This window comes from Brassica napus, chromosome C6, assembly GCF_020379485.1.
Source record: "Brassica napus cultivar Da-Ae chromosome C6, Da-Ae, whole genome shotgun sequence".
Classification (NCBI taxonomy): Eukaryota; Viridiplantae; Streptophyta; class Magnoliopsida; order Brassicales; family Brassicaceae; genus Brassica; species Brassica napus.
The window spans coordinates 35,780,234-35,833,143 of NC_063449.1; the positions used below are offsets into that span (position 1 = coordinate 35,780,234).

The 52,910-nt window shown below is 35.2% G+C and overlaps 6 protein-coding genes and 1 long non-coding RNA gene across 7 annotated transcripts; 4 read left to right on the top strand and 3 right to left on the bottom strand.

Annotated features, from left to right (window-relative positions):
- Positions 1-9,564: 9,564 nt before the first annotated feature.
- LOC106397842 (agamous-like MADS-box protein AGL12) lies at positions 9,565-14,453 on the top strand. The gene is made up of 7 exons (XM_013838464.3): positions 9,565-9,963; positions 10,069-10,174; positions 13,255-13,316; positions 13,412-13,511; positions 13,685-13,726; positions 13,833-13,874; positions 14,073-14,453. Exons 1-7 carry the CDS (start codon positions 9,782-9,784, stop codon positions 14,172-14,174), a joined length of 636 nt encoding a protein of 211 aa, XP_013693918.1. The 5' UTR covers positions 9,565-9,781; the 3' UTR covers positions 14,175-14,453.
- On the bottom strand, positions 11,165-13,246 carry LOC125588598. The gene is made up of 2 exons (XR_007324713.1): positions 11,688-13,246; positions 11,165-11,584 (listed from the first exon to the last, which is right to left on the bottom strand). It is a non-coding gene; the product is annotated as an uncharacterized LOC125588598 (long non-coding RNA).
- A 3,333-nt stretch (positions 14,454-17,786) lies between the features above and the next one.
- On the top strand, positions 17,787-19,695 carry LOC106400569 (GDSL esterase/lipase At1g71691). Its single transcript, XM_013840915.3, has 5 exons — positions 17,787-18,170; positions 18,397-18,518; positions 18,710-18,952; positions 19,044-19,293; positions 19,362-19,695. Exons 1-5 carry the CDS (start codon positions 17,855-17,857, stop codon positions 19,583-19,585), a joined length of 1,155 nt encoding a protein of 384 aa, XP_013696369.2. The 5' UTR covers positions 17,787-17,854; the 3' UTR covers positions 19,586-19,695.
- A 1,186-nt stretch (positions 19,696-20,881) lies between these two features.
- On the bottom strand, positions 20,882-24,343 carry LOC106400061 (probable serine/threonine-protein kinase At1g09600). The gene is made up of 7 exons (XM_013840476.3): positions 23,483-24,343; positions 23,127-23,411; positions 22,733-23,050; positions 22,418-22,645; positions 22,254-22,354; positions 21,820-22,180; positions 20,882-21,735 (listed from the first exon to the last, which is right to left on the bottom strand). The coding sequence occupies exons 1-7, from the start codon at positions 23,900-23,902 to the stop codon at positions 21,595-21,597; spliced, it is 1,854 nt and encodes a 617-aa protein (XP_013695930.1). The 5' UTR covers positions 23,903-24,343; the 3' UTR covers positions 20,882-21,594.
- Positions 24,344-27,645: 3,302 nt separating this feature from the next.
- On the top strand, positions 27,646-28,086 carry LOC106398697. The gene has a single exon (XM_022711330.1). The coding sequence runs from the start codon at positions 27,646-27,648 to the stop codon at positions 28,084-28,086; it is 441 nt and encodes a 146-aa protein (XP_022567051.1).
- A 17,375-nt stretch (positions 28,087-45,461) lies between these two features.
- LOC106397269 (pentatricopeptide repeat-containing protein At1g71490) lies at positions 45,462-48,415 on the top strand. Its single transcript, XM_013837852.3, has one exon. The coding sequence runs from the start codon at positions 45,915-45,917 to the stop codon at positions 47,949-47,951; it is 2,037 nt and encodes a 678-aa protein (XP_013693306.1). The 5' UTR covers positions 45,462-45,914; the 3' UTR covers positions 47,952-48,415.
- An 89-nt stretch (positions 48,416-48,504) lies between these two features.
- On the bottom strand, positions 48,505-50,009 carry BNACNNG07930D. Its single transcript, XM_013837853.3, has 5 exons — positions 49,631-50,009; positions 49,435-49,549; positions 48,914-48,995; positions 48,765-48,816; positions 48,505-48,668 (listed from the first exon to the last, which is right to left on the bottom strand). The coding sequence occupies exons 1-5, from the start codon at positions 49,931-49,933 to the stop codon at positions 48,606-48,608; spliced, it is 615 nt and encodes a 204-aa protein (XP_013693307.1). The 5' UTR covers positions 49,934-50,009; the 3' UTR covers positions 48,505-48,605.
- Positions 50,010-52,910: the final 2,901 nt, after the last annotated feature.

Sequence of the window (52,910 nt, forward strand, 5' to 3'; positions counted from 1 at the left end):
CAACAATTTTTATCTCTAATCTACAAATTAAAAATGAGGAAAGCCTTTTTTACTTCGAAATGCACTAGTAGATCATATATGTATTTCAAAAATCACTTTATGGAATAATATGGTATTTTGCTTGAAGTTTAATATTAATTAAGTTATTCTATTTAAAATTTTATATTTTAATATAATATTTTATTAATTAATATTGTTGTAATATGTTTATATATGTGATAGTTATTTACAAAAGTTTTATGAATTCAAATTGATTATAACAAATATAAGGCTCATATTATAAAGTACAAACAGTTTTGAAGTTGAGTTTGAAGTTTTGTTTTGGAGGAAAAACACCTTTAAACTTCTAATATAAAGTCTGTGAAACTTCAAAATAGAATTCATTTTTGGAGATGCTCTTCGAGATAATGTTCATATATCCCGGCCCCTAGCATATATCTACCAAACTTGGTGCTATGCATATTGGAATCTCTTTTTTTTTTTGTAACTTACGCATATTGAAATCTTCCTATCAGATAAAAACTTATTAACGCTAGTTAGCGGTTTTTACTTTTTCATTTAATACTCCAACTCATCTCAACTTCTTTATCATTTTCTAAACGCAATTGACATTGTTCTAGTGCACAAAAAATTGACATTGTTCTAAATCTAAAGTTAAGACGACATAACTAGCTATTGATCGATGGTACTTCATAAGCTTTCAAAAATCTGTTCTTTAAGATATTGTAAAATATATAAAATCAGAGAGGACTAAATTCTCAATCTTTTATTCTAAAATGAAATAATAAACATTACCTTAAATTCCAATGGCTGACCAAGATCGCTTATGGTCAAAATTCTCTTATCAATAATAAAACTTTGAGCGTTGTCTCTAATCTTTTGTCCATACTTTTGATCCTGCATGTTTATTGCAGAGAGATAAAAGTTTATGAAAGGCTTGGGTTGGATATCTCATATCTGATATGTTATGTAACTTTAAAATTATTAAAATAAATTAACATTTCATATAACCATGTTTTAAATTTGCTTATAAACTAGATATTTTAAACTTTAGATAAGAGTTTAATGTTATCCACTAAAAATAAATTGAAGTATACGTTTAAGTTTCTAGTTAATTTGTGAAAATATATGAACTAATAATTATGCTTATGGTTGGTTTGATTTGCCCATACTAAATATTTTGCTTTAAGAAATTTTGTTGACATATTATTAAACAAATATGTAAGTTCTTTCAAGCAGATGTCGAAAATGTTATTTTGAGCAAGTCAACAAGCACATTCGATGTGTTCATTTACTAACGATCAAAAACTGGATATAATCAGACAAGTTTTGCAAGTAAAGAAAATAGTAGATGAAGAACTAACTGATAAATTCTAGTTCAATAATATTAGTCCAACAAATCATGAATCCATTTTAAACCCTAACACTCAATTAGAAAACTATTCAGGTATAAAAACAAAACAAGCAAAAAAGAAAAATATAAAAGTAAACAGATTTTAATTAAAAGTAAAAATAAATCATTAATTTCTTCAAAACACAATAGTTAATAAATTATTTTACTCTAAACTCCAAATTGCAAACGACCACTGTTTTAAAATGCGGTATGAATCACTTGAAAAATAACAAGCGGGTACTCCGTATTAATATTTCAGAAATAAGAAACCTCGCAACGAATACCATATTTTGGCGTTTATGCATGAATATACATTTTACATGTTTTCGTCTAAACAGTCTTAAACGACTAAGGGGGTTATTGGGAGTTAAATTTTGAAAGAATTTTAAAATTTAGAGATTTCATTGTTATTGGTTAATGAATTCTTAAAATCTTATTGGAATCCTTTGTTATTGGTTTGTGAACTTTTAAATTCTATGGAAATCCTATGTTATTCAAAAAGTTTAGTTTTTATTGACTTTGTAATTCTATTAAACTCTTTTGTTATTGAGACATAAATTCTCTCTAGTTTTACTTATAACACTTAACTTTACAAATATCACATATAGTCATAGGATTCTCAAAATCTATGTACCAAAAACACAAATACATAAATACACAAACACAACAAGATTATTTTACATTTTTATTGTCAAGTCAAAGATAATTGTAAAAAGAAAACTAAAGATAAAAGAAATTATTAAAAATAACAATTTACAAAAAAATCTTTCATGAAATATAACTATTTGATATTAAAATAAAATCATGAGAAAATTCATAGGTTGATCTTAAAAACTTTAAAACAAAAATCAAACAAGACAAATCAAAATATCAAAATATTAAAAAACCAAAATTTTATTTAATTGTCAAATAGTTCTATTTTATGAAAGAATTTTTTAAAAAAATAGAAAGATAAGTTTGGAAAGAAAAGTATATATGAAAATCTATAATAATCAATGACAATTTATACAATACATTGGCTAAGAATTCATCAAATCTACTTAACTTTTAAAAATCTATTAACTCTTAAAATTTTCAAACTCCACACAAATTCTATTTCCAATAGGCCCCCCTAAATCTTTTTAAATTCGTTAAATAACTAAAGGATTCTAAGAAAACATTTTACACAAAATAAGATAAAAATAAATGCTAAAACTATTTTAAAAGGCAACACATCTGAAATTGCAAGTGTACCAACTCAACCTATGATATATATTGTTTGTAGTTTCGTTAATACTTTTCTAAATCCAAAATCTGAAACCTCAAAGAATCCCAACCAGAAACAAAACAAACCAAGATTCAACACCCTTACAAACAATCATTCTTCATTTTTAAAAAAAAAATCAGTCCTTGTTAATCAACATGTTGATTACAATATCAAACAAAATATTAACGTGAGATTTTTGGTATAACTCCTAAATGGCAACAATATCATTTTGTAATCAACATTAGAATGATTCCACTAAGATTAATTTTATTTTAAAAACTAGTGCATAGTTAATTAAGGATAAATAAGAGTATAAACGGAAACCTTAATTATCCCAAGGCATCTAGTCATTTCTTTCAAGATTCAATGTCGATGGGAACATTGGAAACATAAGTTTAGTGCTTCTTGTAGATTTGGATTTTTATAATGTCTAAGTTGTTTTTTCTTCTTTCTTTGGCTTCCTTTATAGTTTTAATTATTATCATGCACTAGGACTGGGCAAAAAATCCGAATCCGAATAACCGTATCAAATCCGACCCAAAAAATAGTACCGAACTCGAACCAAAATTGGTTGAATATCCGAATGAGTTCAAAATTTTGGTATGTAGAGAACCGAATCCGATCCGAACCGAAGTATTTCGAATATCCGAATGTATCCGAAACAGATTTATATACTTAAATATATCAATCATTTTCAGATTTAATATATAAAAAGTATCCAAAATATATAAGATATTTTAAAATTTTCCAAAATGAATGTCTAAAATAGTTAAACAATACTCAAAGCACCAAAATACTTGAAACATCTATTGATTTTTGTTCCAAATATTCATACTAAACCAATTTATATATTAAGTTTAGCTATTTTGACATACGTACATTATTCAAATTTATATGTAATATGTTATTTTTATTTTTAGTTTTTTAGAAACTGAAAGTATATATGAATTTAATTTTTTTTTTAATAATTTAAACGGATTATCCGAACCCGTAAAGATCCAACCGAACCCGAATTAAAATTTATAAATACCTGAATGTGGCTGAAATTTTTAATCATGAAATTCGAATAGATCCGAACTGAACCAAACCCGAATGGATACCCGAACGCCTACCCCTATCCAACACAAACATGACACACCCATCACGTATGTATAATGATTTGTTCGAGCGTCTAACAAGCACTCATATCGATCTTTAGCATCGTACACGTAAAAAAATGTTTTAGAGTAAAAAGAATGTTTTAGAGTCACAAATTTGCGGGTCTAAAACCGAGAATCGTTTCTACTAGGTTTTGTGGTAGTAGTTGCAGGATTAAAAAGGCACTTTGGATCTCAACCAAAAACTTATTTTTTTTTTAATACTCTGAGATCCATTGTATTGGAAGAAATAATTGGTTCGAATGACTAATAATACTCTACTTAATTCATCCTGTATTGTGTTAATGCATATATTAAAGGTATCTGAAGAAAGCCACCATCGCAGATCGCATTGTACAAATAAGCTCATAGTTAAACTGAAAATTTGAAAGCATGCATTAGGATTAATAATATACAAATATATACACAAAACTTTGGAAGTGGAGAATCAAAATAAGCTTCATATTCCTACAAGACAAGAAAAACAATCCATGTGTCACTCATAGATACGATCTTGACAGCCAATGAGCTCAAAGACGCGAGGCAAACGAAGCAACGGATCGAGCACACACGTTCTTGGTTTTGCATGTTTGATGCATTTTGATTTGACAAAGATTCTTTTTTTTTTTTTTTTGATAATCCAGGGGTTCCCCAGTTACGTGGGTCATTCCCCTGGACCCGGTTAGGCAGCGGTCCACTTCACCCGGGAGGACTTTACCTAGGCTAGGGACAAGGTCCAACACCCAGTACCGCATTTGGTGACAGAATGGGCAGTTCGCCTCCGCCTGGCGTCGAACCCGTGAGCATGACAATTGGCCCACAGGGTCCTTACCAAGTGAGCTACCTCATTCCCTAAACAAAGATTCTTTATTTACTTCTTTCTTAGAGCATCTCAAAAAAACATTCTATAATTTTAAATAAGAAATCTTTTGCTCTCAGAATTATTTTTGAAACTCTATATTTGAAGTTTAACTTCTCAAAACTTCAAATTTGAAGTTTTCTCAAAAAAAAAAAAAAATTCAAATTTGAAATTTCATATTTTATTTGCATCTTGATTCTTGCAATTACACATCACATTTATAATTCTTAATCATTTTCTCATTTATCGTATTAATCCTAAAAAAATTATATCTCATAAAAATCAATTTTTATATATAAGTTTACGGTTTATACAAAAAATTAAACAAAATTTTAAAATAAGATTTAACATATTTTAAAACTAGATTTAGACAACAACAATACAAAAGAAACTTAAAAACAAAAAAAAACTTTTCAAAAATTACATGAAAACATAGCTATTACACAAATTTAAACATTACAATACTAGTAGTCATGTAAAATTGATCAAGAACCTCCAAAACCTCCAAAATATTGTCCAAACATATTTTTTGTAACCGAAGATGGTTGTTGTTTTGATGTCTATTTTGTATCATTCTTTTTATTCATATAGAATGTATTCACTGGGGTTTTAATATAAGTTATAGAAGTTAAGTCTTTTAGCAATATATATTATCTCTTTTACTTTCTTGTTCAGATCTAATGTATTTACAAGTTTAAGATCACCTAATTTCAACAATTTTTAGTTTGTGATCTACAAGTTAAAAATAAAGAGAATCATTTTTTTATTCTGAAATACACTACTTGATCATATATGCATTACGAAAATAGTTTTATAGAATAATATAGTATTTTTTTGAAGTTTAATATTAATTATGTTATTTTTATTTAAAATTTGTATTTTAATATAATATTTTATTAGTTAATACTGTTGTAATATTTTTATATATGTGCTAAGTTATTTACAAAACTTTTATGAATTTAAATTAATTATGACAAATATAAGGGTCATAAGATAAAATACAAATAATTTTGAAATTAAATTTGAAGTTTTGGTTTGAAAAAGAAGATTTTTAAATTTCAAATATAGATTTTTTGATATTTCATAATAGAGTATCTTTTTGGAGATGTTCTTAGAGAGAGATGTCCCGTCTTTATCATTCTTTCTTAGGGAAATTCCAATTATGTCACCAAATTCAATGTTAAAATAACATAAAATTAATTATTTTTACATTATTCTTTATTATTTTATCGCCAATAACACCAAATTCACACAAAAATAATATTTTATCTTCAATTGTAATGAATTAATTATCATTTACATATAAAAAGAAAATTCATAACTTAGCATAAAAGTATTATTCGAATTTATGTTATATTAAAAAAATTATTTTAGCATATTTATTTTAGTTACTTGTTTAACTAATTTAATATATAATAAATTACTTATATCTCATTATTGAAATTTTAAAATAATAAATGTATTTATTTTTAGTTACAAATTATAATTCTTTAATAAATATTGACTTAAGTATATTATTAAATGGGAAATATATAATACTTGAATGTTAACTATTGTGTAAAACAAAAATAAAATAGTATGATATATTTATTTTTACATGGTTTAACCTAATTAGTATAAGTAAGTTAACTATAATATTAAATAATATATATCATATGAATATTTAGTCTAATGAATAGTGTTACACCAAATTTGGATTTCAGTTAAAAATAAATTCCATTAAATTTAATGTTTTGGAGTAACCTTGGTGTTGGCCTTAGAAATAGATTGTCCAGACTGTTTAAAATATTTAAAATCCTAGATTAGAGTTTCTATTTTGGGACTATTAAATTCACGACCTATTTAGAACGTTGCTTGTCCACAATTTTATGTGGTAATTGCAAACTTTAATTGGATACATCAGCACTAAATTATCACATACTTAATTATGGATTATTTAAATATAAACATATTAAAGGGAATATAATCTTATGGTATTAGGTAAATAAAAGTAAAAGATTTAAGTTGCTAAATCCATTAATTAAGTCCATAGAAGACGATTCTATAATCCATTGATTAAACAAAAAATTTAGGATCTAACCACTTTTTCAAAATAATATGCATAAAATATATAAGGGCATAAAACATTGGTCGAAAAATAATTGAGCTTAAGAAAAAACTCCATCATTCAAATTATTCTGGTATACTATGTAAAGATCAACTAAACATCTAATGCATATGGGCATGTTGTAATGCCCCGACCGCCCTTAATGGGCCATCCACGTCCGCTCTCTCAGCTCGTGGGCCCCATCCCGTCTGACGGGCGTGCGTTAATTTTTCCAAATGCTCGAAATCATTGTTTATTGATCCTGTAATCACCACCCGACCTTTCCCCGTGTTTTGGCCTCACTCATACGGTGTTGCAAATCACTTTCCGATAGGTCACCCATTCTACTACTTCAGCTCAAGTACGCTTAACTCTAGAGTTATAAACGGATGTGTGACGGAAAAGGTAAGTCAACTTTGGTGACATAGGTAGCCAAATCAATTCTCTTAAGCCTTTTCATATATCACAACTCGGGATATTACAATTCACCCCCTCTCAAAGAACGCAACACCCTTGTTGTGCCCCACGACAGGTCTCAAGACGCCTCTCGGGTCAGAACCGAGATGGCTAACCAGCTCTGATACCACTTGTAACGCCCCGACCGCCCACGGCTAATTGCCCACCCACGCCTGCTCTCTCGACCCGTGGTCCTCATCTCGTCTGACGGGTGTGCGTTAAATTTTTCAAATGCTCGAAATCATTGTTAACTAGACCCTGCAATCATCCACCCGATCTTTCTCCGTGTTTTGGCCTCAATCACACGGTATCGCAAATCACTTCCCGATAGGTCACCCATCCTTCCACTACTCAAGCTCAAGCACACTTAACTCTGGAGTTTTAAACGGATGTATGACAGAAACGGTAAGTCAACTTTGGTGACATAGGTAGCCAAATCAATTCTCTTAAGCCTTTTCATATATCACAACTCGGGATGTTACAATTCACCCCCTCTCAAAGAACGCAACGCCTCGCTGCGCCCCACGACAGGTCTCAAGACGCCTCTCGGGTCAGAACCGAGATGGCTAACCAGCTCTGATACCACTTGTAACGCCCCGACCGCCCACGGCTAATTGGCCACCCGCGCCCGCTCTCTCGGCCCGTGGGCCCCATCCCGTCTGTCGGGCATGCGTTAATTTTTCCAAATGCTCGAAATCATTGTTTACTAGACCATGCAATCATCCACCCGTGTTTTGGCCTCACTCACACGGTATAGCAAATCACTTCCTGATAGGTCATCCATCCTTCCACTACTCCAGCTCAAGCACGCTTAACTCTGGAGTTCTAAACGCATGTGTGACGGAAAAGAAAAGTCAACTTTGGTGACATAGGTAGCCAAATCAATTCTCTTAAGCCTTTTCATATATCACAACTCGGGATGTTATAATTCACCCCCTCTCAAAGAACGCAACGCCCTCGTTGCGCCCCACGACAGGTCTCAAGACGCCTCTCGGGTCAGAACCGAGATGACTAACCAGCTCTGATACCACTTGTAACGCTCCGACCGCCCACGGCTAATTGGCCACCCACGCCTGCTCTCTCGGCCCGTAGGTCCCATCCCGTCTGACAGGCGTGCGTTAATTTTTCCAAATGCTCGAAATCATTGTTTACTGACCCTGCAATTACCACCCGACTTTTTCCCGTGTTTTGGCCTCACTCACACGGTATCACAAATTACTTCCCGATAGATCACCCATCCTTCCACTACTCCAGCTCAAGCACGTTTAACTCTGAAGTGACGGAAAAAGTAAATCAACTTTGGTGACATAGGTAACCAAATCAATTCTCTTAAGCCTTTTTATATATCACAACTCGGGATGTTACAGTTAATTGCAGACTTTTGACAAATAGTCTTCTTGAAAAAGATTTTTCTCATATTCCAAGAGAAAAAAGTGAGTTGAAAACCTGAAGAAGAATAAGATTCAAGAGTTTGTCACGTAGACGAAGGGAAAATCAAGATGGCCAAAAAACATTTAGTAGGGGGAAATAATTAACTTAATTAAATCAATAAATAAATACAGTTAACAAAAAGCTACTATTGGAACCTAACATGGGAAGGTCATTGGTTCTCCACCACGGTGATTTGCACATGACACTTTCTTTAAATATTGACTAATTATGCTTACTCCTATTACTTAATGACTATTACTCTGTATTTTCTTACTCCGTCCGATTTCATTTTAATTGTCGATTTAAGTTTATGTACACAGATTAAATAATACTATTTAATTTTCCATATTTTCAAAATAAAGAACATCTTTACATATACACTAAACCATATTTCAACTAATTGAAAAATAAATAGAAAAATATTGTTAATAAATTTTATGTTGAAACTGTAAAACGACCCTTATTTTGAAACGAAAAATTTACTCTACAACAAAGTTAAACTGAAACGGAAAAAGTACCATTTTTTAAAAGGTATTAAATGTGGATCTAGTAGTTAGTGAAAATAATGTATCTCTTGGGAAATCTTTTAAAGAGCACACAAATACTCATTTTCGTTTAATTTTAGTTGTCATTTTAGATTTATTCGCATAGATTAAATATATACATATATATATATTTTTACCAATTTTCATTAACTAATAAAAATTGTTAAATATAGTTGGAATTTTAACAACTACTGCATGTCAGGTCATATGTCACATCAGACGTAGGCTTAATCACACAAACCCAAAAATAACAAACAATGCTTTAGTCGGCTTTTGTATGTAAAGCTATATACTTTGTATGAAAGCTAGATGAATACTTAACATATAGCGTATAAAAAAGCACATGAATATATTATGTTATATATAAGACTAAGAGAAAAGGAGGCTTGTGTGGAGAAAAAGGGGCTTTTAAGAAGCAGAGAAGTGAGTGGGGGAATCTGGTAATGAAGATATAAAGAGAAGAAGGTGGCATGAGCTTGGTCATAACTTCATAGTTTTCTCCCAAGAAAAAGAGAAACCAAACAGTAAGTGGGGAACCTCGAAGCTAGTTCAAACTAGTGGGAGGTTGATCCACGTTCGAACTTCAAATCCAAATTTAAACATAAATCCAAACGTTAGATCATTAGATAATGGCTCGTGGAAAGATTCAGCTGAAGAGGATCGAGAACCCGGTTCACAGACAAGTGACGTTTTGCAAGAGGAGAACCGGTCTTCTCAAGAAGGCTAAGGAGCTCTCTGTGCTCTGCGACGCTGAGGTCGGCGTTATGATTTTCTCTCCCCAGGGCAAGCTATTTGAGCTCGCTACTAAAGGGTACTATCATATATATATTTCTCATAGCATGCATATTTATTTATACTTGTACTTAGAAGTGATTAAAGAGTGCCTAATATGTATGGGAATGTGATTAAAAATTAGAACAATGGAAGGAATGATTGATAAGTACATGAAGTGTACCGGTGGTGGTCGTGGTTCTTCTTCTGCTACTTTTACTGCTCAAGAACAACTTCAACCTCCAAATCTTGTAGGTCTATTTTCTCAATCATTTTTCATTTCAGTATCCAATTTTTTTTCTTTGACTTCTAAGATTGACTGTTGAATGTGTCAGATAATGACATTTTGGGGTTAATTAAAACTAGTCGATGCTCAAAGTGTAGCATATATTTGGACATGTTAATCAATTCCTTATTTTTTTGCTTTTTCCGTAAGATATTAGTAATATTTATAATGCAAATTGGTTACACGTGTTTAGTAAAAATACTCAGTAAGTTAGGTAAGGCACCTGATTCCGATTCTACGTGAAACTACAACAGTTATTGAAGTATTCTACATTCAATGCACCTAGCCGTCCCTTTTAATTTGTCTACTGGTGTGGGAAACTCTCATAGGTTATTGGAACGTTGAACTTAAGTGTAAATAGTTAAAAAAAAACACAGGTCAAATTAGTTGCTTAGATTTACTGTTAAAGTAAAAAGATGCTTGCGACAACAACACCCATATTACGATTTTAAATATCGTATCCTTAGTCATTTCATCACTTTTGTATTTCGAACAAAGTTAGGATTTTTGGTTTATAAATCAGCAACCTTTTGATAAAGTCGTCCTGAGCACTTTAAAAAAGGTTACCCTAGCACTATAAACAATTGTCACCGCTCTGAACTAGTATTAATTATTTAGTAGATGCTTATATGTATTTTACGTACACTACAAGAGAAAAGACTTTTCTTACGGTCGAGAATAACGCTATCTAACGATACAATAGCATTTTAACAAGCGATGTGTCATCGTCCGTCATAATAGGTCAAACACATTAGATAGCGATTTTTTGCACTGCTATCGTATTGTGATATAATATAGCGTTTCTTTGTATGCAATTAAATATTATTTAATAGCGTATAACTTTTGTTATTATTTACATGGTTAAAAATTAAATAAAAATAAAAATAAAAATACAATAAAAATATTTAATTTTTTTATATTATTGAAATTGCAATTTAATTAAAACTGATATATATTAAAATTAAACTATAAATGAAATTGAATTAAAAATTATTCATAAATTAAAACTGGTTCACATATAAAAATAAATGAAAATTGGTTTAAATGTAAACCAAAAATTTAAACCTAAAAAGCTAAACCTAAAAAGAAACCTAACTCCTCGTGCCTCCACCTAGTCTGTTTGTTTACACCAGCCACCTCCTTCACCGGATCTATGAACCACCATCACGAACTCCTTCACATCGACGCTTCAAACCACGCTGTTAGCTACGCCATCTGCTGTCCTCCTCCATCCTCCACTACTTCTCTTTCTCGTTTCATCATCTTCTCACACCACCACTTCTCTTTCCCATGTCATCGTCCCACCGTCTTCCTCCGCCTACAGAATCCGGCATAGCTCCGACTCCACTCCTTCGTTATCCACTACTTCTTCCCCCTAAACAACAAAAAAACGTTTCAACCAAACTTGAATCCATGTTTCAGGGTCACTGTAGAAAGCAATTAAACGAATGAAATTGAAGAATGGAAAACACAACTACTTTGGAGACATAGAGGTTACGAGAGATGGCGACTGAGAGAGATGGAAAGACATAGAGCTTGAGAGACATAGCTACTGGGATTGAGAGATACATAGGTTGAGAGAGATGGGAGAGATAGAGAGAAAAGCTCTTGATATCCTCACCATTGGATAAGATTTTATCAATGGAAGAGATTAAAAGTTGGTTATCCTCACCAACATTTATCATCCAATGAGAAATAAGACTGATAAAATGAGAAGGGAAAGATCTTGTCCATTGGATTGAATCCAATCTAACAGACGAAAATGACTAGCCAATGAGATTTTTTTTTGTTTTGTTTTTCTGTAATGGTTTCTTTTAATAATTTTTAATTCATATGTTTAATAAAGTTGACTTATATGTTTAACCACAAGTATATTTTGTAGTTTATAATTCAAGTTTACAGTTTATAAAGTTTAAAAGTTGAAAATAAAATTAGGTTATATTTATACTAAACTGTATATTTGCTATAAAGTTTAAAAGTTTGAAATTTAGATTTTATGTTTATATGTAGATTTTTTTAGATGTGTGGTTTAAGTATGAAGTTTAGAGTTTAGGGTGTAAAACTTAGGGAGTGTAGGGTTTGGAATATAGTGCTTAGGGTTCAGATTTGAGATTATACTTTGATTATATTTAAAATTAAATAAAAAATATTAGACTTATATGATTTTTAGTTAGAGTTTAGGGTATGCGATTAATTTACGACATGATGTATATATATATATATAGGTATATATATAGTTTAGGATTTGGAATATAGTGCGTAGGGTTCAGATTTAAGACTTGAAATTATACTTTTATTAAATCTCAAATTTTAAATTTAAAATTAAATAATAAAATATTAGAGTTTTAAGATTTTTAGTTAGAGTTAAGGGTATGTAAAGTACAAATGTAAATAAATTTAAGATTTATATATAATTAGTGCAAATTATATATGTAAATAAATTTAATAATTGTTATGATTTATAAATAAGATATTTTATGTATTAAGTTTGAAAAGATTAGATTTAATGTTTGGAGTTTAAAATAAAGGATTGAGTATATAGTTTGAGGGTTAAAGGTTTAGGGTATTGATTTAGATTTGAGATGAAATTTTGAAATATATTAATTTTGAGTTTATATTTAAGAATTGAAGTTTAATTTAAGAAATGATGTTAAAATAGTAGAGTTTAAAAGTTTGTGTTTAGAGTTTAAAAACTTGTTTAGGATTTAGGGATTTAAAATACCAAACATAATGTTTTTAACTGTGTTTTGCTATTAAACATAAGTGTTATATATAAATCCATATGTTATCATAGCGTTTCCAATTATGCCGCTCTATCATAGTGTTTCCAAAAATACAAACGCTATCTAAAACTAACAGGTATGTCAACCATAGCAGAAAGCGAAAAAATGTTATCCTCTACTGCTATCAAAACTCATTTTTCTTGTAGTGGTACAGACATTTTAGTGTCACCAAATGGAACTCTACAGCTAGTGAAAATTTCTATTCGGTTTACAATATTATTTACAAATAATATAAACATTGAAACGAAAGTTGATTTTCTAGGATCCAAAAGATCAGGTCAATGAGCTTAAGCAAGAGATTGATATGCTTCAGAAAGGAATAAGGTATGTAGACACACACACTAGCTATTTCCTTACTAAGTTGTTTATAAGGGGCTATGAATTCATACACATGTAAATATAACAAAATGGATTTTCAGGTATATGTTTGGAGGAGGAGATGGGACGATGAATCTTCAAGAACTTCTTTTGCTTGAGAAGCATCTTGAGTATTGGATTTCCCATATTCGCTCTGCTCAGGTATAAAGAAAAAAAAAAAAAAAAAAAAAAAAAGGTATACATGCGTTCATATATATATATATATATATATTCAGGCATAGGTTCGGAAAGTCAAAGTAAAATACTGATGACTATAAAAGTTTATATGTTTCTATCTCTAAATATCAAAACTAATTAATGCGTAAAATTTGTAGATGGAGATTATGCTTCAAGAAATTCAGTCCTTAAGGAACACGGTAAGCACATAAACATCATTGTGTATTTAGCTAAGGTTTGGTTTACTAAAAATGAGTACAAAATTTAACATTATTTTCTAACGGTTTTGTTTTTGGTATTATGAAGGAAGGGGTCCTCAAAAATGCCAATAAGTACCTCCTCGAAAAGGTAAAACAAAATGACAACATTCTTATCATACAATATCTTATGAAATATTTTCTTTTGCTAAACTTTGCCGCAAACATTTTCTGAAAATAATATATAGCAGAAGTATATCTAAATGTACTTAGTAACACTGTTCCAACAATATTTACACTGTTTTGCCCTAATGAATTGTTTTGTTGTTTTTTTGGTGAATTAATGCAGATTGAGGAGAACAACAATAGCGTATTAGATGCTAACTTCGCAACTGTGGAGACTAACTATTCTTATCCGCTAACAATGCCAAATGAAATATTTGAGTTCTAGATCATACGGTATTTGAAGACTAGTCTTACGATATCAAATGATCTTGATAAGTACAATCAGTGTTGTTAAATCACACATAACTATAATAAAGCATGTGGAACATGCTATGCTGTTGAAATTTCTGTGTGTGTTTTTTCCTCTTATTTCTACTTCGTTGGTGTGAGCAATATAATGACTACAAGTATGGTGTGTACTTAAAGTCTTTCTAATTTCTATGTATGATTGAATTTGTGGACTATCGTTGTGTTGAGGATACCTAGCCTCTTTTGTTTCGGTGTATTATTTAATCTATTAAAAGAGAAATACAAATTTAGACTAACCCTTAGATTTACACAATATTTACAATAGAATGCCATTGGAATAATTAATAAATAAATTTAATTTTAAATAATTTTTTGTTTTTTCCAAAATTGATACTTACTTCCTAAAAACGTGGATACACAATAAATTCAGTTACTTTTTAAGACTTATGTCTCTATCTATCCATTTATAAGTTATCTCGACCACTAGAACAACAAAATATAAATTGGTGACAAAAAAAACACAACAAAATATAAATCATTGAAGCTAAAACTTATATGGTGTTTCCTCACCAATAAAACATATTTTAACATTAAAACTATCGTACTAGGTGAAATATCTTTTTCCTAACACCAACATACTATAAACCTTGCTTTTCAGAACATGCTTAACATAACTGTGTTCTTAGGAAAGGTCCATCCACGTAATTTTTCATCCTCACCCATATTGATTTTACCTGCACCAATATAAATGGGTCGTGTTAATTTGTATGTTAAGTTTTCATCATCTAATATCCACATTTTTTATATAATATACATAAATACTAAATCAAACCGGTTAGAATTTGATTTTTTTGCTCAGCATTTGATTATCGTTTTTCATATAATATACATAAAATACAAACTTAAACCGGTTATCATTTGGTTATCATGTTTGATATAACATACATAAATACTAACACAAAACGAATTATGTCTTGATTTAAATCACAATATAATAAAATAAACTAATGATATTGAACACACACATTCTTTAAAAATATTCACTATTTATTAAAACTGCAAACAATAATTTAAACATCGTTATATTTTCATTTTGGGTCCAAGCTTCTTCCTATAATTTAGATAACCAATAAATCAATAAGAATATTCTATGTTTATATCAAAATTACATAAAAATAATTTAGAAATCGCAATCTTTCTTTTTTGACAAAAAAACTTTCTAAATTTTAGATTACCAATAAATGATATTATTTGAATCCAACTTACTTCCTAAATTATAGATTACCAATAAATAATATTCTCTATTTATTAAAATAATATCTATCTTATTAAAACTCAAGTACAAATAAGATTTGTTTGGAAACATGGATAGCAATTTAAAAAAAAAATTGTTTGGAAACATGGATTGCAGTTTAAAAAAAAAAAATTGTTTGGAAACATGGATTGCAGTTTTAAAAAAGAGGTTTATTTGGAAACATAGATTGCAGTTTAAAAAAGATGTTTGTTTGGAAACATAGATTGCAGCATATTAAGAAAAAAAAAGTAATAGGCTTATATTTTTAAGAAAATTGAAAATCTATTATATTATAAAAGCTATCTACCTGGTACCTAATCAGGTTCGGTTCAGTTCCGTTTGGGTTTCGGGTTTCTGGGGTCAAAGATTTCAGCCTCATTGGAATATTTCTAAATTTCAGTTCGTGTTCACTTTGGATTTTTGCGGGTTCAGTTCGAGTTCGGATAACCCATTTAAATTATTTTTAAAATTTTAAAATTCATTATATTCTTTAAATTTCTCAAAAACTATAAACAAAATTATATAATAAATATAAATTTGAATAACATATGCCAGAATACCTAAACTTAACATATAAATTTGTTTAGTTCAAATATTTGGATAGAAAATCAATAATTATTTTAAATATTTTTGATATTTACAATTGATTATTTGTATATATTTTCAAGTATTTAAACAAGCTTTAAAGTTTCATATATATTCTAGATTTTTTTGTATACATTACATCTAAAAATTATTAATATATAAGTATATAAATCTATTTCGGATACATTCGGGTATCCAAAATACTTCAGTTTGGATCAGATTTGGTTTCGGTTTCGGTTCTCCAAAAATTAAAATTTTGAATAATTCAGATATTTAATCAATTTTGGTTTAGGTTTGGTGCTACTTTTTCGTATCGGGATCGGTTCGGTTCTTTAGATTCTGGTATTTTGTCCAGTCCTAATATTATTGACATGAAAAACAAATAAAAACATATTTTTAAGAAAATATATCCGCGCGAGTCAAAATCTGGTGTACATTATTATCCATGACGAAAAGTCTAACCTCGGAAAATGATAGTCCAAGGAAAATAGAAAATAGAAAATTGAAAATTATTTGACCTTTTTTCAAAGCTGATACTGTCATCACTGTTATGAAATTTGAAACAAATCAGATGAGGAAACTTTTTAAGTGTCTAGCATACGATCGATTGGACTACCATTTATGGCGAATAAGGGAGACTATACACAATCTTAGAAGTCAAAACACTAAAAGTCAACCCTAAAGTAAATAGACGCAAAAACCTATTTGATGCACCATTTTGAAATAGCAGGGACTTATTTGATGCTTTTTCTGCTCTCTTCTTCGACATAATTGGTCTTCACGATTGTCTGACCTTGAAAGCGTAAACGTCGTTGAGAATATCGACGATTGTAAATGCAACTTTCCTCTTCTTATTTGCCCTTTTTTTTTTTTAATTGATTAAAATGCTTCTTCATGGGTATATACTATTACGTCAAGGTACATTTATCGAAGAACCGAACCGAGCCAAAAAAAAGAGAGTTTCATGTCGGATTTGGATCATATCAATTATACTAGTATATCCTATATCTCCAGAACCGAAGAAAACTAAACCGGAATCGAATCGAGAACCGAATGGATATCTGAATTTCTATATAATATAGTTTATATATTTATACTATTAACTATATTCAGTTTAAAATAATTAAATAATTTAAAAATATTATTTATATGTCGAAATACTCGAAAAATCAAATTACTAGAATAATTTCTATCCAAAATATTTAAAATTATTTAAATTATCCAAATTTTTATCTGAAAATCTGATATTTAATCCGGAAAACTCAATTTTATTTTATTTTTAACCCGGATTAATCAAAAAACCAGAACCAAACGGAATATGAAATTACTTCAGATATAAGTCAGTTCCCAACTTGTTATCCAAATGGAGCCGATAACTAAAATAACTGAACTGAAACCGAACAAATTTTTTTAACTAACCGAACGGATTCTAAACCTTTAGAATCGAAAGAACCGAATCGGAACCGAACCGAGGACTGAGTAGCCATGGCTATATTATATAGACATGCATTAAGAAACAATTTCATGTATATACAGATAATAAAAATGATTTTATAGACATGCAGAAGAAACAATAGATGTATGATGTATACTACATAACTCACATATTGCTATTATCGTGAGTGGCTGTTATTACTGTGTGGTAGATTACGGATACACGCATTTACTTCCCTTCACCAAACCCCTCTCTCTCCCTCTATAAATCTCTAAAATTCCATTTTCCTCAGCAAAGAATCAACCCTACAAACTTAACTTTCAAGCTCAAACATCTTTACACTATGGCTTTCCACTTCCGGCCACTTTGCATGTCCTCTGCTCTTCTGGTGGTGGTTCTCCAACTCCTGCATGGCGTATCCGGCCAACTTGTTGTGGTTGAGGACCCTGTTTCTGCTCCTCCGCCACCACTGGTCGAACAAGACGGCAGTGATGGCATTGTGCCCGCACTGTTTGTCTTTGGTGACTCTCTCATAGACAATGGGAACAACAATAACATCCCTTCCTTTGCTAAAGCTAATTACTTTCCTTATGGCATCGATTTCAGTGGAGGTCCGACCGGTAGGTTCTGCAATGGCTTGACCATGGTCGATGGTATTGGTAAGTTTTTCTGCATAAAAAAATGTTTCAATAGAAAAAGTTTTTCTGCATGTTTCAAGTAGGGCCTAGTAAGTATGTGCGCCTAGTAAGTATGTGCTGGTTTAAATCTTGTTTCTTTTCTCTACAAAGCATATATTTTCCAACTATAAAAGGTTTTAAAAATACATAAAGTTTAGATGGGCTGATCGATGGAGCAATTTGATGCATGCATGCACTTATCATATAGCCCAACTATTGGGGTTGCCGTTAATTCCGGCGTACTCGGAAGCTACCGGAGATCAAGTGCTACGTGGTGTCAACTACGCTTCCGCAGCAGCGGGTATTCTTCCTGACACCGGAGGAAACTTTGTAAGTAGTTACGAATATATTGCTTTTGTCACTAAAAAAAACACTATATTGCCTCAAATTTATTCGTTTGTGTTTCTTGAAGGATCTGTTAATTCTCTTGTACCATGTATTTTTTCTAAAAAGTACTTGTATATACATGAGTATATTTTTTAATAAACATTGAAAAAATGAATTTATGATCCGATGGTCAGGTGGGGCGAATACCGTTCGACCAGCAGATTCATAACTTTGAGACAACGTTAGATCAGGTGGCTAGTAAGTCCGGTGGTGCAGTGACAATTGCAGACTCGGTGGCTCGAAGCTTGTTCTTCATTGGAATGGGAAGCAACGACTATCTGAACAATTACTTGATGCCCAACTTCCCTACCCGTAACCAATACAACGCTCAACAATTCGGTGACCTCTTGGTTCAGCAATACACCAATCAACTCACCGTAATACATGAAAAAAATAAATAAATAGTACTAATTAAACAAGAAGCTAAAATGTAATCATAAACTTGTTCTTGTTTTTTTGGTAATGCAGAGATTGTATAATCTAGGTGGTAGGAAATTTATAGTGTCCGGACTTGGAAGAATGGGGTGCATTCCTAGCATTCTAGCTCAAGGAACCGACGGTAAATGCTCGGAAGAAGTTAACCAACTTGTTCTTCCTTTCAACACAAACGTCAAGACAATGATCAATAATCTCAACCAGAATCTTCCTGATGCTAAATTCATTTACCTCGATACCGCTAATATGGTCCAAGACATCACCACTAACCCAGCCGTCTATGGTAATTAACAATTGTTAGGCCAACTTCTTAATCTCGATGGCTAATATAATGGTGTGTTGGTTTTGTAGGGTTTACTACTTTGGACAAGGGATGTTGTGGGATAGGACGGAATAGAGGACAGATCACTTGTCTTCCCTTTGAAACGCCTTGCCCTAACAGAGATCAGTACCTGTTTTGGGACGCTTTTCATCCCACGGAGAAAGTAAATCTCATAATGGCTAAGAGAGCGTTTGCTGGTGACCGCACTGTTGCGTTTCCTATCAACATTCAGGAACTGGCTAGTCTCAATTAGAGACCATCTTTTTATTCTAGAAAAAGGTTAAAGAACTTCGTGTTCTGTCCTCTTGTAGTTTGTTCTTGTAACGTTTTGAGTTTCTTTCATATAAAAAAACTTGAGCCACATTCTTTTGCCTCTTTCAGTGCATTGTGAAACATATATGAGAACATTAGCACTGTGTCCTGTTACGTTTTTAAGGTTGGTGAATACACATTTGATATAAACTCAACAGCGAAAAAGAAAAGCTAAATCTCATTATTCAGATGTTTTATTACAATCCAAAACAAAAAGACTTCACATCTGCAAGTTCAGAGTATCCAAAAGACACTCTATAACTTCAAATATGAAGTTTTTTGTTCTAAAAAAAACTTCAAATTTAAAGTTTTGAGAAATAAAACTCTATATTTGAAGTTTCACTACTCAAAACATCAAATTTGAAGTTTCATATTTTTATTTACATTTTGATCTCTACAATCACACATCACCTTCATGATTAATAAATATTTTTTCGTGTATTGTTTTAATCCTTAAAAAAACTATATCTCATAAATATTTTAAATTTTGTTTAAAGATTTTAAATTTTACACATAAAATAAAACTTTAAAATAAGATTTAAAATATTTTAAGCTAGATTTAGAGAACAATAATATACAAAACAAAGCTTAACAAAAAGATTTTAAAAAATTACATGAAGACATAACTATTACACAAATTTAAATATTACAACAACACTAATAGTCAGGTAAGTTTGATCCGGAATTTTCAAAAAATTTAAATATTGTCTAAATTTTTTTTGTGTAACTGAAGATGGTTGTTGTTGTTGTTTTTGATGTCTTTTCGTACAATTCTTTCTTGTTCATATCGAATATATTCACGAGTATTAATATAATCGAAAAGAAATTAATTTTTTAGCAATATTTTATGTTTATCTTTTACTTTCTTGTTCCGATCTAATATATTTACAAGTATCAATATTACCCGATTTCAACAATTTTTAGTTCGTAATCGTTAAAATGAAGAAGGCCATTTTTACTTCGAAATGCACTAATAGATCATATATGCATTACGAAAATTATTTTATGAAATAATATGGTATTTTGTTTGAAGTTTAATATTAATTAAGTTATTTTTATTTAAATTTTTATATTTTAATAAAATATTTTATTAATTAATATTGTTGTAATATGTTTATATATGTGCTAGTTGTTTACAATTTTTTTATGAATTCAAATTAGTTATGACAAATATAAGGACCATATTTTAAAATATAAATAGTTTTGAAGTTGAGTTTGAAGTTTTATTTTTGGAGAAAAACACTTTTAAACGTCAAATATAGAGTTTTGAAAACTTCGAAATAGAGTTTCTTTTGGAGATGCTCTGAGACCCATCGGTTTTAGCAGAGAAAATTCTAAAAATCTTATGTTATGAGAAAATTTGCAAAAAAAATATGCATTGAATTTATAAATTTTATACTTTTTAATTTTTATAAATTGATTTTTTACTTTGTAGAAATAGAAATAAATAAGAGATTTGCAAACTAAATGTGCATTTTTCAACATTAATGTATAGTTGTAGGTCTATCCAACCGTATATTTCGGATAGTAGTTGTGGGTCTCTGAAAGAGCCACAACATATCGTAGCTAGTACCTAACCGAGATGGATAGTTCTACAAAATGAATACACTGGTTGGGTTGTGATGAGGACATAGGTTGCAACACACATGTTTGCTTGACTCAACTCAATATAGACCTTGCGTGTCTGTACAACATTTATAGTGTGGTCAATCTTGTTGGCCTAAGAAACAAAAATGACTATACATTGCATCAAATCCCTGGCTTCACGCAGAGAAGGGGCAAGCACAAAAACGCTTATGAGTTTCTATGGCTTGATGAATCCTCAAAACTTGTGTTATTGTTGTTTAAATTTCTTCTTCCTGTTCATTTCTCTCTCTCTTTTAGTTTACCGATCATTTCTTCGGTGTAACGCTGCTGCTGCCGCTACCTTGCTAATGCTTGGTTCTTCTTTTATCCATACTTTTCGACACGGGCTTTGCGGACAGCTTGTTGGATCTGCTTCTCGTGCTCTTTTAGCATTTCTTCAAGATTCCCACCAGGAGGCATCAGTGGTCCTGAGTAAATGATTCTGTTTTTCATTGGCGCGTTTCCCTGTCACGGCACATAAGAACTCAACAGTTGCATACCAAAAGTTTAAGACCCATAGAATAACTAGAAATGAATAGTGAGGCTTACTGTTGAGTAATCTCTATTGGAACCACCAGACAAGTTTCCTGTCTGTACTATCCTAGACTTCATATCTGCATTAGTTTGCCTCTTGATGCTTCCTCCTCTGTTCCATTCAGTATCAGCAACACTTGGGTGAACCACTGAAGAAGCCTGAACGTAGCCATTCTGCTGAGATCCCCCTCTTCTAGGTGGTTCGATCCTAAACCCGGTTCCACCTTCCTCGTCTGTTCTAAACTTGTGGCTTATGCACGTGACCTTGGACTGCCCTGCGGCCATCAACTCAGGTGTCTGAACAGTTTTAACATCTTTTGGTTGTCCTCTTGTCACAGTCTCTCCCCTTCTTCTCTTCTTATCCTCTGCCCTTAGTCTGCAACCAGAAAAAAATTAATAAGAAAAGCTCCACAAGAGAGGAGTAGTGAAGTTAAGTGATGATGCCTTACTTTCTTGCTTCTTCGTTGCGAAGCATAGCGTCAAGCTCCTTGCTTGGTTGGTATCTAGGTAAGTTTGATGGATCAGCAGGGAGCGGCTCCGTGGTGAAGAACTGCAGATAAGAAGGTTAGTAAATGATCATGAGAAAGTTTCGTGCTTGTTAAAGGAATATTACTTCACTCCTCAAGGTAGAAGCAGCTGAGCCACGTCTCTCAGGTTCTATAGCCAGTAGCCTTTTGATGAGGGTCAGAGCAGATGCAGGGAAGTGATTGAAGGTTTCCGCAAGAAGAGGCTTGTAAGGGTGACTAGGTTTAAAGCTTGTTGCAAGTGGCAGAGTTGCTCTCTTCCAGTAATCTTCCGAAGGTGAACCACATAGCTTAAAGATCTTGTGCATCTGCTCAACCTGAGAATAAAAAAAAAAAAGAGATAAATTATCTCACCAGCCGTGTGATACAAGAAACTACATAAAGTTACTTGAGAGTTTCATTACTTCTGTGCGTCCTGGCATAATAGGCTTTCCGGCGAAGAGCTCAGTGAGAATGCAGCCTGCGCTCCATAGGTCTATGGCTGGTCCATACTCAGTAGCACCGAGTAACAGCTCAGGCGCTCTGTACCATAAGGTTACAACGCGGCTGGTCAGCTGCAAGTCTCCATCACCTCGGTAAAAATTCGCCAAACCGAAATCACCAATCTTCAGAACACCTTCGTTGTTAATCAACAGGTTCGATCCCTTGATGTCACGGTGGAGGATGCCTCGTCTGTGGCAATGTTCTAGACCACGGAACAGTTGTTGCATATAGCACTTGATCTGAAAACAAAACACGCCTCTCTTGTCACTTGAGTTTTAATTATGACTGTAAGGAAACAATGAATGTAATACCTACCTGAGTTTCAGAGAATTTGATTCCAGGAGTTGCGGCTAGACCTGCGAGGTCATGTTCCATGTACTCAAAGACAAGGTAGAGACTACCCGAGAGTCTAGATGTGACAAGACCTTCAAGCTTCATGACGTTAGGGTGATCAAGCTTACGAAGAATGAGAATCTCCCTAGCCATAAACTTAACACTCTCTGGATCCATATTCACAAACCGAACTTTCTTCATCGCCACAACCTTTCCCGTTTCCAGGTCTCTTGCTTTGTACACGCTGCTGTAAGTCCCTTGTCCAATCTAATAACAATACAAAAAAAAACATAAGTTGCTATGTCAGGTCACAAAGAGAGACTCAAAGAGCAACTAACTTTGTCTAACTTCTCATATGAGTCTGCGTAGCGAGGAACCCATCCCTTGATGGCTTCTCCAGCAACAGAAGCTAGCCAAGATGGCCATTCTGGAGTCAAACGCCCTGACTGTTGCACCGCGGGCATAGCCGTGACTCTTCTGGAGTGGTTCCTACTCGGAGCTCCCACAATGACCACTGGCTTGTTACCGTTTCGATCAGATGACGTGGACGGACGACGCACCACTGGATGACCATTGGCCACGACGGTGATGGAAGATACAGAGCTGGGACGTGTGAAAGAGCCTTCCTTTTTGGATAAAGAAGAGGAAGACGATGGCGGATGAGAGATGAGATGAAGGGTGGACTTGCTAGAGTCTAAGAGCTCGTTGTTGGCTACGGCGGCGGTTGGAGTACGGGCGGTGGCGCAAATGCATCCCATTACAAAACTAAAAGACCATTCAATAAGGTCCTAATTAATGCAAGAAGCTTGAGTTTATCTACTTGTCTACTACTCCGGAGATATGGTCGGCGATAAAAAAAAACTCTTATCCTTTGTTGTGGTAGAAAAGTGGAACGTGCGTGCCACTCAATGTCTTTTTTCGTCAACTCAACAGTTTTCTGGAAACGGAAGTTCTGGTCGTAACTGGGTCTCATTGGTTTCAGTCAATTGGCCCATTTCATTTGCAAAGCCCGACAATAATTTGTCCCCGGATAAAATGGGGTCAATTTATCTTATATTTGTAAGTATGTATTTACCGTAAAACTTCTATAAATTAATAAGTATGTATTTACAGTAAAATCCCTGTAAATTAATAATATTGAGATTTTGAAATTTTATTAATTTATAGAGATAATAATTTACAAAAGTTTCTTTATTTTTTTTTTTTCTATTTTTAATATGTTTATATATAAAATACGAAAAAATTTGATTTTATCGTATGTACATTATTCAAATTTTAGAAATTTGATTTTCATGTTGTTTTATTATCTTATTTGGTGTATATTTTTATGTTTTATATGATTGTTAAATGGTTTTCGATATAATTTTACTAAATATTATCAAAATATATTAAAATGTTAAGAAAAATAAAGATATTTTCATTGTAAATATAAAATGAATAATATAATATTTATTTTGTACTTATATAAAATTATATATAGATAGATTATTAATTTATGATTTTAATGGAATATATTTACATGGAAGTTTTAAAAATATTATTATCTTGTTATTTAATTGATTTGTGTTATATTTTACACCGGTCCAAGTTGAGACCGACAAAATTTATTAATTTATAGAAATTATTAATTTATCGAGTATTAATTTAAAGAGGTTTTACTGTATTAAGTTATTATTAAATTGAAATATATATCTACTGTATTAAAAGAGAAGTGATGACTTCTTTCATGTGTGATATTTTAAAATGGATCCTCATAGAAAGTCATTAAATTAAAACATATCATTTAAAACATAGCATTAACCGTGAAGCATCTATCTATTATACTAAATAATATTCCTTTCCATTAACAACCGAACTGTATTTAAGAAAATCACTAACCATTAGTTAAAACCAACCAAATCAGTTCCCTTTAATAGTGGAAACGATTTACCACCCTTCAGTTTCGGTTTTATTTTTATTCTTTTGTTCTTCGGTTCTTTAGTTATAAAGATTTATGATCATTTATCAGAGAGACACGTAAGCGTTATTGAGAAAATTTGATTTTTTTTCTATTTTCGGTTTGGTTTGGGTAACAAAGTTAGGAACCTGCTAATATCTAAGATAATTTTGGGTCTCATTATTTACAATTCGATTATGTTTCTTTGGTTAATTCAGGTTAAAAGTCAGAAATTACATTTTCAAATAAAATCTTAGAATATTTTGAGTTTATGGAAAAAAATTGAATAATTTAGACAATTTTTAAATTTCTAGAAAATAAAGAATTCAGGTAATTTGTTTTTAAGGTACTTTGGTTTGTAAATATTAATTTTAAATTATTTGATTATTTTAAAACTAGATATAGTTAATTTTTATAAATACATAACTTTTTATAAAACAAGATTTCAACGTTAATAAAAAAATTGAAATCAAACATCCGCGCGGTTGCGCGGATCGAGATCTAGTTTGTTTTTTAAAGAGAAAATTTTGAGGTTCTGGTCTATATGATAGTCATATATCATATATTAATTTTATATGATAATTTTAATAAGGACATACAGTTTTCGCAGCATCGTTCTTTTATAACATATTACTGCCTCTTTTATCAACTCTCTCTATTAATCAAAAACCTAAAATTTGCTGATGAAATAGAGTTAAACTAGTAGCTAAATAAGAAATTAGAGTTATTCTTGGTAATTTTCACTTTAATTTATGCTAATATATAAGAAAACAATAATTTAGTAATACAAGATAGATCGAGACATAATTCAAAAACAAGAATTTGTGAATATAATAAAAAGAATTAACAAAAATAACTGAAAGAGCTAATAAAAGTATATATATAACGTTGCAAGAGAGTTAAGTGTATTGTGTAGCTGGAAGTTGCAAGAGAGTTAATGATAAAAACAGAAGAAGAGAGTTAAAGATTTGGATATGGAAGGTGGAGAAGTAAAAGAGAGTTGCATTATTACGAACAAACATTTCTCGGCCAATAAATTCTGTCGGAAGAAAACCACTTTATATTGTATAACATTATTTATTTTTTTTTGGTAAAATGTTAAAATTATTTTACCAGTTTTCAATTTTTTACAGAACAACAAAGAGAACAAGAAGTGAAATGCAGAAATGTAAACTAAACAGATCACCTAGTAAACAAATAGATTCAAAGTCGACAACCTGAGGACCTAAGTACGAACTAGAGATAGCGAAGCGTTGATGCCCTGTCGTGAGCTCCCAGAGAGAAAGGCGGCTCAAACCTTGAAGCAACGGGAAAACCTACAGCTTCCGAGAGACTCAAACATCAAACCACACCGAGAAATGCAAGTTTGAAGTTGCAAGTTGCAAGAGAAAAGAGCATGATTAACCCGAACTCTTAATTTGGGGTTCTTAACTTATGATTTGACATTTTTTTGTTTTTTTTTTTTATATATATTTCGGTTAAGTACCGGCTCTTATATCTCTTATTTAAGAGTCGGTTCTTAACTTTTCTTAGTTAAAAGTTAAGAAACAGTTTTTAACCGAAGCTAAGAACCCATCCACCATAAGAACCCGGGTTGATCATGGGAAGAGTGTGGAGAAGGTGTGGAGAAGTAGAAGAGTAATATTATTACAAATATACGTTTCTCAGCCAATGAATTCTTTCCATGTATTACCTCTTTCCATGTATTACCTGAGGTAATTTCCTCTTCATCCTCTTTTTCCGGTGAAACTACTACTGATTCCGGTGGAGAAGAGGAATGTCACAACCAAATCATTTATGAGCCAATGATCTCGGTAGGTGGATTTCGTGAGGGAGAAATCAATGGAAAACCATTTCACATCTTCAATTTCTTATCACAAACAGACACTCCAACCTCCTCCAGTGAAGCAGCCATTGATTCCGGTGACGACGAAGACTTCCCTCCTTTTCAACCTCTTTTCGTCTGTCCTTCTTTTCGTAACACTGCAGAATGGGTTTCTCTAAAGCCGGAGAATCCTGATGGTAGTGACTTTCTACCGGTGGATGTTTTCCCTTAATCCTTACTTCTTTAACAAGAGAAGCGGTGATAAACAATTTCGGTTTTTGATTGGCTCCAGCGTCTATCATCATACTTGTAAGCTCCCTCTCGTCCCTCTCTTTGGTGCAACAATCAAGAGTGTATGCCAATTTATAAGGAATTTCGTTGCGGTCTATGCCAAAGCTCAATGCTCAGCACAAATTATTATTTCTGTGTTACATGTCGTAAAAAATTCCACAAAGAATGCATAGAGTCTCCACTTGAGATCAAACACCCTTCTTACCTTTTTCTTTCTCTCAAACTTTACCATCCTTCTGACAACAGTTTCGGCAAGTGGCCTTGCTTCTGTTGTCAAGAAGTCATCTTTGAAAAGCTTTATCATTGCCCTACCAACAAATTAATGATGGATCCAGTTTGTGAGATGAAGCCAATACCCATCGTTATAGACCACCCAACCTCTTACCTTTTTCCCTAAACAAAATTCCTTAGCGTGCGATGTTTGTGGCCTTGTTAAAGAGCATTTCCCCATGTACGTTTGTGCTCGGTGTGTCTACGTAGTCCATAAAGATTGTGTCTATCACCCTTATGTCATAAGAATATCTCGTCACCACCACCGTGTCTCCTTTACCTCCTCTCCTCCATCAAAAAAATTGATTTGCGGGGTGTGTCGTCGAAAGGTCGACAGCAGTTATGGAGCATACGCTTGCAATAAGTGTGATGACTATTTTGTTCATACAAAATGCGCATTGAGGAAAGACTTGTGGGATGGGAAAGAGCTAGAGGGAATACCTGAAGAACCTGAGATGGTTGTTGAGCCATTGGAGAGGTTTAGTGATGGAGTAATACTTCATTTTTCTCATGATCATCGTCTGAAACTCGAGATCAGTGGAGCTTACGACGAAGAAAAGTTTTGTCAAGCGTGCAGCCTTCCAATCTACGAGGGTAGTGTTGGGAAAGATAGCGGATAATATTTTCTTTAAAAGGTTAAGATGAAATGTAGACGGTTTATATTTGTGATAGTTTTTGTATTTGGGAAATATATTTTTTACTAAGACTTGTGTTTGGAGATTCTTTTAGAAACTTTCTTAGAACTCTTTCTCGAATGTTTTCTCTCAATTGTTTTTTTTGATTCTTGGATGATACAAATGGTGCTAACCAACCCTATTTATACAAGTAAAGAAGCAAATTCTAACATGTTCTAGATTTCTCTAAATTATTATCTTATTTCAAAATATCTAACATTAATTATTCTAGTCCATAACTTTCTTTCTTCTTCTCCATAATTCTAGATAATTTTTTCTCCTTGTGCTCTTCTTTTGGGTTCTTAATATGGATCATAATTTTGGGTTTTGGGCTAATGGAGGAAAAACCAACAAATCTCCCCCTTTCCGACTTAGCCCGAAACCGTTGTCATGCCGGTGCCTTTGCAGCAATCTTCAAACTTCTTGATCGGTAATACCTTGGTCATAAAGTCTGACCAGTTTTCGTCGGTGTGTACCTTTGTGAGATGTATGAGCTTCTCTTCCAGAACTTCTCGGATCCAGTGATGTCGGATATCGATGTGCTTTGAGCGAGAGTGAAACGTTGGATTCTTTGCTAAGTGAATAGCACTTTGGTTGTCACATAGCATGTTGTACTTTTCTTGCTTTACTCCCAACTCAAGCAAGAAGTTCTTCATCCATAGAATCTCCTTGCACGCTTCCGTTGCTGCGATGTACTCCGCTTCCGTTGTGGATAAGGCAACACACTTTTGTAGCTTCGATTGCCAAGAAACAGCTCCCCCTGCAAAGGTAGTCACGAATCCAGATGTCGATTTCCTTGAATCTTTATCACCAGCCCAATCTGCATCGGTGTAACCGTTCAACTCCAATTTTCCATTTCCAAAACATAGACACTTCTTCGTTGTGCCTCGTAGATAGCGTAGGATCCACTTAACTGCTTTCCAATGTTCTTTTCCTGGATTGGCGAGAAAGCGACTCACAACTCCTACGGCATATGCAATGTCGGGTCTGGTGCACACCATAGCTTCATTTCCCCTTTTTCTTTCTCACTTGTTGGACTTTGCTTCGAACTTAGTTTGAAATGTCCACCAAGTGGAGTGCTCACCGGCTTTGCTTTGTGCATGTTGAATCTCTCCAACACCCTTTCAACAAATTGTTCTTGGGACAACCATAAAAGCTTCTTTGGCCTATCCCGAGTGATCTTCATTCCAAGAATCTGTCTCGCTTGCCCCAGATCTTTCATCGCAAAACACCTTCCCAAATCTTTCCTCAATGCGGCTATCTTATTGCGATCTTGGCCCACAATTAACATATCGTCAACATAAAGCAATAATATGAGAAAGTCGCCGCTTTTGTACCTCTTTTTGAAAACGCAATGATCATTCTTGGTTTTCTTGAAGTTATGATCCACCATGAAGGAGTCAAACTTCTTGTACCATTGTCTTGGGGCTTGCCTGAGGCCATAAAGACTCTTCTTTAATCGGCACACCAATTCTTCTTTTCCTGGAACCTTGAATCCCTCAGGTTGCTCCATATAGATCTCCTCCTCGAGTTCACCATGTAGAAAGGCCGTCTTGACATCGAGTTGTTCAATCTCCAAGTCTAGAACCGCTGCTAGACCAAGAACCACTCGGATAGAGGACATCCTCACTACTGGAGAGAATATTTCTTCAAAATCTATGCCTTTCTTCTGGTTGAATCCTTTCACAACCAATCAAACTTTGTATCTTGGATTTGAGCTTCTCTCGTCATACTTCAACCTGTACACCCACTTGTTCTTCAAGGCACTCTTTCCTTCTGGTAGCTTCATCAGCTCATAAGTGTGATTATCATGCAAGGATTGCATTTCATCTTGCATAGCTTCAACCCACTCATCTCTATGAGTGTCTCCTATGGCCTCCTCATAGCTTTGAGGCTCCCCCTCATCTGTAAGATTAACGTACTCATCTTGATAATATCTTACAGATGGTCTTGTCTCTCTTCCAGACCTTCTTGGCTCATGTTCTTCCTCTGGCTCCACTTGAACTTCTTCTTCACCTTCATCACCATTCGGATCCATGATAGGATCCCCTTTGCCATCATCTCCAATCACTTGTTCATGATCTTGAGGCTTATGAGAATCTTCATTCCTTACAACCCTTAGCTTTGGTTTCTTTGATTTGTTGATGTTTTCGATTGTTTGATCTTCGAAGAAAACAACATCTCTGCTCCGGATAATTTTTCTGTTAACCGGATCCCAAAGCCGATAGCCGAAATCATCTCTTGGCGACCCAAGATAGATGCACTCTTTAGTCTTGGAGTCTAGCTTGGCTCGTTCATCCTTAGGTATATGAACAAACGCTCTGCAACCGGACACCTTCAAATGGTTGTAAGAGACCTTCTTACCCGACCAAACTTCCTCCGAGACATCGCCTTCCAAAGGAACCGATGGTGTAAGATTTATAACGTCCACTGCAGTCTTTATGGCTTCTCCCCAAAATGGTTTGGGTAGTTTAGCGTGAGAGAGCATGCACCAAACTCTTTCTGTGATCGTTCGATTCATTCTTTCTGCTAGCCCGTTCAATTGTGGCGTCTTTGGTGGTGTCTTCTCCATTCTGATTCCATGAGCTTTGCAAAACGCTTCAAAGGGACCTCGGTACTCTCCACCATTGTCAGATCGAACACACTTGAGTTTTTGACAGGTACTTCGCTCTGCTTGAGCTATAAATTCCTTGAAAGCATCAAGAACTTGATTTTTTGACTTCAAAAGGTATACCCATACCTTCCTTGAATGGTCATCAATAAAGGTGACGAAATATGATGCCCCTCCATTGGATTTCTCGGACATAGAGCATACGTCAGTATGCACAAGATCAAGAATATGCTTTCTTCTCATAGGCGTAGATGATCTTCGGAAAGCGACCCTATGTTGTTTTCCGGCTAAACAATCATGACATGGTGAGAGGGAAATACCTTTCGTATCATGAAGAAGTTTCTTGCGAGAAAGTATATTTAAACTTTTCTCACTCATATGCCCGAGTCTTCGGTGCCATATATTGATGTCATCACTTGCGACATTTACTTCTTCCTTGCAAAGCTTGGCTTGAGTCACGTATAATGAGCCTTCTTTTCTTCCTCGAGCCATGATCAAACTCCCTTTGGTTAGCTTCCATTTGCCACTGCCAAAGTGACTGTCCAAGTCGGCATCATCGAGCTTTCCGGTTGATATGAGATTGAGTCGCATGTCGGGAACATGTCTCACATCCTTGAGAACTATCTTACATCCAGTGTTTGATGTAAGAATAACATCCCCCTTTCCAATGATCTTGCTTCTTCCTTGATTTCCCATTTGAACATTACCAAAGTCACTGCTTTGATAGGTTGTGAAGAAGCTTCCATGAGGGGTGACGTGAAAAGAAGCTCCAGAATCAACGGTCCATGAGCTATCATCAGAGCTAAGATTACATTCTCCAACGAGATATAATTCTTCGCTCTGGTCTTCCACAATGGTGGTAGTCTTGTCTTCATGCTTCTTTGTAGGATTGAACCAGTCTAGTTTGATATTACCGGCTTGTTTGTCTTTCTTGAGAAACCGACATTCCGACTTCATGTGACCCGGTTTGCCACAGTAATAGCAAGTAACTCTTGGACGTGACTTAGATCTTCCTCGAGATTGGTCTCATCCTCTGCTTCTGTTTTGTCCACGAGTATTTTCTCTACCTCGTCTATCAACAATGTTAGCTTTTGAATAAGAACTCGAACCTCGCTCCTTCCTGCGAACTTCTTCATTTAGAAGGCTGTCAGTGACGGTGTCCATGGTAAGCTTTCCCTCCGGTGCTGAATTGCTTAGAGTGACAACTAGTGTGTCCCAACTCTCCGGTAGTGAACTAAGGAGTAAAAGGGCTTGCATTTCGTCTTCAACCTTCATATCAACTTTGTTAAGCTGATTTACAATCCCTTTGAAATTGTTCAAGTGTTCCATCATGCTCTGGCCATCCTTGTACTCCAACTTTACCAACCGTCGAACAAGAAGAGCTTTGTTTCGAGGTGTTTTCTTTTGAATCATGGATTCAATTTTTGTCCATAATTCAAAAGCATTTGTGTAGGTAGAGACATGTTCAAAAAGAGATCGGTCGACATACTTACGTATTACGGCAACTACCTTTCTATTAAGAATCTCCCATGCTTTATCATCCTTTCCTTCCGGCTTATCCTTCATGATGATGGGCTCATGCAAATCCTTACAATAAAAGTGATCTTCCATCATCGGTTTCCAATAAGAGAAGTTGTCCGTCGTGAGCTTGAACATGTCACCTTCAAAGGTAACGGTGGCTTCCATCTTCACTTCTTCAAAGATAACGGTAACCTTGTTCTGATACCAGCTGTTGGGAAAGATAGCGAATAATATTTTCTTTGAAAGGTTAAGATGAAATGTAGATGGTTTATATTTGTGATAGCTTTTGTATTTGTGAAAGAGATTTTCTACTAAGGCTTGTGTTTGGAGATTCTTTTAGAAACTTTCTTAGAACTCTTTCTCGAATGTTTTCTCTCAGTTGCTTTTCTTGATTCTTGGATGATACAAATGGTGCTAACCAACCCTATTTATACAAGTAAAGAAGCAAACTCTAACATGTTCTAGATTTTTCTAAATTATTATCTTATTTCAAAATATCTAACATTAATTATTCTAGTCCATAACTTTCTTTCTTCTTCTCCATAATTCTAGATAATTCTTTCTCCCTTGTGCTCTTCTTTTGGGTTTTTAATATAGATCATAATTTTGGGTTTTGGGCTAATGGAGGAAAAACCAACAGGTAGCTACTATTCGTGTATGGATCAGTGCGACTTCATCCTCCACGAAGCGTGTGCCAAAGCGCCTTTCCAAAAACAACATGCGATACATGCTCACTCACTTACACTAAAAAAGGTTGGCAATATACAAGTTTCGGGTGGCCGAGGTCACTTCTATTGCTGGGCTTGTGGACGTCTACGTACTGGTTTCGTCTATGAAGATCCCAACAGTCGTTTCCATTTAGACTTAAGGCGTGCTTCGGTTGCTGAACCATTTCAGTATGAAGGCCATGAACATCCCCTGTTCTTAGCTTTAATTCCGGAAGAAGAAGAGTCGGCAATATGTCAAATCTGCCAAGAAGAGGGTGAAGAAGATAATAATGGTGATCATCAAAAACCAAAACTACTAACTTGCATCGAATGCAAGTATATTATATGTTTTAAATGTGCTACGTTACCATACAAGGCAAGGTATAAGTATGATAACCATTTCCTCATATTTCGGAAAAAAGAAGAGGGGAATGATCATCATGGCTGGTGTGATATATGCGAAAGCAAAATCATATTTTCAAGAAAAGGAGGGTTCTATTCGTGCGATGACTATTGCTCCACAACTGTTCATGTTGATTGTCTGCTTGGGAAATACCCGTACATGAAACCTGGTCAGATCAGGTACTGGGGGAGGGATGTTGTTATTCTTCGCAACAAGACCATGTCTCGCCCACTTTGCCATGGTACAGAGCACCGTTGTCAAGATAAAGTAGTTTTGAAAAAGGAAAACATGACATTTTGTTCTTTACGTTGTCTTTAGAGATATAATGTCATCCTCAGTCGTTTTGCCAACTTATTCGTCTCAGGATCCACTACATATCTCCACCGGAAAAATTGAAGCCGTTAGTTATTTACGCTTTCTAATCCGTTTTCGTTGTTTGGGGGTTAAAACGCTTTGTAATATTCCTCGAGAAGTGAAGTTTTTTATATATAATTTTTCTTTTCGTCGTTGATTTACTTTATACTAGTATTAACACCATGCTTCGCATGGGAATATTTTTGCTTAAAACACGTTTCAGTTAATTAAACTTGATAGGTATAAATTTGTTCTGTAATAGCTTGTTAAATGTAAAATTAACCACGAACATATAAAATTAAGTTTGATCTGCCTGTAAAAATTTATATTGATCTGAAAGAGCTTGTTGAATGTAAATATTAGTTTGAACCTTCCTATTTTACTTTTTATGTCTAGTTCTTTTAATGTCTTCCTTAATTTTGTACATGCAAAAATATTGATCTTTTTTATACAAAAAAAAAACTTAATGCATGCTTGCTCCTATAAGTTTTTAATTATATGATACCAATTATAAGCCCACGTCACTCGTCAACAAAACTAAACCATGGACAGTAGTAGATTAAATACCTTAATCATTGACACATAAACATAATGGTTTTCCATGTTTTAGATTTTGTCAACCATCTTTTTCAAAAAAAAAAGATCTTGTCAACCATTCTCTAAAGTTATACTCACAACTATATTTAAATACTAGTGGTATTCCGGCGCGTAGCGTCGGATCCGTATGTTTTTTTCTTACATGAAATTACAATTTATTTTATGGTTTTAGTAAAGAAAATATGTTCAAAAATATGAAAATGAAAATATGTTTTAATAAAATGGTTTTTTTTTATCCATTTGATACTGGTTAGCGACCGTAGTGTATTACTTTGTTTTGAAGTTGTTTAATTCAAAGTGGAATAACATGAGTGGTTGGGACTATGGTTATTTGTTTATTTTTGTTGTATTTTATGCTATAGTGATTGTGATATAAGTTATTAGATGTGGTTTCAGTTTTGTTGTTTTTGTCAGGGTGGTTTTTTGAGGCGTTAACGGTAGGTATTGTTTTGTGTGTTTTTTTTTCTTTTTTTTTTTTTTGTAAAAGGGCATGTGTTTTGTTTATTTGTTGTGTTGCTTGTAAAATTTTAAGTGGTTTCAGGAAAATATAACCCGTATCTGCACACAAGACATATCATCATCGTTACCAAGGTCGGGCATCTTGGCAGATCAAAAAACAGAGCCTGCATGATATGTAATGACCAAAAAGTTTGGTTAATTTAGACGTTGCTTGTTAAGGTTTTGTTTTTTTTTTTTGATGTGGTCCTAGAGTCTAGACAATGACTGTTTTAAGTCTGGGTATATGGTTTATAAAGGAGACGTTCAACTGAAGAATTTAAATAGGACAATGGAGGTAATAAGATGGAGTTAATTCTCCGGAAACAGACAAATAACAATTTAATTTGTGTCCTGAAGCTTGGGCTGCAGCTGTTTTCCTTGAATCCTTTTTTTTTGTCACAGCTAGAAGTTTGAATGTGATGCTCCTTTTGTTAGCCTTTCGAGCGAAAGTTCGATCGATGTTATCTATGACCTGTTGACAAAGTATTAGATTTTTAAGTAGGAGTGGAGTAATCTAAATCGTAAGTGGTTAAGTGATTGCGGGCAAACCTTTTATTATTGGAAGGATGAATCCACAGAAATAGAGGCTGATGAACAATTGGAAAAGCACTTTATCGTAGTTGCAATCATAGCTGGTTGTTCTTAGATAATGCAAGTCCATGTTGTCTGTTTTTTATTTATGATATTATTCAAAAGAGGCTGCAGAAGATTCAAAGTTTTGTTTTCACGATTTTTGTAATTGTATAATATATGTTTTAAAAAGTACGACATACAGAAATATATTTCTTCAAAAAAAACATACATAGAAATATATAATTAACCATTTGCATGTGGCATTCTTTCATTTCCTACTTGAAGATGAGAGAAAATATTGTCAACAACAAAAAGGAAAATATGCAGATAATCATGAGAGAATGAACTCGTTAACTTCAACTGCAGAGTGTGTGGAACTATGTTTAGGGGAAAAACCAAAGAACCTACTGTGGGGTTCAGAATATCTAGGAAATGTAGTTACTCGGATGCAGAAACATGAAAAGACAAAAGTATGAAATGCAAAATAGTTGTGACACTAAATCAGCTGGCTCTTACTGCCGGCAGAGCCGTGCGAAGGTTTAATGGGGCCTGAGGCGAAAATAAAAATGGGGCCCCTTTTTAAATTTTTTTTTATCATAGTACAATATATATTTGAAAAAAAAATATTAAGACAATAACTTTAAAAAACTAAGACAAAATTTTTGTTCCCTCTTTTTCAATAAACTCTTTAATCAAATTATCATAATCTAGATTCCTAACTAATTCTCTCTCGATCGATATAATTGCTAGACCATTTAACCTTTCTTGTGACATGGTTGATCGAAGATAAGACTTTATTAGCTTTAACTTGGAAAAGCTTCTTTCAGCAGTGGCGACAGAAACTGGAATCGTCAATAATATTTGATAAGCAATCCATGAGTTTGGATAACACTCTTCCCTTCCTTTCAAGAAGTTCAAAACTTCAAGAGGTCTCTTGTAATCTTGTGGCAATGCCTCTTTTAGAACCATCAGTTCAAAACACAAATCATCCCCAATAACATCAGAATGATTTACATGCTTTAAAGCTGCTTCAAGTATAACTGCACTTTTTCCTTTTTATTTAGGAGTTTGACATATAAAACATATATTACTTTTTCAATTTGGAAAATTGACAATAAAATAAAATACTCATTTTTTTAAAAAGCAATGTAGATAATTAAACTTGTATTGAATAATAAATGGCAAACTTAAACCAATATACTATTAATAATTTTTGGAAATTTGGGGCCCTAAAAAAACTATATATTTTGGGGGCCCTAGGCGAAAGCCTTTTTGGATACACTTGAAGCACGGCTCTGACTGCCGGTGTAGAACACCTAGTCTTTGGGGCTCTTCATAGGGTTGCGACCTTTTTCTTTAGCCAACTCCTCTCCAATGTCACTGTCTGGCTGAATAGGGCATACCCGTGGCGTGCTTGACCTGTAACATTCATATTAGTTGTGCAGCCTTCATTGTTCAGGTGAGGAGGATTGTCAAAGCATGTGGGATTTTCTTGACTGCTCATTTGCACAAGATACTTAGCACAGAGAGAAGAAGATATTGTGCTATATATACTGTGTTGTTGCTTACATAATAAATATACTATTTCTTTAGTGACATTGTGTTCCTATAGTACCTAACAACCAACTGCATTGTCGACATGCATAGCATGAAACAGCTGAGAATCCACGTTGCAGTTTGCGGTAGCACTTCTGAAATGAGAAATAGCACCATATGTGTGCTGTGTCAATGCAATCGACGACCGCAGTGCAAAGGAACTCTGGTTCCTGCTTGTGTATAATTTTAGAAAGGGGTTAAGATATGGTCAGCAACATGTTCAACGAAGCTTGAATATGATTATGTGTTTACCTCTGGTGATGCAGTGAAGCCGTGGGTATTGAGTTCAGACAGTGTAACTGATTCAACTTTTTTTAACCCCACCATACTTAGTAAGAGCTCAGGATGATCCCTCATCAGTGCCACTCAACCTAGCAGACCAACAAGTTACGATTGAGTTATCAGTTGCCGTTTAAGATGAGCATGTCAATCAACAAAATGAAAGGATTCAAGCTTACTTTTTAAGATAATTACTGCTAACTCCACCGTCGTTGTCAAAATAAAAGTGCATGAGGTTGCGTTGAGAAGCAGCCGCCCTGGAATGATAAAAGTTTTAAAAACATATAACAAAAGTGCTTGGTCGGCTATTTTAAAAAGCTATTAGTCATCTTTGTATTGAAACCTATCGTGATGAAAGAGCATTCTTAAAGGTACATGTGCTTAAAATATAAAAACATGAGCACACATACTTTGAACAAAAGCAAAACTTGACCTTAAGACCATGCTGCACCTAGCTGAACATTGAGGGGTTTTGCCACCAACAAACTTTGAGTTAATATTTGTTGCAATAACCACCATTGGTTCAACAACATAATTCAATAATATTTTATCCAGGTCTGCAGCGACCCCATCAAAACACTCAGACATAAAGGAATGTCCCTAACATGGGAGAATAAATCCAAATCATCGAACACAAAAATTAGAAAACACAAATAAGTTAAACTTCCACACTTCATGAAATCAGGAGAATTTTCATATACCTATCGAGCTTTAAGGTTGCCAACATGCCATGAGGCATTGAGCGCTCTAGCTAGGTGTCATGGTCGTAAATGGTTTTGATGCCTCTAACTTCTCCAAAGATATCTGCAAACCAAGACAATCATTGACGCTAGTAGCTGTGAAATATATATATATATATTGTATGGAGCACTTGCACAGTTTGCTAGCAATACGCCAATACGTACCTGTAAAATAAGTGTTGCTATTGGCAAGTGACATAGGCTGATCGTATTTCCGGAACCTGAAGCATTCCTTGGGGATTCTCACTTGTATCTGCTACCCCAACAAAACAGTATGCTCGGCGTCTAATAGACACTGGCGTCTCATCAAACTTGTACGCCGGATTGCATTTTGCAACATCGAAACCATTCAGCTCATACACATTGCTTTCTTCCAAGATATGCCTGAAGGAGTTAAGACGGTAGACGCTGATTGACCCTTGCATTAGCCTGGCCTGCGAAAGTAATATATGAAAGAGAATTTGACGATCACCGAGTTAAATTAAGAATCTGCTTTAAAATATGTACAAACATTTGCAGTTACCTTGTAAAAATAAGGACTATATGAACGCCCATCAGTTTGTGACATCTATGTAGTCACATACACGCAAGTCCCATCAAGGGTCTTGTAGTTTGTTCCAATAATCTGGGGACAGAAAATAAATAAACTACGAACAAAGATTGGTATGTAATGAATATAATGACACAAAGCAAAGAGAGCGATTGTTAGACCGGGAATGATGCTTCGTGCAACATTAAAGCTAGCACCAGAGATCCTTCCATGCTCTCTGAGTTGATAGCGAGGCGACAAGATCAGCTGAGCCGCACTAACCTCTATCGATTAATCATGGAGAGTGGAGTCTTAAACTAACTTCATCGGTTACAAAACAATAGGAGGCAGCTTGGAATCGCTACGAAAGAGACGACGGTACAAAGGGTTTTGGTGGTGGGTCTGGTAGCCTATTTTTGATGAACCATTAAAAAATTAAAATTAAAGTTTAATGTTACTAATCTCGCTCCCAGCAACCAAATAAAAGGGAAAATTTGTGAGATTTTCAGAGTACAAGTGCTTGAGTGATGTAAGAACAGATGAGAGATTTGTGTATGATGAAGTATGAAGAATAGAAATGAGTTTAAGAGAATCAGAGAGAGTATGGGAGAGACTAAGAGATTAGGAACGTGTATGGGAGATTAGAGAGACTTAGTAACCAGAGAATAAGATCCAAGAACAAGTTTATGAAGAAGAGAGACTCTCTCAGCTTAAAGGTTACAAAATGATCCTAAGAGGCTTATTTATGCCTTTACACAACTCAGATCATAAACCTAGATCCTAAGGCTGTAAATTAAAGATAAATGGATGGTTAGGATGAGAGGAAGCTGGTCTTTGATGTTCTGGTGCTAGCTGGTCGTGGTTGGACTGAATGGAGGGCTCAGATTGCTTCATTTGAATTGGATGGATCAGATGAGTCAAGGCTGTAAAGGTAAAGCACCTTTACCTTTCCAGCTCATTCCAACAGCTCACCTTATCCATTTGATTCTTCCTTTGCCTCCAAGACTCCCCAACGGACATAAGGAAAGGATTGGACCGCCCACACATTGCACATCTTGATTTGGGCTTAACCGGATGACTTGGACGAGAGGAGTGGGCTGTACGGTCATTGGTACGAAACCTCCTGTCCGTACCACTTGCCCTATCTTTGTACATTGCCCTATCTTCCCTCTTGATTGCCCAGACATCTTCATGGCTTGCCCTAGGCCGTACATGGCCGTACTGAACGCCCTAGCTTTGCACCACACTTCCATCTTCTCTCTAACTCCTTCACAGCCTTCACATGATCAGTCTAAGTCTTTCCTAGACTTAACTTCACAAGATAACTACTTCAGAACACCTCTGAAGCTTGATTGAACTCTTCTGGACATCTTCTAGAGCTTGCCCTATTATTGTACAAGCTCTATCTTCTCTTCAGTTCAACACTCCCCCTCAAGCTTGACTTTAGGAGATCCTAAGCCAATCTTGGAACTCTGAAGAGTCTCCCTCATTAAAAACCTTACAAGGAAAACCCATTGGGACAAAACCTTGCAAGGGAAAAAGAGTAGAGCTCTCCAAAGCCTAGGGATTGGCCAGTGAGCTCTTGTGCCTTAGAACCAGTGTGGTTGGACACAAGAAGCTCTGGATCACGGCCTAATAGGTGCAGCAATACTTCACAGCTTTGCGCACACTTCACACCTCAGCTTCACCTCTTCATGGAACCGGTTTGGGGCTCCCCCTCTCAACAAGCTTCATAGCCTTCTTAGAAAGGCAAGGATGCGACCGGATCATCTTTAAACATCAGTGAGGCTGAGCAAGACTTCAAACTATGCTTGCCCTCTTCATATAACTGGTTTGGATCTCCCCCTCTCAACAGACTTCACAGCCACCTTAGAGAAGCTAGGAAATGACCAGGAACATCTTTAGTGAGGCTCAAGCAATGGTACCTGATACATTATCCCAAAGGTGCATCAGTACTTATCAAGAAACATCACACAATCCATTCAAACATTTTAAGTATCATTTCTAGACTTTGATTTGAAATGATGAATGTATTGAATTGAATTGAGTTTAGGGACACTTCCCTTTTGTTTTGATGAGTTCCCACTCGGCCATTGCACCATCTCCATGGCATCATCAACTTCTTGGAAAGGCAGAATGGATTCATCAGCTTCTCATCAATCACTTCACCATAGAAGCCGCTTTGATGAGTTCACTTTCTTCCTTAGACTGCCTAGAATAGCTCCGGCTGATGATCCTTTGTAGGAGCCTTTGCAAAGACTTGTTACTGACCATGGATCATATGCATTAAGACTCCCCCTCAAGCTTAGAACCGAGACTAGAAGGAGCTAAGCTTGTGATGATCATATGCATCCCCATGGTCTTATAACTATCAGTCTTTCATGATAGCTTTCTTCTTGTGAGTTTACTCTCTTCCTTAACCAGGAACTAGGGTGTTTGAATCACCATAGAGAGCCTCACAAGACACACTTCTCATTGCATAATGACCCATGCTACACTTCCTGTAGACTTTGGACTGGATATTTCCAATGGTATTATGCAATGGCCATCTCTCATTGCATAATCAATCACACTACACTTCCTGTAGATTATGGACTAACATGTCCTAGTGATGATATGCAATGGCACTAGACCTTTGTCTCTACATTCTTGGCTGTTGGCGAGTTACATGTATCACTCCTTGTGTACCTAACACCACCACAACTCAATGCAAGATCAGATCATCCCATTGGGATCAAACTAAGATCATCCATCCTGTTTGATCACCAATGCCACAGCAATTTATAATACTTGAAACAAGCACAATCAAGGCAAGAACAAGCAGATTTCAATCTCTAAAATGACAATGCAAGCTCTAAACAATACATTGACATTCTAGGTTCCCTTTTTTTTTTTTTAAGTTCTCTAAATGCAATGCAAGCTTACATCAGTACATTTGCAATTTAGGTTCATTTTTAAATGCATCACTACATGAATGCACAATCTTAAAGCATTAGCTATATGAATGCAACAGGTTCAATCCATGAGTTTTATTAAAGCTATGCACAACAGTTTCAATCAAGACCAATGATGCAAGCAACTTAGACAATTTCTAATTGATGCAGGACTTTCATTGATGGATTAAACATAGGCATTAGCATCAGATCACATTAGGATTGAACTTAGAAAGTATGAGACATGCTTATGTATGCAAAACAGCTTTTCAAACATGATGCAAGCAGTAGAGACATTCTACTCAATTCTACAACACATTCATGATGATTCAAGCTATGGCAACACACAAGACAATGCAATAACCAAAACATGAGATTCTGGGACTCTAGACACCACTCACAGCACAATAAATAAAGACACAAGCTCTTATTAAGGGTTAGGAGGTTTGCTTACAACCAAGAGATCCGAGCTGATCTCTTGAACCTCCATGGACACGGCTCACTTGAACTTGGCAGGTTTGAGGCTTGGATTCAGTATCCAACACCTCTCCTTGGTGTGTCCATCCCTCTTGCAATGCTCACACCTCAGGCCTCTTCTATCCCCCTTCTTGTACACCGGTTTCATGGGCTGAGAGCTTCCTTCAGCGTGTGAGGCAAAGGTAAGTGGTTCCTTTGCTCCAAACAATCCGTGTGAGCCCTCCTCCTTTTGGACTTGAGCATACACCTCTTCAAGGGTAGGTAGCTTCTCAGACCTCAATAGGTGTTTGATGAGGCCGCTGAAGGTGGGACTGAGAGTTAGAAGCAGCCCAAACACTTTATCTTGCTCCCTTCTTTCATTCAACACATCCGGCTCAAATGATTGAGGTCTAAGCATCTCTAGCTCAGACCAAAGGGCTCTGAACTTTCCTAGATGAGTAGTGAACTCCTCTTCTTCTTGGGACATGTTGTTGATGGCCTTCTTGATCTCAAAGACTCAGCTGAGGTTGGACAGGTTCCCATAGATCTTCTTAAGTGTACTCCAAAGCTCTTTAGCACTCTCACAGTAGGAGTAGGCTTCAAGAATGGATGGATCCAAGGAGCTTTGGAGTATGGAGAGGACAGTGAGGTCTTCTTGTAGCCATCTGTCTTCAGAGACCGGTTTGGAACTTGCTTCACCTTCAGCTTGTGTGGCGACAGCTTTGGAGTGGTTTGGAGCATCTGAGATGCAATGGCTCCATAAACCCTTTCCTCCTATGGCTGTCTTGGCTAGGCGTGACCAGAGAAGGTAGTTGGGGCCTTTGAGAGTGACTGGGATGACAATGGCTCTTTTGGACTCCATCTTGAGGCTGGAAAGAGCAAAACTGTCAAGGAACTTCTTCAAAGGCTGGCGCTTGGGAGCTGAGTGAACTGAGCTGAACTGGCGTGGGCTGGAGCTTGTGTTTGTTGCGGAAGCTTCTACCATGAGTCTGAGCAACCTGGCTCTGATACCATGTGAGATTTTCAGAGTACAAGTGCTTGAGTGATGTAAGAACAGATGAGAGATTTGTGTATGATGAAGTATGAAGAATAGAAATGAGTTTAAGAGAATCAGAGAGAGTATGGGAGAGACTAAGAGATTAGGAACGTGTATGGGAGATTAGAGAGACTTAGTAACCAGAGAATAAGATCCAAGAACAAGTTTATGAAGAAGAGAGACTCTCTCAGCTTAAAGGTTACAAAATGATCCTAAGAGGCTTATTTATGCCTTTACACAACTCAGATCATAAACCTAGATCCTAAGGCTGTAAATTAAAGATAAATGGATGGTTAGGATGAGAGGAAGCTGGTCTTTGATGTTCTGGTGCTAGCTGGTCGTGGTTGGACTGAATGGAGGGCTCAGATTGCTTCATTTGAATTGGATGGATCAGATGAGTCAAGGCTGTAAAGGTAAAGCACCTTTACCTTTCCAGCTCATTCCAACAGCTCACCTTATCCATTTGATTCTTCCTTTGCCTCCAAGACTCCCCAACGGACATAAGGAAAGGATTGGACCGCCCACACATTGCACATCTTGATTTGGGCTTAACCGGATGACTTGGGCGAGAGGAGTGGGCTGTACGGTCATTGGTACGGACCTCCTGTCCGTACCACTTGCCCTATCTTTGTACATTGCCCTATCTTCCCTCTTGATTGCCCAGACATCTTCATGGCTTGCCCTAGGCCGTACATGGCCGTACTGAACGCCCTAGCTTTGCACCACACTTCCATCTTCTCTCTAATTCCTTCATAGCCTTCACATGATCAGTCTAAGTCTTTCCTAGACTTAACTTCACAAGATAACTACTTCAGAACACCTCTGAAGCTTGATTGAACTCTTCTGGACATCTTCTAGAGCTTGCCCTATTATTGTACAAGCTCTATCTTCTCTTCAGTTCAACAAAATTAATGGACCATTGAAATAGTGCAGTCACCAGTGGTCCAACCCAAAAATAAAAAAATTACACATAAAATAATCATGATTTTTGTTAACTGGGCGGATCATTATTTATATGATATCGCACACGAAAGAAAAATTTTTGTTTTTAAAATTATCTAATTAACTCTATACTCATTTTTTATATTTTTTATATGATATCACACATTCGTAAAGAAATAGATAGTTTAAGATGCAAAAAAAAATATTTACTTAATGAATATAATATGAACGAATATTACAAATACATCATTTAATAAAATAAATAATTAAAAACTGAAAATTCATATCCGCGCTGGCGCGCGGGTCAGGGTCTAGTTAAAAAATTAAAATAAAAGTTTAATGTTACTAATCTCGCTCCCAGCAACCAAATAAAAGGGAAAATTAATGGACCATTGAAATAGTGCAGTCACCAGTGGCCCAACCCAAATAAACGACAAAAATAGTTTGGAAAAATAGGTGTCACGTGGCGCAAAACACTCTCTTCTACCTGATGACGTGGACGCAGGAAGAGAGAGTCAAGTCAACTTTATTTATTAAGATATACATACGAAGAGCATTTATCTTTATCAAACGACTTCTACCACGTTTACATTTGTTGCTAACTTCTATCTTTTCTCCTCTTTCTCTCTTTCTTTTCGTTCTAGAACGCATGTTCCGCTCCGCCAAACCAACAAAACTGTACAAAGTAGAGAGATTATATATGTATCGGTTGTTGCGATGCTTACTTATAAATTGAACTCAGCACTGGCTCTCGGAACATTCAATATGAAATTACGAATCAAGATTTTGTAATCAAAGAAGGAGAATATTAACTCATATTTTGTTTTTGATCGATTGGTAGTTTCTCATATTTTAATCCAATCTGAGAGAATTTGAGAGACATAAGAGGATGAAAAAAGGATAGTGGGGAAAAAATGATCGTGGTGGTTTGAGTAATTGTTGCACGATCATGTTTATTTTTATCTAAATATTATTTTGTTTTTAATGCAAAAAAATAAGAGATGAAAAAAGTTTAATTATTTTATTTTTTATTTTTTTTATAAATCTTTTGCCAAATGTCAAATTTTGATTTGATAGGTAACTTGTGCTTTATATATAAGAGATATTTTCGAGATGTTTACGTCAAAAGGAATAATATGCCTTAGACTTCACTATATTTTTCTTCAAAATATAATAACTTTATAATAAAGCTGAAATGTACTCTAAAACTAATTTATTTCAGAGGTTAAAGTTAAAATGATAAATAAAAAATAAATAAGTTTAACAACTTTATAAATAGAATGAATTCATATTTTATTTTATACATACGCCTTAGACTATATCCCCAATGAATCACTACATTTTTCTCTAAAATAGAAACTTTATAATAAAGTTGAATTGTACTCTAACACTAATCTATTTTAGAAGTGAGAATTAAAATGACGAATAAAAAGAATTAACTCTGTAAAAAGAGTAAATTCATATTTTATTTTGTTACAGAGGTAATCACAATGGACTTTAAACATGGGCCTTTTGATGAGAGGCCTATCACATCAATATGGACCCACCAGTAATGTTCTCTTTGAGTAGCCAACAAGCAAGTTTTCTATGGAGTCTTCGTCTCCAGACGTTATTTATCTGCGTTTCTCCCGCGGCCTCTTCCACTTTGCTTATCCTTTTCAAACCTCTGTTTCTTCCTTTTCCCTGAATTCTCAATCGTCATCTCTTGTTTCTGCTATGGATACACCCTGAGGATCTATAAGCACGTATGTGGCATGTTCAGCACACAAAGTGTTCGACGCTATGCCTCAGTGAACTTCCCCCAACTTATCGCAGCCTAATCCTTCTGATTTAATTTCAGGAGGGTCAGAAGATTCTTTGAGACTGCCTTCTCTATTGTTCGGATCAGTTATGATTACATGCCACGTATGATACAGTTCCTCGAGGCTGGAGGCCTCATCATACCCGACATTGTCAAGTTTGTTGATGTTATTACGTACTGACACAGTCACATTTATCAATGCTGACTGAGAGTCTTTTCAAATCACTCGGACATTACGTCAGCCACGGTCGTTTACATGAAGCCTTCAAAGCATTTTCTCTCATTCGTCTTCAGTCTTCTTCAAGTGATCTCCTTTTGCAATCCGCAGCTTCCCTTTTATCCGCCTGCGTCGAAGTTCGTTCACTTTCTTCAGGGCTGCAAGTTCACGCTCACTGTGTCTCCTCTGGTGTTGAATATGACCCTGCTTTAGTCCCAAAGCTGGTTACTTTTTACTCTTCCTTTAACCTCCACAGTGAAGCTCAGTCAATTACCGAGAACTCAGGCATTTTGCATCCCTTGCCTTGGAATGTACTCATCGGTTCGTATGCCAAGAACGAGCTTTTCGAGGAGGCTATTGCTGCTTACAAGAGAATGGTGAGGAAGGGAATTACACCCGATGCCTTCACTTATCCCTCTGTTCTCAAGGCATGTGGTGAAACACTAGATTTTGCGTCTGGAAGGGTGGTTCATGGATCTATCGAGGTTAGCTCTCACAAGGGTAGCGTGTATGTCTGCAATGCGTTGATCTCTATGTATAAAAGGTTTGGAAACGTGGGTGTTGCTAGGAGGTTGTTTGATATGATGTCTGAAAGAGATGCTGTCTCGTGGAATGCAGTGATAAGCTGTTATGCTTCGGAAGGCATGTGGAGTGAAGCGTTTAAGCTTTTCGATCAGATGTGGTTTTCAGGTGTAGAAGTCAGCGTCATAACTTGGAATATTGTTTCCGGAGGTTCTTTGCAAACAGGAAACTATGCAGGAGCTTTGAGTTTGGTCTCTAGGATGAGAAGTTTCCCCACAGGGTTAGACCACGTGGCTGTGATTATTGGCTTGAAGGCTTGCTCGCTCTTAGGAGCAAGACGGTTGGGGAAAGAGATTCACTGTCTTGCAATTCGCTGTTCTTACGATGGGATTGACAATGTTCGAAACACGTTGATCACAATGTACTCGAAATGCGACGACCTTAGGCACGCTTTTACAGTGTTTCAACAGATTGAGGACAAGAGTTTGAGTACTTGGAACTCTATCATTTCCGGTTATGCGCAAGTGAACAGATCAGAAGAAGCTTCTCACCTTTTCAGGGACATGATGCTCCATGGCCTACATCCAAATTCTGTGACGCTTGCAAGCATTCTCCCTCTTTGTGCTCGGGTTGCAAACCTACAACACGGGAGAGAGTTTCACTGCTACATCCTGAGGCGCGAGTGCTTCAAGGACTATACAATGCTATGGAACTCTCTCGTAGATGTTTATGCAAAATCAGGAGAAATTGTAGCTGCACAGCGAATATCTGATTCGATGAAGGAAAGAGACGAGGTAACATACACTTCCTTGATAGATGGATATGGAAATCAAGGTGAAGGGCGAGTTGCATTGGCTCTGTTCAAAGAGATGATCATGTCCGGTATTAAACCTGACCATGTAACCATGGTTGCTGTTCTGTCAGCATGCAGTCATTCCAAGTTAGTCCGTGAAGGTCAAAGGCTGTTCAGGAAGATGCAGTGTGAGTATGGCATACGTCCTTGTCTTCAACACTTTTCTTGTATGGTTGATCTCTATGGCAGAGCAGGTCTCCTGGGGGAAGCCATGGATGTAATTCAAAGAATGCCATATGAGCCGTCTAGTGCCATGTGGGCTACTTTGCTAAACGCTTGCCACATCCACGGGAACACAGAGATTGGTGAATGGGCGGCGGAAAAGCTCCTGGAGATGAAGCCTGAGAATCCGGGGTACTATGTGTTGATTGCAAATATGTACGCAGCTGCTGGTTCTTGGAGCAAGCTTGCTGAAGTGAGGAGTTTTATGAGGGACTTGGGTGTGAAAAAGGCTCCTGGGAGTGCTTGGATTGACACAGGTTCTGGGTTTATACTGTTCTCGGTGAGGGACGCATCAAGCCCTCGAGCGTGTGAGACATATCCCCTGTTAGATGGTCTGAATCAGCTGATGAAAGACGCTGCTGGTTGTGCCATCAATGAGGAGCAGAGTTCAGATGAAGAACTTCTTCAAGAAGTAGGATGAAAATGATGGAAAAAAAGGATGAAAATGATGGAGGATAAATGATGGACGTAAATGGTGGCGTTGAGCTGGAGACTGCTTCAGACGCTAATGTCAGAGCCGTTTAGGACACAATCTCCTTGGCCGGCTCCAACTCCCCAGCTGCCTTTGCAGACGAACTACAAGATGGGAACAGTTGCCACCGTGAACGAGTGACTGTTGTTGGCTTGAAGATTTTGTTTCCGGGGGAGGAGGAAGATCTTGGAGCGGGACGAGAAACGGAGACGCCAAAGAAGAGATGATAGAAGCAGTGAAGCTCATCATGGCTTGTCTTCGTTTTTGTGGCTCATTTGGGTTTGATTTTGTGTTTTTCTATTCTCTCAACACTAACACTTTGAGCAAGAATAGAATGTTATGACCAAAACTCTACACGAACACTAGTTTTACAGGTTGATAACTTTCGTATTAAGCTAAATCGATCATCAATATTGCTCACTCTTCTAATTTAAAAAGTTGTTTTCGTTTACCGTAACATTTAAATTTGTGCATGGCACAAGTACTACATACCATAACTTAATGGTATAGAAAAGAAAATTGTAGATGAAGATCAAGCAAGATTATAATCGTTCGTAATTTTATTTTGTAAGAACTTAGTAAGCAAGCCGCATCATAATTCCATCAGAAACGATCAGCAATTTGAGGAAATTTCCTGAGCAGCCAGGCAACTCCTTTGACAGCAGCCTAACACAGAAAAAGCAAAAGATGTTTGAATCTACATTAGCTTGCATTTTCAAATGCATCAGGCAATTTGAAATTAATAGTAGTAGCTCATATTACAATAACACTTTCTCCAGGTTTAATTGCAGGCTCGACGCAGTCCCTTACATATCTGCAACACACAACCCCACAAGACAAAATGATATTACTACTGTCATTTGGCTGTGATGTAGTGGCAAAGTTATATATGTAGAGAAGAGTGTGCTTACACAATTTGTTTCTTGCCATCAATAACCTCTAACCGGTAAAAGCTGCAACTTTTGCTAAATGGAAATCTTTTTCCCTTCCATTCTGTCAAAAAATTCTTTGTTAGAATAGTAGGGTCTATTAAATCACATTTGGTCACCATAACCGTAAATATATTAAAATTTTGTTAAAGAATGAAGAAAAATTTACTATTTTCATTCATTCATTTGGTCACCATTTAGAGACGTAGATATCTTTAAAAATCGATTGAAAACAAAACTTTCCTAGAAACCAAGCCTTAAACAACCACAATGTAAACATAAATAATTGGACTTAAATCTAAAAATGGGGATAACAGGCTAAACTTGCAAGTTTTTGACATTTCTGGATCCTAAAAATGAGATTTATCATTTGTCGCCGAAGGTCCAACGAAAACATATTGATGTGTTAAATGGTTTTAAATATACTTTTTCCTACAACTGAATTTCAAAGCCTTGTAGCCTAGTATATATGAACTTTTTACGGGTGAGTTCTGGAAGCTCACCAAGATGCCATGAAACCCCAACAGCTGAAGAGTCCTCTTTCGAAATGTCATCTATCACGAACTGCATGTCCGTACTTGTTGCATCTATGAACTTTCCAAAGAAGTCTAGAATTGCCTGTCATGGTTTAATCAAGAACATTAGCTCTAAGTAACGTTTTCGAAAGAAAAAAAAGAAAAGTAGAACGAACAGACTCACAGTTCGGCCAACGAAGGGAGATGAGAAAATAAGATCTTCGTAGACGCAGTCCTGAGCAATGAGATCTCTGGCGGAGGCTAAATCATTGACGTTAATGGCGGTGTAGAAGATGGAGACGATCTCAGACGCAGGCGTTTTGGGAACAACGTCGTTGGCCGACGACGGCAATGCAGCTTTGGTAGCAGGAACATAGGATGTGGACAAGAGCCGCCGTTGAAGAACAACGCTTCTTGGTGTGACCACTTTGGTTCCGAGGAGAGAGTAAGACCTCAAAGAAGAGATGAGAGAAGGAGTGACGCTCATCGTTGTTTACTTGATGTCTTCGTTTTGGTGGTCATTCTCATATATTTATATTAAGAGCTCAGTGATATTCTGTATTTGCTTATTTCGTTTCTCTATCTAAAAATCAACATAAGGCGGCGGCTTAAATTATCGAGAATTGTGGAATTTTCTTATAACAAATTTGAATCGTATTCGTACACATAGGAAAATAGTTGTGCATCACTTTTTTGTAGTAATTTTTTACAACTAATTCTTTTTATATTTTCATATCTATGGAGAATTGTTGAATTTTCTTATAATAGTTATATATATAGTAAAAAGTTCTACAAAGTCATAGAGAATTGTTGAATTTTCTTATAACAATTTTGAATATGGTGCGTAGTTAGTTACGTGGAAATTTTAGTAATCAATATTATTTTCATAAAAATGTTAAATAGTAATAAAAACTTTATTTAAAAAAATAATAATTTAAAGCTTGTACATTAGTGCTTAGGATTTTGGGTTTTGGATTTAGGTTGCAATTGAGAACATTTTAGAGTATTAGGTGAAAATAATATATAATAAAAAAAGAGGTAATTAAAAATGAAAACTAGAATAAATGATAATAAAATGAACATATGTAAACTATTTTATTTATTTATACTTTTTACTCTAAATTTAATTTTAAATAAGAGAGTAAGAGTTATACTCTCAAACTATGAAAGGCAAAAATTGAAATTAAGGAAGAACAAAATGGATCGAGGAAAACTTGTTTTTTTTTTTGGTCAACGGGGAAAACTTGTTTGGTTTTCACTTTTAACAAGGCGTCTCGTTTTTTTTCCCCATCTCTTGTTAGCTTTTCATGATCGTTTGTTAACATGAGACAGGATGAGGCAATGGGGGAGCAGAACAAGTTTGTGTCTTATGCGGAGAGAGATGAGAGAAGGCACCACATTTTTTTTGCTTATCCCTACTCTTACACTGTGTGGCACACCATTGGGGTGGTATTCTCGGATCAAGAACAGCACCAAACTGGAGCGATATGATTCAGAGTTTTGTGCCATTGGTTTGGCAGCCACTTTTTTCATCTTACTTCGGTTAGCTCCCTAAGTCACCATTTACCATTTGTGGGGCGAAAGAAATTTCGGACCACACCATAAAGGTGGACGGATGACACCATAAAGGTGGACGGACATCCACTACTCAGTTCACTCCACTCATTGACAAGATCATAAAGGAATCGGATTGTTCCCTCAAGTACACGGCTACTCATAAACACGGAAGATTGCTACAGTGTTGGTTTGAGCTCAATAGCAACTAGAACTAGATTTTCTCTGTAGAATCCTGATTTCTGGTATATACGGACAAAATTATGAGAATTGATTTGACTATCTATATCATTAAAATACAATTCCATTTAAAATTCCATAGTTAACAGTGTCTGGGTTAAAATAGTGAAAAGATGAGCAGTGACTTATCGGAAAATGATTCGCGGTATTGTGTAAATGAGGTAAAAATACAGTTACACGGAGAAAGATCATGTGATGATCGAAGAGTCGATAAACGATGATTTTGAAATTCTGAAAAAATTAATGCATCTTCCATTGGACGGGATGGAATCCACGGACCAAATAAACGGATATAGAAAGTCTATTAGCCGTAGACGGTCAGGGACGTTATATTCTCACTTTTTTTTCACAATCAGATCTACCTTCACATGTAAATAACCATAATTCTCAGTTTTTTCGATCAGTTTCATATTAATAAAAAATTGAAATAAGATAAGAGTAACTATTTTTTTCATTTGATTGGTCAAAAAATAAAGTAAATGAAATACATCTTTACTCTATTAATTTTACTATAAATCAACCAAAACAATCACATCTTTCATATAACAAATGTTTATTTATTTTTAAAATATTTATTTAAGCTAAATCTATTTTTTCATTAAAGATAATTTTGTATTTTTATTTTATCAAATTTTGATCAACATTATTTATATATTCAATGCTATAATTACTCACGGCCTTATCTTAATCAAGTGGTAACTTGTGAGTGTTTCAGTCACCATGGAAGTAGTGTCGTCTCTCGGATTCCGGTACACACCGTCCTTACCAATGACGTCGAGCTCCAACCACCGTCCTCATCCTCCCCTCAAAGACAGAGCTCCGGTAAAATCTCCGGCTAGACCCATCAAAAGTAAACGCACTTCTACTTCTCCAGCCAAAAAGCACAACCTTTCAGGGAGAGAGATGCTTTTCCTTTCTCTTCCGCCTCTCTCCCGTAAATGTTCATTTCCGCATCGATGGGTTAGAGAAAAATGACTTCTTTTGGTCAAAAACTCGTTCTTATGTACACTTCGCGCGGTTCGATAAGACGCACAGAAGGTGTTCGACGAAACTACTAACTGAACTGTTTACAACAATTCTTCCTGTACTTGGGGATGTTAAGGCACCGAGGCTAGGAAAGGAGGTGCCTGGATACGCAGATAACTGAAGATTTGATCAATCTTTGAGATTGATTTTCTGGATGCAGCAAGAAGGCTTTAAGCCAGACGTTGTTACAGTTGCTGAAGTTCTTCCTGTTTGTTCAGAGCTGAGGGATATAAAGCAGGGAAAAGAGATTAATTGTTGTTATGCTTTAAAGAATCTCTTCTTGCCAAATGTATCATTAGTCACTTCTTTGATGGTAATGTACTCAAAGTGCAGTGTTCCAGAGTATCCTGTCAGACTGTTTGACAAGTTGGTTGGAGCGGTGTAATGTTAAAGCATGAACCGCCATGATTGACTGCTATGTGGAAAACAAACAGGCCAGATTCTGTTACAATGGGTAGGGTTTTGACTATCTGCAGTGATTTAAAGCTTTGAAGCTGGGGAAGGAGATTCATGTGCGCATTCTATAAAAGGATTTCGAGTCGATCCCTTCTGTTTATCAAGAATCATCAAAGATGTATGGACAATGTGGAGATCTCAGAAGTGTTAATCTCTCTTTCGGTACTGTTGTTGGGCTCTCTGACATG

What these genes read in the sequence shown, in the direction of transcription:
- LOC106397842 (XM_013838464.3), top strand. Translation starts at nt 9,782, where the DNA reads ATGGCTCGTGGAAAGATTCAGCTGAAGAGGATCGAGAACCCGGTTCAC. An exon ending in ATGCTTCAGAAAGGAATAAG is followed by an intron (nt 13,317 to 13,411) that starts GTATGTAGACAC and finishes ATGGATTTTCAG; the next exon opens with GTATATGTTTGGAGGAGGAG. An exon ending in CCCATATTCGCTCTGCTCAG is followed by an intron (nt 13,512 to 13,684) that starts GTATAAAGAAAA and finishes TAAAATTTGTAG; the next exon opens with ATGGAGATTATGCTTCAAGA.
- LOC106400569 (XM_013840915.3), top strand. Translation starts at nt 17,855, where the DNA reads ATGGCTTTCCACTTCCGGCCACTTTGCATGTCCTCTGCTCTTCTGGTG. An exon ending in GACCATGGTCGATGGTATTG is followed by an intron (nt 18,171 to 18,396) that starts GTAAGTTTTTCT and finishes CTTATCATATAG; the next exon opens with CCCAACTATTGGGGTTGCCG. An exon ending in CTGACACCGGAGGAAACTTT is followed by an intron (nt 18,519 to 18,709) that starts GTAAGTAGTTAC and finishes TCCGATGGTCAG; the next exon opens with GTGGGGCGAATACCGTTCGA.
- LOC106400061 (XM_013840476.3), bottom strand. Translation starts at nt 23,902, where the DNA reads ATGGGATGCATTTGCGCCACCGCCCGTACTCCAACCGCCGCCGTAGCC. An exon ending in TTATGCCAGGACGCACAGAA is followed by an intron (nt 22,646 to 22,732) that starts GTAATGAAACTC and finishes TTTTATTCTCAG; the next exon opens with GTTGAGCAGATGCACAAGAT. An exon ending in CGCAACGAAGAAGCAAGAAA is followed by an intron (nt 22,181 to 22,253) that starts GTAAGGCATCAT and finishes TTCTGGTTGCAG; the next exon opens with ACTAAGGGCAGAGGATAAGA.
- LOC106398697 (XM_022711330.1), top strand. Translation starts at nt 27,646, where the DNA reads ATGTACGTTTGTGCTCGGTGTGTCTACGTAGTCCATAAAGATTGTGTC.
- LOC106397269 (XM_013837852.3), top strand. Translation starts at nt 45,915, where the DNA reads ATGCTGACTGAGAGTCTTTTCAAATCACTCGGACATTACGTCAGCCAC.
- BNACNNG07930D (XM_013837853.3), bottom strand. Translation starts at nt 49,933, where the DNA reads ATGAGCGTCACTCCTTCTCTCATCTCTTCTTTGAGGTCTTACTCTCTC. An exon ending in CTCCCTTCGTTGGCCGAACT is followed by an intron (nt 49,550 to 49,630) that starts GTGAGTCTGTTC and finishes AAACCATGACAG; the next exon opens with GCAATTCTAGACTTCTTTGG. An exon ending in TGGGGTTTCATGGCATCTTG is followed by an intron (nt 48,996 to 49,434) that starts GTGAGCTTCCAG and finishes ATTTTTTGACAG; the next exon opens with AATGGAAGGGAAAAAGATTT.